Raw genomic sequence first — 72,089 nt, forward strand, 5'->3', positions numbered from 1 at the left:
ACCACAAGAAGCGGAGAAAGTCTCTGTGGCTCTCTTTGACAACAAAACAGTGGAACATATGTTCAATGTCCGCCGTTATGGCCACCTGCTCCTTTCTGAATCTTATGAGCACCCCAACAAGACTGTTGTTGAGGTCGGGGCCTGTTAGCAACACGTCGTTGAGAGAGACTCCTTCATGTGGGGCGCTTGAGTCGAACACGACCCTAATTTTGGCGGGTTTCTTTGGATGGTAAACCCCAAACAAAGGGAGGTACCAGCATTCCTGGTTCTGACTGAGAGCTGGTGCCACTTCAGCATGTCCTCTGGTAAGCATGTTCTCCATAAACTCCAGAAAGTGTGTTTTCATTTCAGGTCGTTTTTCAAGAGTGCGCCGGAGTGACATAAGGCGATCGTAGGCTAGTTGTCTGTTGTTCGGGAGCCGTTGTCGAGGCGATCGAAAAGGCAGAGGACCAACCCAGCTATTGTCGCTGCCCTGATAGAACTCTGAGTCCATTATTTGGAGAAACTGCATATCCTCAACTGATGGTGCAAGTTTGTGATCATCCGCTGTTCGTGTGAAGACCTGCTGACCAATGCTGTCCACATTACATCCTGACACAGGAAGGCTTGGGAGGCTGTGACTGCGCTCAGGAGCTTTGGTAAATGTCTCTTTAACAGTTATTTGACCGTTGCATGGCTGAAAATGGCTTGCACGGCCATTATCCAGTATGAAAGTCTTATAGCTGTTCACGTGTGGGGGTCTGTGCACTCCATCGAGACAGATGTCACCTACCACGACCCAACCCATGTCGAGTCTCTGAGCAAATGGGGCGTCGTCTGGGCCGTTTATCTGCTCCCGGACTTTGTGGACTCGAAGCATGTCTCGTCCCAGCAGTAGTAGTATGTCAGCATTTGGGTCTAATGGCGGGATCAAGTTGGCAATCTGTCGTAGATGGGCGTGGTGTTGGGCAGCTTCTGGAGTTGGTATCTCAGAGCGGTTATCTGGAATTTCGTTACATTCGAGGAGTGTTGGCAGAGGAAGACTTGCCTTTCCATTCACTGACTCTACTATAAAGCCAGAAGCACTTCTCCCTGATACTCCTGTGAGTCCGGCACACGTCTTTAACATGTACGGGCGACTCTCTCCTTGGACCTGAAAAACATCAAAGAACTGGGAACGTGCCAGCGATCGATTGCTCTGATCGTCCAAGATTGCATACATTTTCTTTGTTTGATCTCTGTGTCCAGCAGGGTATACATTCACTAGTGTGATTTTTGAACATTCTCTGGCGCTCACTCCTTCCCCACACACCTCAGTACACCGAGACGTGACTTCTTGGGTGTCTGCTTTGTCTCTCTCCCCGCCTTGCTGTGGGGAAGGGGGCGATTTAGACTCCCATGGTGCTGGACCTGGGTGGAGGGCAGAAATGTGATTTTTGCTGTCACACTCAGTGCACGTGGTTTCTGATTCACAGTTCTTGGCTAAATGGTCAGTAGATGAGCAGCAGCGAAAGCAGACGTTTAATTTTTTGAGGATCTGTTTGCGCTCTTCCAAGGGTTTCTCTCTGAACCCTCTGCACCTTTTCAGAGGATGAGGCTTGCTGTGAATTGGGCACTGTTTATTTGGATTCACAGCATACTTAGACTTTTCTGCATCTGCCTTGTCCTGTACTTGAGTTTTGTGAACAGATATGGGTCCTTTGGAGAACCTTTCGTGCATGTGTCTTCGTTCTGATGTTATGGGTTGGTTAGGGCTGTGGACGCTGAAGCTAGGGTCAGTTCGTGTTCTGGCTTCAGTGCGAATGAAGTTGACAAACACAGTAAAGGGGGGAAAGCTGACGCCATAATCGTGCTTGTACCTTGAACCAATATTCATCCACCTTTCTTGTAGATTGTACGGCAATTTTTCGACTATCGCTTGGATCCCTCTTGATGTGTCTAAGTAGGTCAAGCCAGGTAAGTAACCGTCCAACTTGGCTGTCTCTAGCTCTAACATTAGGTCGGCAAGATCACGGAGTCTATAAGGCTCTTTAAGTGTGATTTTAGGGAAGCTGTCGACCTTTTGAAAGAGAGCTTGCTCTACAGCTTCTGGGGAGCCATATATTTCTTCAAGTCTGTCCCAAGCCATAGCTAAACCAACTTCAGGGCATCTGATATTGACAGCTCTCATTTGTTTGGCTTGTTTAGCTGAATCTTTACCAAGGTAGCGCACCAGCAAATCCAGCTCTTCTCCTGGTGAAAGGTCTAACCCTGCTATTGCGGTTTTGAAAGATGATTTCCATGCCCAGTAACTCATGGGTTGGTCATCAAAGTTGGTAAGGCCTGTAGTAATGAGCTGGCTGCGGGCTAGATATTTGGCGAGGTCGTAAGTGTGTTGGCTCGGGGCATGTTCATTGCCCTGAGTATAACTGGATTTATATGGTGTCTGAACAAGAGGTGTAAACTCTTTGTAGTTGGTGGATGGGGGCTTGTACAGTTCGTTATGAGTAGCAGCACAGTTTGCTTTGTTTCCTTCTTTTATAGCAATTTCTTGAAAGGCGGGTGTAGGGTCTTTGTATTCAGTTTTTACTGGGGCTGTTGATTCTGCTGCATTGATAGCTGTTTGTTCCAAAACATACTGCGCAGTGCGTTTTTCTTTGCTCTCAGATAGGGGTGGCCCATAAGCTACACTGCGTGTTTCGAAGCCTAATTCAAGTAGACCAGCTTCTAAAGAATTAGCTTCTGCTATGGCAGCTTCCTTCTCTTGTTCCGCTCTCAGCGCGTCAAGAGTAGCTTGTAAGCGTGCTTGCTCGACTTTAATTTCTATTTCTTTCTTTGTATATGAGGCTCTTGTTTGGGCAGCTTCAGCCTTTGCTCTTGCTCTGAGCAGTTCAATGCTAGCTGACGAACCTGCTCTTGATGGTGGTTTGTGGGAACGGACTGACTCTGTCTCGGCTTTGGAGGATTTACTTTCAGACATTTTGGATTTGTTGTATTTTGATTGTGTCCGCCCGTATACTTTACTTAGCTTATAGGATGGTTGTAGCTCCACGCGGTGGCTTCTGTAGCTATGATGTTTGCTGTGGTGCTGTCTTTTCACTGTAAATGGCCTCGCTAGAAGTCTGACTAGCTATCCACACAGCTAAACATGAACCCAGGAACTCCAGACAATAGATGAGATCTTGAGAAGTTTACTGGTTCTTTCATTTTGTGAAACTGTAACAATAAAACATATGTGGAAATGTACATTAATAATCTGTACTGTTAACAACAACATGTGCCAATGATCTAACAATGCATTCGAAGAGCTAACATGACGATTAGCACCGTTAATTAGCATATGAACTGGCGATCTCATTTACATATGAATAGCACATAGAAAACTTGCTAACTGTGGTCCATCACACATAAAGACAGCACTTTGAATGCCTCGTTGCTTTACCATTGAGTACTTACAGCCAATGCTTTAACAAACACCCAAAGAAGGACACGAATGTGGAGCAGCCATCTTGAAGCAGCATCGCAAGCAAACATGAACTTCCTGTCTAACTCTTCTTCTACTGTCACAAAATATCGACTTAAAGGGACCGCAGGGCGGCGCACTTACTAACATTTAAAACATGAAATTAACTAAGCAGTAACATAACACCTCCCAAAATGCACAGGGAGGTGTGAAGTCATTTCATCTTCTGCTCAGTATTTTTCTTATTTCTCTGAAAGCTGGAACAAACAGTAAAAATGGGAAACTATGAAGTAGAAAGCATTTGTTCTTGCATAACCACTTACTGACTGCTGCCCATTCTGGTTTAGTAAAGATTTTGCTTTCACTTAGGGGTGCTGAGATTTGTAGAATGAGATCTGTTGTCCAGCAATCATTCACCTCCAGCAACTAGACTTCAAAGTCTGTTTACAGTTTTTGAAATAGGTTTCAGAAAGTCTTTAAAGTCAGAGTTAGTTGGGGCTCAAGTGTACAAGTGCAAAGGTCTTTTTAAAGAAAAGTGCACTTACCAGACCTTTATCCTCATCTCTGTTTGATGCTAGATGCTCAAGGCTATTGGTCATTACTACAATAAAACAGCCATACCTCTGGCAAAACTGCTGGAATTCTGTTACAGTGGGTATTTTTTAATCTGTCCACTGGGATCAAATAGTCTAGTAGTGCTGTGTACTGCTTAAAGTTGTCACTATGATTCAATTGATTTGATTTCAGCAACCACAACCAAAACAAGCTTTCACACTTCTCACAGCTACTGGCTGGCTGTGCAGTTTTAAATACTGTAACTATATTTTAATTTCCCTCCTTTGTTAGCTTACTTTTCTTAAAGGGCAACATAACAAATGCCCTTAAGGACTCTCAGAAATTTGGCTTCCCAAGGTGTGCCTTTTTCTGTCCCGGTCCCTTTTCCCAGAAGAAAAAGAGCTTTCATACTGAAGTGTTTGAAGCATCACATTGGATGTTCACTGGAAGTTACCGTATTCTTTCAGTTGATGCACTTGCAGATTGCATGGGAGTCTTCTAGCCTTCCTTCTCTCACCCGCAACCGGTCGCAGCAGTTGGCCGCTCCTCCCTGAGCCTGGTTCTGCCAGAAGTTTTTTCCGGTTAAACAGGGGTTTTTCCTTCCCACTGTCGCCAAAGTGCTTGCTCATAGGGGGTCATATGATTGTTGGTTTTTTTTTCTCTGTATGTAATATTGTAGGGCCTATCTTACAATATAAAGCACCTTGAGGCGACTGTTGTGATTTGGCGCTATAGAAATGAAATTGAATTGAACTGAACTGAATTGAGAACACTGGGAGTACAAGTCAGAATGTTACATTTCAAAATACAGACAAACCTCACTTGCAAACAAAGCACCGAATGCTCATGACTGAGACATCAATTTTAATAACAAATACAGTACACAAAAGGCTTTAGAATTAACAGCACTTTTTTCATGTTAAACAGTTGTTCATTGTCTGCCTCCCAGGGGAGTGTCATCTGTAAAACCTAATTCATTGGATACCCTTTTGTAATTTAAAAGCAGTAACTATTATGTGATTCTTTTCTCTTTTTTCCCCTTTTGTTTGCACATGGTTTTCTGAACATGCCTGACTGACAGGATGCGATCTTTTTAAAATTGCACAATCCAAAAGTTTTAACTGGAAAGCTCCTGCTTGTGTAATGTGCTCTTTTTTTTGGAAAAATGCAAAACGAAAGCTTTGTGAACTGTGTTTTACTTTGAGAGGAGTGCACTGGAGAATGTTTTTTAACAGTGTTCACTTGTGCTTGCTCGAGTCCCATGCTGTTTTCTTCCCTGACTAACAACATGCAGCAGGGTGGAGGTCAAGACAGAGGCTGTAGATAAGAAGGACAGCAGAGAGGAGGGAGAACGGAGGAGGGAGAGAAGGGCGTACTCCCTGACCGCACAGCACAATGTCTTATCTTGTCCTCTGTCCTCCCTGTCGTTATCTCCTGCACACGGACGTGGAGACTGTACACAGCTGACAACAGAACTGGAAATAAGAATAACAATTTATACAAATAAAAGTGTTGAATCAGTTATACCTAAAAACCTGTGTTTCATTTGTAAACGAAATAAATCATATGAAGGTAAACATAAAATATGCAACAAATAACTGAGTATGCTGCTGCTAAGTTATAAGAAAAATGCATGACATGATTTAGCCAACAGCAAAAATATAGAATGAGTTTTTTCAGAAAGTATTAAAAGTATAAAATATTGTGTAATATCTATAATAGTAAGCAATCCCAATTACTCAGAGCATGACATTCAGCTTCCTCAAATTTAGACACTAGTTTAAGAACTATTACATGTAAACACACTTGAAACACTTAATTGCAAATTCAGTTCAGACTCTTGTCTTGCTCATGGAGCCATTTCCTGCCCCTTTTTGTGCCACTGATTTTAGTCACGTGACATTCTTGCTGTTAGAACAGGAAATAAACACACTGGCACTCCGATGTTACTCAATGTCCCAGATTACCCAAATTCACCCTCAACGTTGTTGTGTTGACCTGTGTTGATCCTTGCTGGTGATATTTGCTATATACTAAGGATAAAGTCATTTTACCTTATATAAGAATGCAGTTAGCTTATTATATGGCACTAGCTTCTTTGAAAGCTTTGAAAAAGCCAACTCGGTACGGTTACTGCTGCAATAGTGAGTTTGTGCTGTTTATTTTGTTTTTGGTTGTTTTTAAAATTGCATCAACCTCCAATGTTTCACATGGAGATTACAGGGAGTATGGGCCTCATTAGAACCCAGGTCACGCTGGTTCAGCATCTGGAGAAATCCATAGCTCAGTAGATTCTGCTGGGTCTATTAGTGGTTGGTAAGTTATAACTTGACATTTAATAAATAGCCGGTTCCAAGAATGACAGGCCAGCACAAATTCAAATCTACTAAAACTGACCTCAAAAGCCAATTTACAATCCACTGAGAGATTCACTTGGAATTAAATTATGCATCTTTCTGTTCTGCTTTGACTGTGACTGTATAACTTATACCTAATTTAAAAATGTACAATGCACACTTTACCAATCATAAAAGAAAATGTGTGTCTTACATTGGATGGATGTTATGAATGTTTGAAGGTGGCATTTTGGTTTTTATTGCACATCTTCTGTTTTTGATTCATGGTTTCAAACAGTAATATCCAGGGATGAGCCCAGAGTGGATCTTGGATAAGCCTCTCGCCCTTGGCTTAGGTCCCCACCCCCATCTCACTAGTGCTCTCTCTCTCACTCTCTATCTATCATTCTCTCTCTCTCTCTCTCTCTCTCTCTGAAACACACACATGCAAGAACTCCAAAAGCACTACAGACACTCTTTGCCAATTTAATAAAGAGAGACTTTGTCATGCGTATCTCCCCCACAGCTTCCTGGCCAGAGTGACAACAGTGTGGGTGAGTGGAAAAACAGGAAGAGGACAGGCGGACTATAGGCAGCACTAGTGGGCAGAGGACTGGTGTGTGTGTGTGTGTGTATCTCTGCTAAAGCTTTGCGCATATGTGTTAACCCACTAAGACATGTGCTCACCAGGACATTGCTCAACATTTCGAGGTAATCATGGTGCACACAGATAGGCTTCTCAATCAGGAAGGACAACTTGTTGTTTCCTGATGGGGACATCTTGCTGTCAGCGCCCGTGCAGGATAGTGATATGGTTCTACCATTAACAGACCTCATGATGGGAAGACCAATGGACAAAGGCCACGGGGTTGGGGGGACTTCAGCCAGGCAGAGAGCTTTTTAGAGAACTCAAAAATGCATGATTTGTGTTTTCTTGGTAGTACAGCGTGACACTTGTCCAGGTCACCCTCGTAAATGAGATTTCAAATCTCAATAGGTCTTTCCTAGTTAAATAAAGTAATCATTTAAACTTGAATGTTACCTCTGGAGGATGCATGTCTCTGAGAATGTACAGATCCCTCAACTATTATCAAATAGACTTTAAGTGCAACACTGTGCCTTTTAGAAATTGGTTGCACTTTTGCCACCACCCCTGAGACTGGAGGTAGCTCATTCTCCCTTGTTTTTAGCAGCTAAACAGTGCACCACTGTAATTCTGCAATATGTTTCCTATTCACTTTCCCTCCTAATTATTTTCTGCTGTCAGTGATGTTGTAACCAACTGCTTGAATACTAACTGGGTGTCCAAACAGATTTCTGCTGTGAGTGAGTCATTTGGTAAATATAGGGAATGACAGCACTGACTTTCAATTTGGGCTCAGCTGTTTAGCAGTCTAGTTGGAACACACAAACACATGGACATGATGACAGGCGCACACGCACGCACACAGCTGTCAGTGGTTTGGGTGTTCAGACAAGATATTTGAATTCTGCAGTGCATACATGTAGGAGATGAAATTGCAGCAGGCTAACATGGCGTGACATGGAGCCTTGCTTTGAAAATAGGTCATTTCATAGGTCGTACAGTGTTTGCACTGCCTCAAGTGTTATTGCAGCAATGTATCAGCGGATGAAACCTGCTTTCGCTCGACAGTTATGGAGGCTCCACAGATGGTAAAGAGAAAAATGAAATTATGCCCCAAACAATCCATATTTTTACTGTCCACAAAGGTTAGTGACTAGTGTTTTTGTTTGAGTTGCAGTCAAAACCGTCACATAGCTTGCTGTCATATTTATACCTTGAGATTTATTTTGGAGAAGTGAATAAAGCCCACCTCCAATCCCCCTGTCTGACGTAAATACATGTCTGTTTACTGTGGAGGTGTGTGAGAAAGATACAGACAGAAAGGCCACAAGTATCTGTGCACGCAAGTGTGCACAGTCTTCCCCTGTGTGCGCCTTGTTTGTTTGTGGAGGGGAAAAGTGTCAATGGGTGCTTTAGCCCCACCGCAAACCTGACTCCTCATGACATCTGTGAGTCAATTAGCTGACTGAAGAGAAAACATCCCTGCCCCCTCTATCCCACACCCTCCCTTCCTTCTGTGTATCCCTTCCTCCACCAAAGAACTCTAACCAACCAGCCTTCCAGTGTAGGTAGCATAGCAGCTCCTGTCTGCCCTGGCTGGTGGGAGGCACTGGGGGAGGGGTGCTACTCAGGGCTTGGGTTATGAGGGTGGTGGGGGGTGATGAGGTTGGATGTCAAGAATGTGGCTCATGGTCTGCTCTTTTGTGTGCTTTGTGCAAGATGAATAGGCCTATGGCAGGCTGGGGTACAAGCTAGCCAGAGTTCCCTGTTGGCTTGTGTTTTAGAAAAGCCTGAAGGCCCTGGCCTGGCCTCTTGAAACAAGACAGACAGATAATAAGAGCTGCTGGGTGAACAACTTAAATCCCCACTATTTAGATGTAACTATTTCAAAGTATTTCCTACATGGCTCATTCTTGTCTCAATATTGCATATAGCTTCATTATATCCCTCTCTTCTCCTCTGTGCATGTCTATCTCTCTGGCCATGCCTCCCAGAGCCCCCTATCAGGATAGTTATTGTTTGCTAAGCTGGTGTGGGGCTCTTCTTTTTTGTGCCTGGTGCATCCCATATTCCCGTCCCCACTCGTCCCCAACGCCCTCCACGTCCTCAGGCTACTGCTATGGAAATATGCTTCAGTCACATTGCTAATTATTTAAGAGTCGTCACCTCATTAACAGTGCTGGGAGATAATGAATGATTAATAGGTCATTCTTCACATCATCACTGTGTTCTCCCAGTGTCTCCCACTCCTTTTTTCCCTTCCATAATAGCTATGTGTTTTACAGATTGTGCTGGCTCTTGTTGTTCATTTATCCTCTATCCCTCTACTGTACATGCGCATGTGTTCCTAGAGGTAACTGGAAACGTCAGCAGTGGCTGTGAGGCAGGAAGCGTGGTGAAGAGGACATAATTAGTGTTTGGTACAACAATGATCCCTAAGGCTAGTAAGTACCGAAGAATGATGTAGGCTGGAAATGCAGACAGAGCCGGTGTTGTGGTGATGGCTGTAAATGACTGACATTGCCATTTCCTGGTACCATGAAACTGACTTCCCTCATATTTGCATAGGTTGTGTGAAGCAATCATTGGAGAGTTTGCTAACATGATTATTAAGCTGGGTATTCTCAACTATAGACATTAAGGTTTTGCAGTGGTACCTTAGATCAATGTTTGTCTCAGTGCATTCCAAAGTAGTCGGCCTAGCTTTAATCAAATTAGATTTTTCTGTGACGCAGTAATTGCTGTTTTATTATGTTGCTCATGTTACATAATTTCAATTATCTGTACAATGGATAGAAGAATAAAAAAGTAATCAAGCGTGTCCTTTCCCCGTGTATATGCTCTACAGTTAGCTGACTTAATTTCCTGTGGTGGGGGCAGGGAAATACTGAAACTTATTTTTTTTTTATTTGTGGAGATATCAACATAAATGTTTTATTTAATTTTTATCGCAAAAAGCGAGACAATAACATGATATCAGAAACACCTATCTCCTGGTGCTAACAACAACATACAGCTAACACACAGCTAGTGGCCTGTACAGGAACCCCAGACCTAGAATGAGCTGAGTTTATGCCAAGCAGCCAAAACCTAATTTTCAAAGGGTAATATGTGCAGTGACGCTTGCAACACAGGAGCCTCCATTTCTACTTGTACTCATTTCTACAGTAGAATCTATCCAGCCATGACATTTTTTTCTCTGGTAAGTGTGCTCTGGGGTGGTTTTCACCAACTTTTCTGCCACCTTTTCAATAAATAATAAAAGAAGGATGTTTTGTGCCCTGTTGCAAAATACTGAAAAAGTAATGTGCGATGAAAGGTGTTGTGAATTACTTTCTATGGGGAATAAATAAATAATGCAATATATTTTTTAAAAATACATTACTTATATCTAATATCTTTTTTGGTTTTTACTTTCTCAGTTAGCAGTTTTGCCTGGCCACATCCTGTGTCTTAAGGCCACTCTAGGCGTTGTCATATGAATTGTAATTCGACTACATGTAAAAGTGAAAGGAGTCATACATTTTCCTAATGTTGAAACTTTCAGTGAGCTGTGAAAAGCTTGTTGGCACAGAGAGGAGTGGCATTAGAGATTGGAGGATAATGGCAAATAGGGATAAACATGCACATCTTTGGATGTTCTCTCCTCTAAAGCAAACAAAGTGGTGGATTTGAATTTCATAAAGCTTCGCCTTTTTGTGTGACTGAAATCACGATCAATCATTCTTGCTGGAGGTGCTGGCATGCATGATTTAATCAGGAAAAAGGCACGACTTAGTGATGTCCAGGAATAGAATCTAGACAAACAATGGAAAAAGAAATGTATGCATGATACAGGATGTTTCATTTCCATTTCTTCACCTAGTTATACTGGCATCATTCCTCTTTTTTTCCATGTTTAATATGTTAACACCCTCATTGGCTAACCAGGCACTCTGTGGTTGGTCATACTGGTCAGAACACTATAAAAATTTCAACATGTTAATCTCTCTGTTGGGATGTTGAGAGCTACCTTAGATACACTGCAAGACAAGATGTGACATAAAAACCACTGTCATGACACCCATTTTTGCCATAATCAGGGTAAACTTCAATTTGAACCCAGTATAGTAGCTGTGTGAGAAATAACAAGGGCTTTCACACATGTTCACACCCCACTTTACTGTCACTCCACTAAAATAAATTCTAAAATAAATGTGGCATGATTTTCTGTTCTAGAAATGAGCAATTTCTGGAATCCCCCTTCCTCCTCCACCTTTCTGACTTTAGAAGAGCTGCTTACAACAATTTCTGGAGCTTTCCAAAAACAACACCAACAAGCATGGTTACTTGAAGCAATGATTTTGAAACACTATGAATGCATTCCTGTGGAGACTGTGTGCACCATTAATGTTGAAAGAGGCTCTGAATAGCCTAAAGCATTTTCGCCTTCCAATTTGGCTGGACAGCAGTTGCGTATAGTTTGGAAACCGACTTTGATTATGTGGCCACGTAGACGAAATTTGTATTTTCTTAAAGCAATCAGTATGACACAAACAGAGCAGAAAGGAAACCCTGGCTGCTCTGAAATATAATCATTTAACTTCACAGGGAGCAGTTACAAAAGTTGTTGGAAAGCCCCCCCCCTTGCCAAATCCTTACTTTCACTCATGCCTCTCACCCCCACTTGTGACTGCAGGCCCATGAATGCAGTTACCAGTCGCCCCCCCACCCCCCCACCGCAAGGTCTCGTATCCACTTCTTCACTATTTGTTTGAGTCCGACCCTCCCCCACTCCTTATCCGTTAGCCTTGACTCAGGCTTATTACCCTCTCTCAGCTGCTTGGCTGAACAGTGACTGTTGATTAGTGGTTGAGATGGAGAAGGAAGCCTTCAGAGTATTTATAGAGACTCACTCATTTACCAGAACAATAACAACCCTCCCCCACAGCAAGTGAAAGAGAGCAAGAGAGACAGGGAGAGAGAGCAAGAGAGAAACTGACAAACTGATTTTTTGGTTTCACATCTCATGGGAAATAAACATAACAGGACACACTTTGTCCCATTGAATGAAGTGGCAGTGCATTAATGTTATAGAGTTGCGGCCAAGGTATCTATGCCTTGAAACTGTAAGCTAACTGTAGACTGAAATGGGATAATAGAGTGTACACTTCATAGATTATTGATGGCTTTACTCTGAATCTAGAGCAAAAGCTTCTGGGGTGTTTTAAAAGTATAATATCCATTTACATTTTATGTCTTTGGCAATTACGTTAGTCCTGATGCTCTTCAGTGTGCACAACTGTAAATGCTGAAGTCCATATATACAATGTCCTTAAACACCTATGGTAATTGTTTCAATTTAATTTTTTAGAACACATAAAGTGAATACCTGTTTTATGTCAGGGTTGGACAGTTACAAGACTGTACTGTATGACAAGAAGGGTTCCTAAGAAATGTAATGGTGCACATGAAACACGTTTATTTAAAGGATATGAGAGCATTTCCTGATTGCTCAGTGACATATGGTAGTGTTATGTAAACTACAGATACAAGCCTCTATACAACGCTTAGACAGCCAGTCAATCCTGGCAGAGACACTGCAGGGAGGATTAGTCAGGTAGGCAGGATTGACTCAGCTGGTTTCAGATCTGAAGCTATTACTTGATGGTGACAGAGATTAAAGATGACTTAGGTGAGTGGTTCAGCATCCACTGGCAGATGACTACTGCAGCTTGACGAGAAGGCTCTTCTAGTTCTTCATAAGCCATTACAAGTTACTTATTTAAGCCAGCAAAACCTAAGAAATGTAGCTTCTTTAGAGTCTGTTTCTCTAGTTACCTGTCTGCATTTAAAATGAGTAATATTATGGTTTACTCAGAGGGTGTGGTGTAAAGCATTGCAAGTATACACTTCTACATTTATTGGGTTTACTATTCGAAATTGAGATACTGCACGCAAACTGTGCAGTCTGCATGCAGTGCTCACGTTCAGCTGACAAAGATGAAGAACATGTACCATATATTCGTATCCATCTGGATTTCCAGACAACCAGAAAATAACCTCCCTAACCTTAATCAAATGAGTCGGAAATTGTTTGGGGTTAAAGCAATGACAAGGCTTGTGGCAATGGCAAAACCTATTTAGGGACTATCTTGCCTAACAAAAGGATATGCTGAATCACTGTCAGAGGAATATCTTGTCCCATCATTTCCTTGTTCACATGTTGTTGGTGTGGTTTCTTTTTCCATAGAAAGCCTTTAGAACCAAAGACAAAGTTGGTACCCAGTGCAGCACTTAGCAGGAAATTCCTCTGTGTAGTGCCACTGCTTCAAAGACGGTTGGAGCAAAGGCACCCGTGGAGGTTCAGGAGGAATGAACACTGGCTTCTGCAGTCAGTCTGTAGGCTCCCTTGAAGACGCACGGATGGCACGGATATGGCAGCTTTTCTCTCATCTTGCTGGCCAGCTTCATAACAGCTACAAAGTTTGCTTGAATTGGCGCAGTCACGTGAGCCAGTGGAAATTACATGCAGAGTGCCTAGGCAGATGATGCCTAGAAATAGAGCAGAGTCTCTTGGAAGACAGCTTTCCCAAGTCAATAAAGTACCAGCTTTGTGCCACTCAAAAATATGTGACTTTTACATGTTCCTTACGACTTAATTGAGACTAGACAGCACATTTCGAGAAACAGCTGTTTTTTGTTCTCTCTCAAGCTGCATCATGGATTGTTTCACAATTTCATGCTTAGAATTCTTCAACAATGAAACATGTTGCCTATTTTTATAACTGATTATGCACAAGCACTGAACGACTGGACGGTTCTCATTTAATTACTATGCTCACAAGCAATGCAATACAATGGATGCCGATATTGTCATCAGTGCATGTAGAAAGACCGTTTGAAATGCACAGGAAGAATATTAAAGTCATATGATTACATCGATATGTTTGTGTGTGTGGGTTTGCTTTCTTTCTTTCTTTCTGTCATACTTTTATCTAAACAAAAAGAAAAAGTTAAAAAGATAAATGTCATCAACGGTGGTAAGGATGAGGAATATAACAAATGGAGTTTGGGTTAAGTGAAGCAGTGAAGTGAAGTTAAGTGAACAGTGACATTTTCATGATTTTTCTTCTGTACACCACTTCCGTTAAAGGGGTTTAACACAAAATATGACAATAACAATTTAGAAATTACAGACTTTTTTGTTGCTTGGTAGCTGTATGGATGATGTCAAGTAAAAAAGATTTATTAGAGAGATGCAGAAACTTGGACAAAGCACCTTTGAAGCATCTAGCTGATTCAAGTAAACTCTTGAGGAGGTGGACATGTCGTTGAAGGAATTCCTTCATAAATGTAATCACGAAGATGCAAACCACCAGTAACAATGAGTGAGATTTCACTAGAAAACTATACCAGCATTGGACAAATTAAGCTGAATAACTGGTACCAGATTGGAAGACAGTAGAGAGAAACAGAAAGAGCTCATATGTACCACATCACCTGGCATGGGTAGCTACCTGCCAATAGAAGTGAGTCACTGTTTACTGATGAAGCGATAGCTGAAAGAAGCAGCATGGTAAATTATGAAGCACATGGGGCTATATTTCTGCTCAGATTCAGTCAATGACCTACAACATATAGAAAAGCATCCCAAAAGCTTCCTAAGGCAAATAAAATGAATGTTACAGTTCGTCAGCACAACTGGACTTCCTTTTCAATTGCTAAAGCCAAAGTAATGGCAGAAAACACCACAAACAAGCAGAAGCTAGATAAGAATATCAATTGATGAAAGTAGCATTTATTAATGTCCATGAGTTCCGAATTTCAGCCATCACGTACTGCATTTGAGAGCATTTGAATCCATGTACTATGCTATTTTTATATCTTGATATATTGCTTTTTGGGTCAGGAAAAACAGAGTAACTATGTAAAAATGCCTGTGATTCCAAAATTGGTTAGTGCAATATTTCTGAAAGTCTACATTTCACTTACATTTTGAATGCCTCGTTTCAGACCCACTACGGTGGTGCACAGAGGTAACATTATGAAAATTGTCTTATTGTCCAAATGGATTCCACCTTACCTCATGAAATGTGGTGTACAAACATTCAGTTTATTTCACTGCTTCAGACACAGCCAGCCTGTAGACAGTCTATGCAATGTGACTCAACAATGGTAAGGGTCTTAGGTCAACTGCTACAACAAAGCTTGTGTAGGTCAGGCAGAGCTGTGGACAGTCTTCTGACATGTTGAGTCAATGAGGAATGTTGAGGCCATTTGTGGGGGAGCTTATCAAAGCTTGAAGAAGCACATTTTGATTGGTTGAGAATAGGTGAATACACAACTTTCTGTTGAAATATGACTAATTCTCTAAGCTGTTTGAGGGTGGAACCTGTGTGTGATCATTTTATCCTGTAACTGCAGCATTTCTAATACATATTTTAGTGTGGGACAGGGGTGTGTCTAACTTACAGCCTATTGCTCATACAAACACAGTCACGTTAACCCTCTCTCTTCCTGTTTTTCACTGAAAGGCAGTCACAGGCAGTTACGCTCGCACGTAAGCATAAAAATTAGAAAGTGGCCTAAGGTAAGGTGTGTCACGGTTCCCTCCCCAAAATCATGAACCAATCAGGAAGATGTACATAAATAAACACACTCAGTATGCAGGAAAAACAGTGTGGAAGGGGCACAATACAAGTAGATCCTCAACATTCTTACAATAACGCAAGCAGCAATCACATAATTACAATGTGTATATCTTCCATTGCAATCCTGGTTGATTGGGATTTCATGCAAATATCTTGAATTTTAAACAGAGGCAGTGATGTGATTGGTGAACTGCAGAGAGTCTGGACACATTATCTGTGCTCTCTAATGCAATTACACCATACTTTCTCTGGGAAAATCACAATAGAAACTTGATTCTTGTGTTGATTCTATACTTTACTCAGATTGGCTGACTGGGCGAGTGAGTTTAACAGAAAGCGCTCACACCTGGGAGTGGTTCATTTACATTAGCTTAAAGTTGCTGGACAATGTCAAACAATGACAAATGCCTTGCCAGTGGTTGGCCATTTATAGATGAATTCCCTGGACAATGGGTTGGCTCTCCCTCCCAAAGTGGCTGCATTCAAATGTAATTGCAGGAAAGAGTTTGTCGTCCTGGAGTGGCCAATCAAGAGATGTGTGCATCTAAAGAGTGAATGCACATGCACCCAAACACAAACAGGCAGAAATTCCCACACGTGCAGCGCATCGAGCAGTAGTTACGTTGCCGCTACAGCCTGAGAATAGCACACAGTCTACATTCCTCCGCCCTCCCTCACTGAAGCCAACACACAGCAAACTATGGCTCACATGGACCAACAGAGATCTCGGTGATCTTGGAGATGAAGTGTACGTGCAGAAAAGCTGAGTGCATAGTTTTTCCACACCAATGTGATGTTTGACGTACTGCCTTAGTGTGTCCATGCTCATGCATTTATGCATAAATACAGACAAAATCTATCTATCTATCTATCTATCTATCTATCTATCTATCTATCTATCTATCTATCTATCTATCTATCTATCTATCTATCTATCTATCTATCTATCTATCTATCTATCTATCTATCTATCTATCTATCCCTTGTCACTCTAGTATTTTATTCGCCTTTTGCAAGCACAGCAGGAAATTTAAACCTGCTTTGATGACAAATAAGATGTCTAAATAATCTTTCAAAAAGAAACTGTGGGGAGGAGGGTATTTAAATTGGCTACTGTGTCACAACTCTCCAACTGCCCCCTTTTTTTCTACGCCCATGCACAATTATATTAAGTAGGGCCAATAGGAACAAAGAAGAGGCAGGACCGAGGCTCCACCTCTCCCCGACTGCCTTCCTCTGAGCTTTTTAGATGTACATAATCCCTGAGTTGACCCAGAAAATAGGCAGTCGTTTCAAGATCTGATGCGGCAGTCTTTGTGCACACCGTCCCCGCTTGAGCATGAAGCGTAACCCTGTGGAATACACGCTGTAATTCAGAGGAGCTACGATTACAAGAGGAAAACTGTTCAAAAAGCCGGAGCTGAAGAAAAGTCGCGCAACTTTGTGGAAACGTAGTGAATGCGGGTAAGTGATTTTTTTTATCGGATTTATTTGTTGGGGAAATTGGTGTTTTAGTCTGTGGTGGTCTTGGGGGCTGCTGCTGCTGCTGCTGCTCCATTGTTTGCATTCCCTTGTTTCAAAGTCGAGATTACGAAAATGAATAACACTAGGCTAGAGTGTGGAGGATATTATCAGAGACTAACATTTAAACAAACGAATCGCCGTAATTGGTGGAAATCGGGAGCCTCTGTTTAATTTTATACCTTGTTAGAATTATGGTGATTCAGCTGTTGGGGAGATGTTGCATGATGTCAGTGTTCTTTGTTGCAACCTTACGTGCGTAAAATGTAACAGATTTTTCTGCCTCAGCTGTCATGCAACATATATAGGATTTTAAACTGTGCATTACGCGATGCACGCATTTTGCCTCTGTTTTGCCGATCCCGTCATGGATGAATTATCTGGCTTTAAAATGTACCCAAACAGTGTACGTTAACCTGTAATTTCAACCTGGGCGTTCATTCCTTGGCACAAAGAGAGAGCAGGTTTTAGGAAGACTAAACACACCAGTATTTCTCTCAGTATTAGCCAGTGGGCAAAACAACCTTGCAGATTTTTTATTTATTTATTCCACCGGAATCGATTTCGGTGGTTTAACTCGAGGTGGAATCGTGACATTGTAAGGAAGCGTGTATCTTTGTTTCTTTTCAATGAAGGTGAAGAGCGTGGTGACTGTAAAAGAAGTCAGTATTTATATAGAGACTCCGGTTTGGACTACACAGCCAAGTAAAACCTAAAACATGGTGACATTATTTCTGTTGTTGTTTTAACCAGTTTGATACTGGTTTAAATGGGTGGCTAGCTTTGCACATTCCATATTGCTTGGTGTTCTCCTAAATTTTCTTAGTGCTTTGAAACACCTTGCCTGCCCCTTACTTTGTTCTAACAGTGTCTCCTCTCTGTCCATAGACAGGAGGCATGGCAGATCATCTGATGATGCCCATGAATCACAACTCAGCGGGTGCCAGTCTCCACGGTTACAGGATGGGTATGAATAGCGGCCTACAGGCAGGACCCCAGCAGCATGCCAACCAGCAGGGCATGAGGGTGCTGCCCAGTGGCCAGATGATGCACTATGGTGCCACTCAGGCCAACATGGAGACCGCCATGAGGCAGCGACAGGGCATGGTGGCTGGACCCATGAATGGACAGCTGAATGGGGCCCAGATGGGTCACCATCAAATGACCTCTGGTCACATGATGTATAATGGCCAGCCCCAGCAGCAACAACAACATCATCCGCAACAGCAGCACCACATGCATCCGCAACAGCACCAACAGCAGGCCCAGCATATGCAGCAGCAACAGCAACAACAGTTCATGAATGGAGGATTAACTTCTCAGCAGCTAATGGCCAGCATGCAACTGCAGAAACTCAACACCCAGTACCATGGACATCCGCTGGGTCCTATGGGTGGGAACCACATGGGGCCCACAGCCCAGTACCGCATGAGCCCAGCTCAGCTGGCTAACATGCAGCACATGGCTAGCCCGGCACTAGCCTTGAATGGCATGGATGCGGATATGATTGACGAAGATGTCCTGACTTCACTGGTCATGGAGCTGGGCTTGGACCGAGTCCAGGAGCTGCCAGAACTCTTCCTGGGCCAGAATGAATTTGATTTCATCTCGGACTTTGTCAGCAAACAGCAGCCAAGCACTGTTAGTTGCTGAGAGGACCTTATTTGCAGTTGCGCAAAAATGGAGACAGAAGAGTGAGAATTGTTCAGAACAGACGAAGAGCGTTCATTTCCTCACTTTTTATTTTGTGAGCACCTCTCCGTATGACTATACCACAATGCTGTTCAGGGTGCACAAAGGAGAACTCTGGGTATTTGCGTTGAATGCACAGGGCATGCGTCTTGTGCACTTGTGGCCAGAGGGTGGATGGCTTTAGGGCCCACTTCTCCTATTTCCTGGACATGAATGTAATAAAGAAATGCTGAAGTTCTTAAAAGCCACTCTGAACAATGCTATGACACTATGTAGCCTCCCAAGCCTGGACTCCAAGACAGTTTACCAGTTTAAAAAGTGTATTTATTTATTCCTATCTGAGAAACCTGATATAAAGAACAACCAGCTTCTCCATTTTGGGATTGAAGTGGTTTAATGATCTTTTTCTGAACGTAGGTTGGGGGCGGAAAATAAAATTAGTTTTCTGCAATTTTTATTTTTTTCCCAACTCTATGTGGCATAGTCTTGAAATAAGCTCTGATGCCAGTGTCATCTAAAAGAGCATGGGTTTTTATTTTTTAAATTACAGAAGTAAAGTGTTGTTTCATTACAATGGGAGTTTCATCCAAACTTAAAAATGGTTCACTTTTCATGAAGTGCTGCCTTTTTTAGATGTGATGTTCTGAAAAATCTACTGCTTGTACTGTATGAAGCTGTATAACTCCAACATGTCCACACTGTTGTGTTCTATTGGAGATGTAGAACCGCCTTAATCACGCAGATTCTTATTTATTGGTTGTTTATATTGTCCCCTTTTTGTGGTCGAGATGGGGGGGTGGGATGGTCTTTGTGAAAGGGGTTTCAAGGATCAATAAAAATGGCCTGGATAGATGTGTGGCCTGCTTTTCCATTCATTGCATAGCTCTTCCCTCAGGCAGTGCTTAGGTTAACCTCTGGGTGAATCCTCGGTTTTCTTTCAAATCTGAGAAGGAATGTTTTAAAAAATACATTATTTGTGCAGTTTGAGGTGGATATCTGGTCCAGATCTCCTGAGTTTACAGTTTAATTTACCTTTTCATAGCTAAAACTAAGTATCACTGATAAGACCATGATTGACATGGTGATAACTGCAGTGACTTTCAATGACCAATGACATTGAGCATTTTTCTCCCCTTGGTGATTAAGTAAAATAAGTGTTTAGATGACATTAAAGGTGTTTGACAACACATCCAGTCATAGGGTGGTGTGCATTCAGCTTACAATGCTGAATCCAATTCTTTCTATTCTTTGTGTAGAGTACTTAAGTTATTTTTGATCGTGTTTTAACTGACTTTATGCGCATAAACTGTAATTCAGAAATGGTGCCGTCCATAGAGGGTGGTCAAAGAAACTGACAATTGACTGTAAACAGTAACCAAACAAATTCAAAACAGCCCCTCTCTAGTCAGGGCCACTGCCTGTTGGAGGAGTAAAACAATTTTCCTAATATAATTGCATTCATTATAAAAATGAGGGTAAAGAGATTCTCTGCGGTGTCTGAGTTTGTTGAATTGTTTTGTGCCTCCGGGCTATGAAAATGCTTGATTGAGGTCATGTTGGGAATGTCACCACCACAGTTAGCTCTTCACATTGTCAACAAAGGCATCTTTAGTGGCATCATCAGTAACAAGGATGGGAAATGAGAGCATGGTTGCAAAAATAGTGTTAGCTGATTGCTCAATTTTGAAGTCTGTGCAGCTCTTCAAACAGCCACCTCTGTTCAGTTGTCCAATTGTGTTAAAGGCCAACAAGCTCAATTTGAAGCATGGTATAATGGATGGGCCAAGCTGAAATATCTTGGCCTAAATGCAGGGCATGTTTTAAATAACAAAGACTTGCTTAAGGGTGCATGTGTGTATGTGTAGATTTTCTTGGCTTGACACTAACATGAGAACAGCTCATAAGTAGGCCAACAGCCTTGGCACAGTGCTTAGTAACGGTTGCAGGTCCTTTTGCCCAGTGCCAATCTGGTGAGATGGTCTTCTGGTGTGTGTGGCACATGGGGCATGTTGGCACACTGTCAGAACTCAGAACTGTCTCTTCTTATATCTCATAATTGTACGTTGCACTGCGAGCTTCTTGTTCAGCCCCAATTAAATGCAGAGGGTTTTTTTTTTTCTTGATTGCAACTCCATAGACGAGTGGCTAACTACGCAAAACAGCCCTGTTTGCTCTCTGAATCCCTTGTTATGACTGCCGCCTGCCTCACGGAGGCCAGTCTAGACGCAGGCTAAGCAGGGTGGGACACATGGAGACGTTTACTGTTAACTTCTGTTTTTCTTGCTCTCTCGTTTTCAGCCCACCCACAGCAACTGCTTCAGCACAACAGTCTTCCTGTGGCAGCTTGCTGTTTTCTCAATATAAGTCACAGACCAAAAGCCACATTCTAAGACGTGCAGACAGGCAAATTGAAAGAGACAAAAGATAAGAAGAGAGAGAGAAATTGTAAGGATCTCTTGAGTTTACAATTAGAAATTAGGTGGAGGGATTTTTTTTTCGTGTTTTTTGCTTTTGCTCTCGGGGATTTCTTAGCTGGATTTTCCCACATAACTTTTATGATTCCAGTTAAAAGGAATAAACTAAAAAAAAAAAAACCACACATCATGCAAAATACTTTACGTTCCTCTCTTCAGATCTCCATGTCTGCATTAAGTACTGTCTAGTTTTCTCTTTCCAGGCTGTGGTCCAGCTGGTGCCAAGCCTAAGCTCATGTTAATCTTTGGCCCTAGTGCCAGTGACGGATAGGTGGTCATTTGCTGTTGTCACGCATGGCCAGGTCTTCACATGCACGCACGTGCGCATCATCCGCACACAACCTGATCAAACAGGCTAACAGGGCTACCTACGTATCAGTGTGGAGCAATGGGAAAATAAAGGTTTTATGTCTCATCTCTGGTCATTGTGATCCTTAAAACGTCATCTGTGTTGTCGGATTATGTTGGAGTACTTGTGCAAATGCGGGTAGTGAGAAACATTCATAAAATGTAAAAGCAATGGCAAAGCATTTTTCCTCTTCAGTTTTAATTTTGAAATAAAAATTTTCCCACCAGTGCGAGAGATGTGAAGAAATGGCTGAAATGCACATTGAGAGAAACAAAACAGGATATTAACCTGAGATTCCCAGATGAATGGACGAGTTATTTATAATCACTAAGAAGACTGGTTCTGTCTCTGTGAATACTGTGTGATGGTGGCACATGCTTGAACTTGCCTGCTTTAACGAGAGTTTGGTGTTGTTTGGCATGCTTTGTGTTAACATTGTGTCTGCGTGCTGGCAGAGGGTAAATAAACAACGGCTCCCTTAGGGCAGGCTTCATACAGTGGCCATGTTGCTCAAGCCAAAGTTCCTGATTTTCTAGCTGAACGGTCACCTTGTGTCGCCACTTGACACGAAGTTTCATTGTGCACTGTCCTTCCCTGTACTTCCCTTGGCACAGCCAAAATATCATAGATACTGCAACGCAAAAGGCCATCTTAGGGTAGCTGCTAGCTGTTGCGCAATAAAGAAGCAACAAAACCGTTTTCCACATGAGGAGGAAAATCACATTGTCACACTGTTTTCTGGACACAACAGTCTAGCCAGTCAGCTTTCTACATGACTCATACTGACAAAGCTTTTAAAAGAACAGATGGGTAATACATTTAAGCAAAAAAGCAACATAAATTGTCCTAGTAAGGCGTTGATTCAGTATGTGACACTGATCGTACATGTCTCTGAAATTTCACTGGTGTAATGCTGTCCCATTTGTGATTTTGATGATGTTGAAGAGCTGCTTCTAACATGTCAGTCCAGCATCTCTCGCAGGCGTTTAATTGAGTTGAGATGCGCTAGCTGCAAAGGCCACAGTGTACAATTTGCAGTGACCTGTCTTTCTAAGTGAAAAAGTAAATTCAAACCATGTTTCAAAAAAAGAGCCATCGCAGTGTAGGAGTTGATAAATTCGCTTTTAATTTGTCATCTATATGTACCTTTTGTACCCTGTGCATACATCCTTCAGAGATAAATATCTAATTCTGGCATGTTGGGGCAGGTGAGACAGATGTTGCCTAGTGACTAGCAACTCCTCCTCCGACCCCCACCTCCCCAAATCTGGGGTTGAATGGCTTGCCAGCCCTTTGAAGTCAAAGGAGGGGGTGTAAATAATTTATTTTCCTGCGCGCAGCTGACACTTCTCAGCCAAGCCCGACTCAAACACATCAAGGTGTCCCAACAATGTCTAAAGGTGGTAAATATTTAGGGGTTGTGTGATTTACACAGTTGACCCAAACTGAGCAGTTGCTATTTCACAATTTTGTTAGAAAGTTAACTCATGTGTCAGTGTGCATAACGCAAAGCAGAACTTGAAATTTTTGTGCACTCCATTGTTCATTTTTTGTTGTTGTTTGTCTGGTAACTGCACAGATTAGACGTTAGTCAGCTATAGGTTTCAAACTCTAAGGTACTAACATTTAGAAGGCGCTGAAATGAAAGATCACAGGGACACTTATGTACCCTCATCTGAAACAAACCCTTTATGAGACTGTTAGATATATTGTACAGTGAGCTCTAATAATAGGGACGTAGCGTCGACGTTTTAAGCTGCTATTTGTTTATCATCAGTGGGTTATATAGTAACTTCTGTATTTGCAGGTTTATTTGACCTGTTTAGTGTCAACTGGGAAATTATTTGGGCCAGTCCAGGGGGGTTACAGATTCATATGATAGAATGGGTGAATGAGAGGGAAGCAGTCTAGTTCTGTACACAGTGTCTTTGTGAACAGGGCTTTAAGCCTGTGTGCTAATCTGTTGACAGTGGCAAGCACATGCTACCAAAGGCCGAGTAACAAGCCATAGGCTGTGGGTGGAATTACTGCAACAGAACAGTTGTTGTCCATCCCCTCATGTGTTATCCTGCTGGGGGAAATCCTCTGATAAAGTGTTAATTTTCACCTAGGCGACTGCTGTATCGATGCTGTTGTGCATTTGTGCTTTCTTTGCGCTCATCAGTAAGGTGATAAACAGATTTTGCCTTTGGATCTTCACCATCACAGGGTTCAGAGTGTATTACCCAGAGGTGTGGACTCGAGTCACATGACTTGGACTCGAGTCAGACTCGAGTCATTAATTTTATGACTTTAGACTTGACTTGAAAAAATGTTCTAAGACTTGTGACTTGACTTGGACTTTTACACCAATGACTTGGGACTTGAATTGGACTTGAACCGGTTTACTTGAAAAGACTTGATATTTTACCCCAAATATAAAATTTAACATGCATATTATATAGAGATTGAAAATGTGACGTCATTCACGGGTAGAACCGCAAAGGATTCTGGGAACTCGTGGCAAGCGGTACTAGCGCACGCAGGCTTTCAATTAAAATCAGTTATACAGCGATAAAAAGAAACACAAAAATGTCAAGAAGCTGTTGTATTATTAACTGCAATAGCCGGTCGCATGACAGCCACGGGAAGCCGACGGGTAAAGAGATCGGTTGTTATCGGATTACGTCATTGAAGAGAAATTGTTCGAGCCATGTTTCCGAAGTAACAAAGACGCGACTGGATTGCAGCCATTCAAAGACCAAATATAACGTCCCAGAACACTCCAGCTCACAGGTTAGTCTGCTCCAAGCATTTACACGAAGGTCAGTGTTTTTTAGTAGTTAATACGTCATTTTTCATAACATAATTGGTGATATAGGTTACAAGCAAGTCTGGCGCTGAACAGAAATTGTCGCGCTATGCTTCTTTGTTTATTGTGCATAAATAGTAAATTATCCTGACACAATATTGTGTTTCGCTTCTGTTATTATGGTACACTGATAAAAACATATACTTTTATTCACAGGATAAAACAGGTTTTTTGTATCACTAATTGCCCAGTACGATTACAGCATACAATGTTATTGTCACTGCTACATTTCTGTGATGCTACCAGAAATTATTTCCACTACTAATTAATTACCGTTGAGCTCAAAGGTCCTATTAATAAACGGTTAAGGAATGTGTATTTATGACGACAATTTGTGAGACTGGTAAACTTATGATACGTACGATGGTCTTTACTTTCTACACGGTGCATTTCAAGGTCCTGTACCCATCCGTCGGTAAACTGTACCTGGGCTTGTTGCAGTGACCTGAAGTTACTAAACTTCATGAGTGTATGCACTCACTCCAAGAACCGTATAATTATAAATATGCATATAAATATGCTAAGATGAGATAGCTGACTTCATCTAACTAGCAAATGTTGTCCAGGCTACGTTGGTGATACAGTTTTTTTTAATGTGTATGATATTTTTGTCATGCGATTTTAAAGCCAGTCCTACAACCGCATCCAAGAATAACATGCAGCTTATCTCAGAACTGTCGGTGAAAATTATTATTGGAGCTAGGTTTAATTGAGCTGCATTCTAAAGAGGTGCAATTTCACAATTTGTGTATATTTTCTAAGTTCACTATTTTGTCATGTGTTGAGAAAAACACAGATTTTAAAATTACATGGTCTAATATTTACATTTAGCATAACTGCAACATTATTTTTTCATTTTTTTTTTTTTTTAAAGACTCGAAAGGACTTGAAATTCAAAGTTTCAGACTTGTGACTTGACTCGGACTTTTACACCAGTGACTTGAGACTCGACTCTGACTTGCCTGACATTACTTGAGACTTGACTTGAGACTTGAGGATAAAGACTTGAGACTTACTTGAGACTTGCAAAACAATGACTTGGTCCCACCTCTGGTATTACCACAGAAGAAAGTCAGCGACCTTGAAGCCACAACCCACCCCCACCCCCGGCCGTACATAGACATGGATGGCAGTAAACAAAAAAAGGATATATTTTGGAAATATTTCCTGTGAGTCTGAGGTGTGAACCCATTTTCTTCTCTATCCATTATAAACTTGTTATATAATCCACAAGAAATGCTATTGTAAGACCGACCAGTCAAACATGGAAGTGTCTAATATTGCAGAATTTGTGCATTGTTGTGTGAAACCGAGGTGTTATATCCAGGAGTTAAAAGAATCAAAGAAATACAAGTACATTCTTCTAGAACTGAGGTCTTAGGGCTTTGAAGGCACAGCAGGACCCTCACCCTCACTGAAAGCACCTCAACTGACTGCCCAAATGCATGCTGGGAATTCTTCTATCAGATGGAGAGAAGGTGGTGGACCGAGCACCTTATTTTTGTTTTGTTTCTCTCCAGCTGTGCCCACACTTTGTTGCAAAGAGCAGCATGCCATGCTTGTTCGACAGAAAAGTTGGCATATCTGTGCCATAACGTGACACTCAAAGCAAAAATCTGAGAAAGCGTTTTTTTTTGTTCTCACAGTTATGACTGATCTGCAAGCCCACAAAACTTCCTTTCATGCATACCGAAACTCTCTCACTGCTCAGTGGCGTATGACTGTTAGCAATGACAGAAGAGTACTGAGGAGCTCAGCACGGCATTATTGGTAAACATCAACTGCAGGGTTTCCCCAAATACCACTTTAAGTCATACCAAAGAGGCAGCCACAGATGTTGGTTATTCACTATGATATTTAAAGTCTTCTGCCTGCTGCCCTAACAGAAAAACAACAATGGCACCTGAAAAAAAAAAAATCCCACAGCAGTGTTAAGAAGTAAAGTGAAAACTGACTTCACAGCCTTCATAAACACAACATGCAGCACACGGAGCTGTTATTTCTATAAATAGCGCTGGCTTCACGCACAACATATTGGCTAGTATAGCACACCGACAAGCACAAGCATCAGCCACAAGCTCTGAGCCTGTCACATGTGCCTGAGCATAACACACAAACAGCACAGACTCTGTGTCATATGCTTGCATGCACATGGAAATGTATTTTATCCTTCTTGATGTCACTTACCAGGGTGGGTTTGGTCACTGTTTTCAGTCTTATGTGATTTGCTTTCTTGTCTTTACTGGCAGGATGTGGTTAGACTTTTCTGTGTTCTGCTGTGTTGCTTTGGTAGAAGTAATTTTGTGCCCACGTGCCCATTAATCCAGTCAGTCTGACAGGAACAGTGACAGCAAAATTACCAGAAACAGAATGAACAATAGGTTGAAAAAAAATGGATAGATGAATGGATTGATGGATGGTCTTTAAGGTCACCTTTCACTAAAACATAATGTGTTTTGGTTAATGTTACTGATGTTTGACTTAAATTGTGCAGAATGATTTGCAGTCACAGGACAAAATAAAATATGTGTGCCACGCTTTTCAGCATATTTAAACAACTAAACAGTCGTGTCTGCAAAAAAGTCATCAAAGAAAAAACTCACAAGCAAAAAATAAGCACACATATTTTTTACACTTTCAAATTGTAAATTGGGAGCTCCAGATTGACTCCCAATGAATATATCCTCCTTTGGGGTCGACAGGTGGAAGCTATCTTATTTAAACCCTTTGACATGGAGGGTCTGATGTTTTCTCAGCTATTGAAGGGTGCACTGTCATGCCAAGATCTAAAGAGCTCTCTGGGGCCTTCAGACAAATGGTTGTGGATGTGTGTAACTCTGGTAAGGGATTTGAAAAGATTTCCACATTTTTGTGAAATAAGTAATTTCTCCGGAACGAACATCTTCTCCAAATAGATCTCAAACAACCGGCAGAGATTTTGATGTTAAAAGACGTTTCCAAGAACCCGGCCACAAGATCTTCATTTGCAACTGTAGAAGTCCATGCATGTACTATCAATAATACATGCACATATTTGAGCAGCATGTAAGGCAAACTAAGAAGGAAAAAAAACCCTTTGCTTTCCAAAAAGAACCGTATAACAAAGCCATGGTTTGCCAGTGAACATACTGGCAAAAACCAGGCCCATTGGAATAATGTGCTCTGGACAGTCTAATCAAAAGATTTAGCTGTTTGGCCACAGTAAAGGACATGTTTGGCAATGACCAAAGACAGCTTCTTTGGAAGAAGCTCCTCATGCCAACTGTGAAACGTGGCGATTGAAAAGTTATGATTTTGGTTTACTCCACAGTCTCTAATACTCGGCAGCTTGCAGTCATTGATTCAACTATGAAATTTGCATCATATCAAAGAGTGAAGCCATCTGTCCCAAAGTTTAAGTTGGAAGTGGACCTTACAACAAGATAACGATCCTTAATACACTGACAAATCTACAAGAGTGGTTCAAAAAAGAAGAAACGGAGGCTTACGGAATGACTTAATTAAAGCCCAGATTTGAATCCAACTGAAATGTTGTTGGGAAATCCAAAACACACAATGCATGTAAGAAAGAATGAAAAAACAAAAACAAACGTCTTGCAAGAGAAGGGAGTTTTGCATGGAAGAGTAAAAAATTGGAATTTGGTGGAATATTATGCAAGGAATCTTGCTACAGCGGACAAGGCAGCAGGATGGTGCAGTGGTTAATGCTGTTGACTCACAGCAAGGAGATTCCTGGCTTGAACCCAGCTGGGGTCTTTCTTTGAAGTTTTCATGTTCTTATGCATTTGGGGGTTTCCTCCAGGTACCAGGACTTCCCACAGCCAAAACACATATGTTTACATGTAATTGGTGGATTCAAATTGGTTGTGGCTGTGAGGCAGATGAAGTGTATGCGTGTACCTTGTAGTGTGCAGTGTGCTATAAATGCTGGTACATTTACAAGGGTGTAAATTTTTCCACAGACTGACATCTGCTAACATTTTTGTTTAGTAAAAGTTTGCAAAGCTATTATTGTGGCGTTAGAGCAGAACATGTTAAATCAAAGGTGATATATCGACCAGGATCAGATGTTTTCTTGTCTAAAAATATCAAAACAGCCATTTGTTTCCACATAAATGAATGCATGTTCAGAGTTTGACACAATTTAAAATTATTCTTCTGAATATTACTAATTGCTCTATGTCGACCCAAACAGGCTAAGTTTAAGGTGTGGACCTACAAGCATTAAAAGGCAACCCATGCAATCGTTATGTAGAAACCTGAAGCCTGCCTTGCACAAGCACTGATAATGACATTTCAGTGAACCAGGAGACACCACGTCCTTGTCAGTAAACCTTTTAAAATCAAAGGAGAAGGTACAGATGTCATAGTGATATTTGGCAACACACAAACTGCCATTCAACCGTTTTATTTCTTCATGACCAGATTGCTGCAATGTTCCTTTTATCAGATAATCAATCAGACCCCCCCCCCCCCCCCCCAAAAAAAAAAAAAACACAAAACAAACAAAACACAGCGTAGACTTTATATTGCTTAAAATGCAGCAGCAAATGATAACTCTGTTAGTTGAAGCCTGGACTAACTGCCCATTTGTTTTAGAATTACTGTCTCTTTACTGCTAGTGAGCAGCCTGACATCCTCAGGCAGGAAACAGTTCCCACTTCACCATAAAGGCAACAAAGCAACTGCAGAGCTCCTAAGTTTTGGGAACAACCTTTCTGAGGAAATTTGCTAAGTATCTTTTAATCTCTTTTAAACAATTATGGCTTCCTTTAAAATGTAACATTTTTATCCGAAACTGTTGAGTTTCTGTGTTATTTCTGAAGTTGCACTGTATTAAGGATTGTTATCATTTTCCTAGGAGTTAACACTTATGGTTTTTAATCTTCTTTTGATCTCCTTTTTTCCTGGAGAAATGACTATATTTGTGCATTTATTATTTGCTTTAGAAATAAAAATGAGTTTGTCTTTAAATACCCATAAGACATTTTTAAATACTGGAGGATTAATGAAATAACATGTACAAAAGGAAATGGTACTAACAAAGAAGAAACATATGAACATATAACAGAGGCAGCCATGTAAAATAGGCCTTACATGGTCTAAAAATATCACTGATATTATCATGCTGTCTAACAGATGGAGACATGCCCACCCATGGTAGTGCATGGCAGTGTCTCTAGGAGAGACGTAAGGACATGACCAAAAAAAGGTTGACAGCTATATGCTGCCCTCTGCTGGTGGGCAAAACTCTCAACAAACTAAATGTGATCATCAAAATACAGTTTATCTATTCTTGTGAACGATTTTCAAGTTTCAGCTTTTTGAATGTTGCGCGTCATGTGTGTAACAGCAGACAGTTAATGCAGGATGTATATAGGAATTTGTGACCAAACAAAACAAAACAAAACAAGAAAAAGGAGACTTGAATTATTATATATTTATTGAACAATGTTAAGCATGATAGGGCTCTCCATGTAGGAACTCTAATAATATAGTATAAAAAATTAAAAAAGTACAAATAACAAAGACAAGACAAGGCATTGTAAACAACATCCAGAATAAGAGAAAAACCCCATCTTGATGGCAGTTTTTCTCAGAATAAAGTTTTATAAAACACGTTTTTCTAATCATAATTATTACTGTTGTAGTTGCAAAATTATGCCTCAAACAGAGACTGATCGGAAGAAATCCCAACTATTGGGATGTAGCATTTCTTTTCTTCCTTTAGGGTTTTCTTTTTTTTAGCGTATTCCAACACAAAACACTGAAAAAGTCCATATACTTGTATTCATGAAGTACAAAATATGAAATGTACAGATAAAATGTAACATAACAAAAGCAGGCCAAAAGGCCTTTTACAGTTAAAATGGCCACATATGATTCTTCAAGTTAGACTGAAATGCAAAAGTGATGACAGACGAGTGGCCGATCCGACCCCTAACCCATGCTGCCTTAGGCCTGGATTGTGCTACACAAAATAAACATCCCTGACTGAATGAGGTCAGAACAAGGGCGTGTATACTGGATGGAGTACGGTGGAAGTTGCTACATGTAAATTGTCAGCATATGTCCATTATGAAGTGCATGATATACTGAACCTAGAACATGGAGGTGGCGATACAGTTAAGTCCTTCAGAAGGCTTGACTGATGTCGTCAAGCCCGTTTAAGCTTGTCAATGTGGAAGGTGAGTTTGAGGGCAGGGCCGAGCTTCAAACCCATGTATTTCATCATCATGTCGCTACGCAGCAACAGAAGGGCTTTCCCATCAATTTCCTGTAGCAGAGGAATCAGAGGAAAAGTAAACCTTTTTGTTTTTTCCTCTTTTAAACAGAGCTGCTCAAAAGTGATGAATAAAACTGACACGTTTGAAGCATTCACTATTCATTATACATTTATTCATGAATGAATGGATACGTACATGTTTTCTAAAAAGGTCAGCATGTGGGGCCAGAACTGGGTCGATATCCCTGATATACTGCATGACTTCATCTACTGTCCACAGGTTGGGATCCTGACCGCTGGGCCTGGGGCTCTCACGGAAACTACCCGGACCTGGGAGCAAATGTGCAAATACAGATTTATAAGACAGTTATTCACTGAGTAGTAAAAAGCCCAAAAAAACAAACATGTTTATCACTGTCCCAGTGCAGCGGTCTTTCGCACAGGCTCAACATCTGTTTTGACAATTGAGCTGAAATGATGGATCCTGAAAATGTAATGTACTCTTTTTTTGACAAAACTCTATTAAACTTTTTGCATTTGTGTGATTATAAATTTCAGTGTGTTTTTGGGCTACCACTACAAGGGTATTATTTTAACTCAAACACACAGGCTGCACAGGCAAACAGCAGTGAATGGAGTGTCACTGTCTACTACACATATTTCACCTACTATAAGATAACACTCAAATGCCACCATCTCTTCTTTCAACTGCTCCCTTTAGAGATCGCCACAGTGGATCCTCTGTATCACCTTATCCTTATTATCCTCCTCTGTCACACCAACCCTCTGCATGTCCTCCTTCACTATATCCACAAATCTTCTCCGTGGTCTTCCTGTTTTCCTCCTGCATGGCAGCTTCATATTCAGCATCCTTTCTCCTTTACATCAACTATCCCTCCTCTGCTCATCTCCAAAATATCTCAGTCTTGAGTCCCTTATCTCCTTACTGCTCAACCTGAGCTTCCCCTCTGATGTACTCCATTCTAACTCCCAATGAAAAACCTTCGCATCTTCAATTCTGCCACCTCCAGCTCTGTCCTCTCTTTTTGTTAGAGACTTCAAACTGCTATTAGCATTTGAATTGGGTCTTTCCAGTGAAATAAAAGTGGCATGAGTGGCATGAGTGGCACAGAGGGTAAGAAAATGCACTACTGATATCTGGCAAAGTAGCAATTTAGCCACTGAAGAGGCAGTTTCTGACCAAACTCTTCTCATGAACTCTTGAATGGACCTATTCCATAGTGTAAGAGCAGCTTAAGTGCTTATTAAGGGCAAAATGCTGCTATATAAATACCACTGCAGTCACTCGTGTGTTTGGTTTCACTGATTGTCATTTTAAGGCAAATGTGAAGAGCCACTAATTACATGGCAGTGATGTAATTGCACCCGATCCTCCATCAATGATATACTCGCTCATCCAGCTCAGAGTCCCTTAGAACTCTCAGGTTAAGGTAACAAGTGAAGTAGTCAAAGGAGCTTGCAAAGAAAGGCGTCTGGACTTCTTTAAGTTACTTGAAGACGTTTCACCTCTCATCCGAGAAGCTTCTTCAGTTCTAAGGTCAAATGGTGGAGAGTCCCAGATATAAACCTAGTGGGAGTGACCCCCCACAGAGGGACAAAAGGACCCCCTGATGATCCTCTAATCCCCTGAGCCAAGGTGTGAAACTGGGTGTGGGTCCCAATCAGCCAGAGTTTCGGGTGTGTTCATTGTGAAACCTGGCCCCACCTTATCATGCGAATTCCTGAGGTCAGATGGCCCAGGATGTGAGTGGGCGTTAAGGCGTCTGGGAAGGGATCTCAAAACTGGATTATAGATGGCAGAGAGTTGGTGTCGTAAACCCCCGCCTCTGTTCAAAGATGGTCGCTCACAGTGGACATAGATGGCTTCTTTCACTCCTCTTTCAAACCATCTGTCCTCTCTGTCCAAAATGTGAACATTGGCATCCTCGAAAGAGTGTCCTTTATCCTTAAGATGCAGATGGACTGCTGAATCTTGTCCTGTGGAGGTGGCTCTTCTGTGTTGTGCCATGCGCTTGTGAAGTGGCTGTTTGGTCTCTCCAATGTAGAGGTCTGGGCATTCCTCGCTGCACTGTACCGCATACACCACATTGTTAAGTCTGTGTTTTGGCGTTTTGTCTTTCGGGTGAACCAGTTTTTGTCTGAGCGTGTTGCTGGGTCTGAAATACACTGGGATGTCGTGCTTGGAGAAAACTCTCCTGAGTTTTTCTGATACACCGGCTACATAGGGGATGACAATGTTGTTGCGTCTGTCTTTCTTATCCTCCCTCGCTGGTGTCTGATCTTCTTTTCTGTGCCTCTTTGCTGCCTCTTTGCTGACTTTAAGAACGCCCATTTAGGATAGCCGCACGTTTTGAGTGCTTCCTTTACATGTGTGTGAGGTCCTTTGACTACGATGACCTGGATGACTGAGAACCTTCACAGACATAACAAGTGAAGTGTTACGTTTTCTTGTCACTGTTTGGCTGTATTGCACAAACTAGTGAAAATGACCAAGATGACCTCGACTTGAGCACAGTTTTGATGAAGACTATTGGCGATCACTGTGTTTGACTGATGCTTCAGGACGAATACTGGTTCTTGTGAATTGTGAACTGACAGACAGACAATGAATGCCTCGGCATAATATGAGCTTATCTGTCATTAGGCAATATATGCTTTAAAAAACAAACAAACAACAAACTACAACATCAGAGGTCAAAGAACTACAACTGACTTCACTTCCTGTAATGCAGACACAAAAAGGGGGTAGTTCTAAACAAGTTTTACAAGATCTGCAGCACATTTCTACTGCGCTGAAGACATTTATGTATGTGTAAGTAAAGATAAAGCAGAGAAAAATTTACATATGCACTATATGGATAACCTTGACCTTGAGAACCCATGCAATGAAGCTCTCGGTGCACTTTTTGTGCTGACATTAATGACAGAGGAGGTTTGGAACTCTGCATATAATTGACTGTTACACACATTGCTCCTAAGTCCTCAGTGATCCCGCTTGATAGCTTTACTTGTCCTGCCACTCTGAGGCTGTTCTTAAACATTTCACATTTTTTTTGCAATAACACCACTTACAACTGACAGAGGCATATCTAGCAGGGAGGCATCCTCTGACAGCACCACGCTTGAATTTAGTGAATAACCTTAGTTAAAACCAAACTTACTGGATTGCATGTCACTATATTAGCATTTGCAGAAGTAATACATTCACACTTACAGATTTGTCGAAGCTTTTCATAGATACAATGTTGTTTCTTTTCCTACCTGTAGAGTTGTTATGATGCAGCAGTTTGGAGGAGGACCTCAGGCCAGAAGTCAGTCCTGTAGAGTTTTGGGAAAGGGGGCTCTTCTTTAAGTGCTCTGATGTGGCAACACTGTTCTCCATGAAGGACTCACCTGGGAACAAAGAACACAATTATACTAGTACCTAAAAAAAAAAAAAAAGCAAAATAACAAAGAGGTCCCAATGTAGTAAAAAAAAAGATAACAAGTAACAAAAAAAGAGGCCCAACTGACAGCGTATTTGTCAGACACACTGCTTCGCAGCGATTTTGCAGTACCCCTCAGAGAATACCACGGTGATTTAACAGGGCTATGGCATTCTGTAAAAGTATAAGGACACTTTGAAGGGGATATTACCCCTTTTACACATATATCTTCCAATATTACATTAACTTAATTAAAATTTAAGGAAATGGAAAGATGATTAAATGATTAACCTCCTGCCCCAGAATTTAATAGCATTCGCTCTTGAGCTCTGTTTAACTACCTCCTTTTAAATGATTACAGAAAGCTTTACTAGACAAGTCAGAGCACCCAGTTATTACAATTAAAATGTTTGACAGAAATATGATGCCGGATTCCACTTTGAATAGCCTCTGATACTAAATGAGCGGAATCCTTTGATGTCAGCTTATTTCCAGTTATTTTTGCACACAAATAAAGAACAAAGAAAAATATGATTAAAGGCATTTTACAAAAGAGAAATTTACCAGAGGCAGAACATACACACAGTGATGCGAGAAAGAAAGTTTTTGTTAACACACACCTGAATGCTACAGACAAGCAAACTGCTAAAACTTCTGCCTTCTTGCTGATGATCAATAACTCAAAGGCATTTGATTAGCAACACTTGGCTGCTACTTAGCCTCTTAATTCCTATGGATGCAGTCAGGCTCTCCTCTGAAAAGGCTCCCTCTTTTAATACACAACTGTATTTGGTACCATCGTTTAGTAAGTTAAAATGTTCAACAAAGTGTGTGCCTACAATAAAAACAAATAGGTTCACAAATAATTTTTTACTGATCAATCCTCCAAAGAAACAGCCTAATTCTTTATTAGAGTGCAAACAACTACAGTGAGAACCTTCACAGACAACTCCAAAAAATGTGGTGCGAACATTTTAAAGCACGACTTTAAAGCCTAATATGGCTTTTTTCCCCTTTTTTCCTGAATAGTTGATACTACCTGTGTATCTATTATTTTCCTTAATTTCTGTTTGTCACCATGATGAATGCTAACATTAAACATGGTCAAACGTGGCCATGGCTTCACTTTGAACACACTGTTTCACACAGTTTTTTGCACTCTTTGATACTTGTGATGTCAAAGAGAGGAGATCTTAATAGCACACGGCTCTGGCTTACTGTACACCAGCCCCATCGACCTGCTATTCAAACCTTTTATTTGTAAAAGGCAGCCGACTTACAGAAGAAATTTGGCTTAAAGGGACACAAGCTACAAGGGCTTGTCTGAGATAGTACAGCTCTGTAGTTGATCCACTAAGGGCCGGTATAGTCCAAATTCAATAATAAAAGTATGGAGCAAATTAGCATGAGCCTCCTAAAGAGCAAGTAGATGAAAGTTAAATTATGCTTTTTGAGAAGCGATAAAAACATAATAATCTAATCTAAAATCATAATGATAAATCATTAATCATATATATACACAAACACACGCTGCTGTGAGGAAGCATGCACACTTGGTACCTATGCAGTGTGGTGGTCATTATTTAATGATCAACTTTATGTCAGTTAAAATGCAGTGCACACTGCAAACACCTCTATGCCTTATAAAGATCTCTCTCTCTATCTTTTTAAGAGATATATAATATATACAATAATATATACAGTTTTGTAAACTACGTACAAATTTACGTCACATTGTTCATTTCAGGTAGCTTTACATTCAGCACTGGCACATTTCACCATTTAAGCATTGAGTTATAATGGGAAGAAAAACTGACACAAGGGGGAGCACCAATATTACTTTACAGCAGCCACACAGAAAAGAGATTTTTTTAACCAGCCTCATGATCTGGTGATCAGCCAATGCCAGCCCAGTACTGAGCTGATCAGTTATTTTAAAATGCCATTTAATGATCTACCAATACATATGTCACCTGACTAATAATATCACAGACTTTCATGGATAGACTAATATATATATTTTCCCTAGCTCTAAATAAAAGCAAAACAAATTCTATATGAATGGTAGTATGAGTAATAAGAACAGATTATGAATGGATGAAACAGATTACCATCAGTGGAGTGCCGTGGGATTTTTGGCAGTTTCGGAGACAGAGGATTGGTGAAGTCCTGAAGGAACCGCTTTGTGCTTCGTACTGGGACCGCTTTCAGACTGTCTCCAAAACTTCTCCTCTCTAAAAGAAGCACACATGGGTTGAAGAACAGCTGGAGGCTATTGTTCCATGTTAACTAAAAATCAAGAAGCTGGATGTGACAAAGATGCAACTCAGTGTACCAGAGCAGTGATATTTTAGATCTCTAACAATTACGCTGAATGTGTGTTACATAATTATCCTTCGTTTTAAGAAAAAAAAGAGAGCATATTTTAGGCCACATTGCCCAACCCTAGTTCTCTTCACTACCCCTGTCTTTGCAATTTCAACACATTACTTGCTTTCCACAATACAGCAAATAAGGATTCATTTTCTAGAAGCATATTGCCAACATCTCTGCATAAATAAGGCAGACACATAATAGTCTGCTGTTTCCTCTCACCTAAACCACTTAGAAAACGGTCTAAACCAGTCGTTTCCTACTAAGCTTAGCATATTTTTCCACCTGACACAAGAGCCCAATGACTATTATAAAACTTTAGCTGCCTTTTCATTAAATGTAGTAAAAGTGAGCAGAGTCTTTGACACTGGTACTTTTCAATGTAAGAGCATGGTTCTAACAGCTATGTTAAAATAAATTAACACTGTACACGTGAACACAGAGTGGGCAAACAGCGACCCTGACCTGTAGTGTACGTGTGACTGTCGTAGTGAAGACCGCCTCTGGCTACAGGCTGGCTGCCAAACAAAGGATCGCAGTGCAGGTTGTGGCAAAGTTTTTCCAGGAAGCGGAGGACATAGGTGACACTGCTGACAGTTGGCAGGGTCAAGGTGTGCTGCTGCTGGTCAAAAAAGGCTGGAAAAGACATGGTGGATATTAATTCAGCTGCTTCATTCAAGTGTAATTCAATAAACAGGCTGTGTTACAGATGTGAGTGAGCTTTCATGAATAAACAAAATCCGACCCACACAATCTGTGTAACATAACTCAAACAACAACAATAGAATCAGCCAAGTGGTTTGTTTTATTTTTTCGTACTTTGTTGGTTCTTGATGTTCTCGTGGATAAGTGAGCATTGCCACAGTAAATTCATAAGCACTAAATCAAAGAGAAGAAAGGGTGAAGAAAGTGAATTTGCTTTCAAATTAGACCAATGCACACCTGAAATGACTTCTCCTCCTTGTCCAGATTTCAGGCAGGAGAAGACTGTGCCCTGGTTGTGAGCAGAGTCCACACAAGCTTGGACACACTGCTGAAGCACCGACGAGGCTCGGCCTGGCCCAAAGTGGTCTGGCAGCTGTTGGATACGCCGCTGGTCTAAATGGGGTCCCATCTTGCCGTACTTGTTTAGGTACACACAAACTAAAAGGCGAAAGGTATATGACCTTAAATGACACTGAATGAAAAAGTTGATGCAAAAAACCCCAAAAAGCAATGTGCATTATGTGTAGGCCTGTGGACGCTGTGTACCTGTGGGAGCCTGTAGTGCAGAATTAGGGATGGTAGCATTGTCCAGGGGCACAGTGCTGGTGTCAGGCTCTGGGGTACTGCTGGTGGGAGACGTGGGGACTGGATTAGGTACCACTCGTGGTTTTCTCTGTATGCAAATACACAAATTCAGAGCCATCAGTACATATATTTAGAAAAGCAAATAAAAGAACTGAGCTAAGTACATTTCTGTAAATGGTAATGGAAAACTAAACAAACATACAAACCGGATGCTGCAAACACTACCAATGACTGAGCACTGTGGTTTTGCAACTGTTTGCGCTTAATAAATGGATACCAGCTCAGTCCATCTTACCCAAAAACAACTATATCGTTTATAAAGACATAAATATGATGAAACCAAGGCTTTAAGAATTTTTTTATAGCATGTATGTTACAAATGAGCAGGCATGTTTAACTAGCTAGGAAACTTATGATAACAGAAACAGGAACGGGCTTTGTCAGATCAGAGGGTTAACTAAGGCTACGTTCACACTGCAGGTGTTAATGCTCAATTCCGATTTTTTGATCAAATCCGATTTTTTTGTCTGCTCGTTCACACTACAAATAAAATGCGACAGCAAACGCTCTCTAGTGTGAACGCTCAAAGCGGCCCGCATGCGCAAAAGAAGACGTCACACACAACGCGCTCTGTTTAGACCCAGAGCAAACAATATGGTTTGACTGATGGCCTTAATATAAAGACTTCGGACTTTAAGTTTCCCAATTTTTGCTTTAAGTTATTTTGTTATTTACATAATAATGTAAATAACCTAATAATTATCCTTATTGCTGTTTTAGAGAGGAGCGGTGCTTCAAAGGATAGCTGCAGATTTCTGTCAGAATCTGCAGATTATACAGTACAAATAAAATGTTCATGTTTCTCCAACGTTGTCTTCCCAGCAGTTTCACTGGATGGCCAGGAAGCGTTCGCGATGTCTTCTCGGGCGCTTCTCCGGCGCTGATAATTGGCGTCTGTCTTGTGTCAGTGACGTAAAAGACGGATTTAATGCGACATGACCGTTCAAACAGCAGTCGCTTTCTAAAACATCGGATATGTATCGGATTCAGTACCACATCGGATTTGTGCCGTTCACACTGTCATACCATGATCGGATATGGGTCGCATAGGGTCAAAAAAAAAAATCGGATTTGATGCGCTTTCGCCTGCAGTGTGAACGTAGCCTAACAGGTTAGTTTCTGGCTAAATAACTTAATAATCCAAATATAGTCAAAAAACACTGGACAAGCCTCCAATGATTTGCGCTCCAAGAATTATACTGCAGAAGTTTCCCTTTTCACATTTTCATCAGCATTTCTCAAGCAGGCAGCTGTTTATGTGACATGAAGTTGTCTAATGACAGCTGGGGTTCTTTTGTACTGGACAGTTACCTTGCTGCCAGGTTTCGGCCCTCTTTTCTTTGGGATCTTGATAGGTTCTGCCTGAGTCTGACCCTGCTGCAAAGTTATCCTCTGCGCCCAGTTGGCGGGCAGTCTGCCCCTGGTTCGCCCTGGGCCTGTCACGGGCCGCCCTGGCCCAGCCATGGAATCCTCTAGCCAGCTAGCTCTCTTTGCCCACCCCAGCTGCAAACAAAGAGCAAAGGACACACAGTCAAATAGGGATGCCTCTTTTTTTAATAATGCCCCTCAAACACAAAACAACTAATCTGGGATGCCATTGTGAGCAGTCTCATAGTTTAATGTAAAGGTTGGTTAAAAATTCACTTACCCGTTACTTCTTTTATTAACAGGCTATAGAAATTCTTTCTACCACTTGGAATTCAATTGAAAGATTCAACAGCAACACGTTGTCTCAGAAACACTGTCCCTGCTACACCGGACAGAAACTATTTGTATACTATATGTAAGTGTCATAACTGCTTCACTATCACACAAAAGTAAAAAACTGTTTTTTCATGCCCACCTTACTGCCTGGTTTTGGTCCTCTCTTCTTGGGAATTTTGACGGGTTCCTGGACTTTTTCTGGCTGGATGCTCTGTGGTCCCAGTGTAGAGCCCTTCTGATTCCAGTGCCCTGTCACTTTGGTTTTCCTGCGGCCTGGCTTGCGTCCTCTCTGGCCTGGAGGCCTGCCCACCGTGGGGCTGGGATGCATGACTGGGCTCTCCACACTTCCGTCTGTCAATGCTCCAAGGCTTTTGGGCAGCACCACTGTGAGCGTAAAGAGAGAAAAGAAAATGGGAGAAGTTGAAAAGCTGCTTGGTATCGGCAGCAAAATTAATTAAGAGTTATTGCTCTGTGCCTCTCAGTTAGGTATTCACATCTTCCATATTCAGCCTACAATTTAGAAGTCTAAATCTAGAACGCCTTTTGTGGTTATGTTATGTGAACAACAAGGGCAACGTGTTCAGTCATAATCCTAAATCAACTTCACCAAACACCTGCTGTGCAATATGCACACAACATTGCCACATTGCAGAATGAGTCATGTGCTTGATGCATTCAAGTAGCCTTTGTGCTGTTGGCTGCAATGTCCTCACATGCTTCAAATTGAAGCCAAATAAGAAGCTGGCTGAGTCACGCACAGACATTAAGTACTCTCTGTGCATGGGGAAGGTACTTGGTTTTCTGATCTCTACTCTAAGACTTTCTGAAAAGCTAAAGGTAAAGCGTGTTATCTTCAATGGATGACAAAATCCAGATTGTTTACAACATCTGAACTTCTCTCAGTGGCACTAAAGCCAAGAAGGTCAAACTTTCTTAGCAACAAAATAGTTCTTTCTCAAACTATGTCCTTCAGTTATAAGCCCAAGGACACCACAGTGCAGTTCTCACACTCAAGCACTTTTTACAGTCTTAGGGAACAGGTAGCGAGCAAAAAAAAAGAAGAAAAAGAGAAGAGTGGTCGCATCAAAAAGTTCCCTTTTTAAGACTGAATTTAAACTTTCAGTCATTTTTTTCCACACACAAACAAAATCAAAACTGCTGAGAAACTGACAGCAATTTGACTTTGCACTCTTTTCCAGTACGGCATCACCACTGAGTGGTAACCAAGCCTCTAATAACATTAAGCCACAGAAGAAGGAATACACACTCTTTTTGTTTGGTGCTCAAGGGCTGAGAAATTATTTTTGAACTGACTAATAAACAATCTACCAAAGATCCGGCTCATTCTTTGATCATGCCATAACTCTAAACCAAGTTCAATAAAATTCAGTGTGGCAGATTGCATAACTGTGTTGAAAGTCAAACAGAGACTTATTTTTAAATTTACATTTATTTTATATAAAGTATTTCCTGGGAAAATAACCAAGTCTGCGGATATGTTTAATAAAAGTGCTAATTCTGTTTATTAAACAAAATTAATTTTCATTTCATTGGTGTAGTGGAGTAGTATTTGATATGCCTCAAAATCTGATCAGATACAAATGATCTCTTTAGGCAGATCCCACTAAAAGTACAGGCAAGTAAAGTATATGCATCAATTTGGTGTTACATCATATATAACATAATGAAATCACACAATCAGGCGTTATCTTTGTAAACTGTTATCCACTGTACGCCGCAAAATGAAGATCAAGAAAAAGCAAAAGAAAGACTAAAAGCTATCAGGTAGCAACTGAAAGAAGAAAAATAAGCAGTTGTTAAAGACAGAGGTTACGAAAGTTGGTTACCTCTTCTTCTACCTTTAAGACTCTGCTGGCCAGAAAAAAACAAGAAGCAACATAGAAAAAGCACAAGAATTAAAACGCAAATGAAGAAGCAAGCTGCTGCAAAAATGTATCTCCAGAATATGAACACACGGCCCTTCACTCCTGAATGTGAAGCACTTCTGAAATCAGGTAATCCCCAGAGAACAGGCGCATGTTAAAAACATTAACAGAGGGTCTCTACTAAACACAAGAAAACAACCAAGCAGTCCGTGTACTTTACATAAGCCATTACAGCTGGCAAAACTTCAAGAATGTGTGCATGCAAAAACAACCGCACAGAAAAACAGAGCCACAGTATAGTCGGAATATCTGGCTTCATATGCACCTGCGATTTAAAACACGCTTTCACACACACTGCACAACCTAAAGTGCGCTGGTATTCATCCTGGATCAGCTGGGGACAGATTTACGAGAGGAGCGGCCACATTCATTAACACAGGTCTTGGCCAGCGGGGCTGTATTTATTAAACACGTTCACACAAACAGACCAATCAATGCAACACACAGTCTGCAGGCTACTGCTACGTTTCACAGAGAAGTCACAGAGAAGCTAAAGAGAAAAAAAGAGGGAAGGAAAACAAACAAAAAAAAACAAGACAGCTGATTGATCCTAAACAGATTGAACAAATCCTAGATAATATGTTTAACGGTGTAAAGAGATTGAGGTTACAATCAATTGCACTGCTTGTAAATACAGCCAAGCAAGCGCTTAACAAGCAAACCCTTGTTTTTTTCTTTATCCCATGAGTGCACTGAGTTCACCGAGTTCATAAAGCCACCACTACCAGCTTCATATTACAGCAACATAACTTCTCAAGCGCTTTTGATCTAACGCTCGCTCTATGGCTGCATTTCAGTAATTTCATTCATTTACTCACCGTCTGTCTCAAACGAAAGTCAAAAGTGTCTGATTGTCAGCACAGCTGTCCTCAAATTCACCCTCTCCTCCTGCCCTGTCCTCCTCTCCCACTCTTCCTCTGACTCCTCCTTTTCTCCCTTTTTCCTCCCTTCTCTTCTTTTCTCCTCCCACATGTACTGACAATGTAAACAATCCACTTTTCACAGCATATGTCTGTCCTTTCTCTTGATTTCTGCCTCTTTAATCTTTCCAAGGTGTCTATTCAGACTTCGACAGCCAGTGTGCCAATGAGAGGCCTGTGGAGGGGCACACAGACTCATTTCACTCGCGTCATGCCCTGATTCTGCTAACTGGGCAAGTGCCAGGCCTACATAAAACACTAGCAGGCTACAAAGACATATCCTCCATTTCCCTCCCTCAATCGGCTCCTTCACATATTGTGGATTCTACACACGAGGACAGCTGACCCTGTGGCTGATAACCCTTGTAAGCAACTTCTACCTTCTGTGGTTCTTCTGTAACACATTTCCAGCTTTGAGTCTGGCTTTTATTCCTGATGACAGCTACAATGTCTGAAATATAACTGCTTTACAAGAGCAATGATTTTTTTACCACAAGTCACAAAGGAAGCAATATATCACAAAGAACTGTTGCATTGTAAACAGTCTTCTAAAAGAGAAGTAAAAACCGCAGCCATGCCTACTTCAACATTTACAAACCAAACTGAATACAAATAGACACTGAGAGCCAACTTTGCACTTAAAAAACCCCATGCAAATAGGAAGGAAATTTTTAACAACACTTTAACCATATGCAGTGTAAATGTGGACATACAGCAGATGGACAAAATAAAAGCAGAAATCTCATAGTGTAGTGAAATCTAATCCATGAGTCAGGAATAAATAATGCCTTTATCAGGAGTTATAATTTTTTTCCAGACTTAGCCACAGATGTGTTGATGAACTAAGTTGATATCCATATAATTTCTGCACATAAAAAAACCTTTTAAAGTAAAATAATGCAATTTGAACACCCAGCCGTGATTATTTTCATTTTATTTTGGAATTACAATTTTGGTGTTACAATGCAAAGATAATCAGAACCTCTAAGGAAGTAAAAGCCGTTTTTGGAGTAGAGCCGGCAAAAGCTTTGTCTGCCGTCATTCTCCAAAGCTTCTGTGCAATCCCTAGAGGCCCCATCTGTACCCGTCAACCTCACATGCACCAGGTAGGGACTAGCAGTTGCTCTTGCATGACAAGCTTTGCAGTCAAAAACACCCTTTAGTCCAGGACCAGGGCTGCCCATTCGATAACTAATTTTAATCTTGATTGTGACATTAGCTTCCCACATGTAAATGGACATTAACCAAGAAAGAAAGCAGCAAATGCTGTACAACACAACTATATTATTCAACCACCTGAAAACAAGACAAACTGCAGTATAATTAATGCATGAAGGACTAGAGAAACAATGCAATGATTATTAAAATCAATCATCCAACATCAGACAGCACATGCGTACTAGGTGTCACTAAGATGCACTAGAATCACTGACACTGTCTCCAAAGATATGTGTCCAAAATATGTAGCGAGTAGAGAAAGGTTTCAGGAAAATAGTCAAATTACTGGACAAAAGATATATTATCAAAGTGAAAATACCTGCATTATGTGCAAAACATTACAGGGGAAATTTAGAGGAACACAAGGCTACTAAGTACTATGAGTTTAATTCACATCCATTTTGTAGATACAATGAAAGGTGTGATAGACTTTATATTTAGTTTCTAGGAAGTGCACTTTGATCAGGTAAAAAAAAAAACCCCAGAACCTATTTCAAAACCTTATTTAATTAAAATTAAATAATTTAATCTGCAACCCTACAGGAAATGATACTAGAAAATAGGGCTGGGCGATATGGCCTAAAATCCATATCGCAATATAATTTGAAGCACATGCGGTAACGATATATATCGCGATATATTCTTTTCTTCTGTATAACGTATTTTCCACACTATAAGGCACACTTAAAATCCTTTAATTTTCTCAAAAATCGAGAGTGTGCCTTATGTATGAATTCTGGTTGTGCTTACTGACCTTGAACTGATTTGGGCGTGCAGAAATCTGTTAAAAATGTTTTAGTACAACTTTGGTAAGCCGCACTGCTTGATGGATTGTCAGAGCATTACGGCTGCCGTAGTGAGGAGCTTCACGGAGTAATCTGGGTCCAAAACTCTGTCCATTTCAGGTCCCAAAGTCAAACGAACACTGAGAGTTAAAAACGGTCTAAATTCTTTCACCTTTAATAAAATCAGCACCGTTGCTGCTTTACCAAGTGTAACAATTAAGTTTAACATCCAAGCATCCATGAAAACAGAATTTATTAAATTTAACGGAGTTACAAGTTAACAGGAAGTTAGCTCGCTAGTTTCCACCTAAACATGACATACCATGTTCTGACTGAGAGATTTCTGAAACTAATTAAAACGTACAGCTCTGCTACCACTTCCAACATAAATGAAGAGAGAAAACTAAACAGCAGTGGCGTTTGCAGGGTTACTGAAGTTAGACTATCTGGTATATAATGTTTTGCTACGTGATTGCTAGCGACACAGCTATGTTAGCATAACATTAGCACAGTGAAGCTGGAGGATGAACGTCAACTAGGGCTGGGCGATATGACCCAAAATTCATATCTCGATATTTTTTAGCTGGATGGCGATATAAGATATATATCTCGATATTTTTTTTTTAAAGCCATAAGTTAAGAACAAAAAGAGAGTTCTTAGTCACACTGTGTCCCAGATGTCACACGGGCACTTTTATTTACATACAGCGTAGATGTACATGAAGAAATTACTCAAAAATAAATTATCAGCATTTATTAAATAATCATGGTCCATAAATAAAAGAAAACAATGTTGTTTTTGTGCATAACAAAAAGCTCACAATTGTGCAGTCAAAATGTAAACTGACAGACGCTGAGCGTAATAACAAAGAGACAGATTTCACAGCTGCACCACGTCTCTGAACAGGTGCCATTTGTGGTCCTTATACACACACAGTACGGTAATATTACGTTGAAGCACAGTACGTATCACTCCGCGAGGCTCCTCCCCAGTAGCCGTAATCCTCCGACAATCCATCAAGCGGTGCAGCTCCGTAGCTTAGCAAAGTCATATTAAAACATTTTTTGACAGATTGATGAGCGCTGTGTACCACATAAAATCGGTTTGCGGTCAGTAAGCACAACCAGAATTAATACATAAGGCGCACTGTCGAGTTTTGAGAAAATGAAAGGATTTTAGGCCGTGCAGCCCCTCCGGGCTGCATGTCGTTAGCGCGGTTAGCTCGTTAGCGCAGTTAGCTCGCTAACACGTTGACGCCGTCCAGCCCCACGCACGGGGCGATCCGCAGTAACTCGATAACTGAGATTTTCCGCTTTCATCTTGTCATTGCCTGCAGGTGAAGCTATGGGGGAGGAGGAGTTGTGTTCAGTGAAGGAGAGGCGAGGCCGAGTAACGTTGCGTAGAGACAAAAGTGGACGAAAGAGAGGCAAACCTGCGGCTCCACAAGTATAATTATAACGTAACATAGACTATATCGATATAAACGATATTGTCACATCTTATATCTCGTATGAAAATATATCGATATTTTTAAAAAACTCGACATATCGCCCAGCCCTAACATCACACCACAGCCGCCCTATCACATGACGCATACTGCTCCAACGTGCTAAGGTCACGAGCTGGGTTTTGTGAGGCGCTTTTGTGATATTTAATGGATCGGATTACATTTTTTATTTCTCTCTGATATCCGATCCAGTAATTTAGGTCAGTATCAGACCGATACCGATACGTAATATCGGATCGGTCTATCCCTAATAGATACCATTAGTTATTTTCAATGATGGAACACTTGCTCAGGATAGAGATAACTCAAGCTCTGATCACCGTTTTAGAAGATCACCAATATTATAGTACATGCCAAACTTTAAAGCCACTATACTGCAGCAGAAATAGAAAGAAGACTTAGACGCAAAATACAGAGAAAGTCAAACTCAAGTTATATACACTCTTAGCTATCACCGTATTTATGAGGTTCATACCTTTCGTGCCAGGTGGCTGAAGATTGTCTCCAGTGAGGGCGCACCAGCCAACAGGGAAGATGTCCCTTGAGTCATAGCGGCAGTAGTAATCAAAGGCTCCTCGCCAGCCATCAAAGGTGACCAGCACCTCAACACCACGCAATGCACCTACTGTCGCTGGGCAGATAAAGTGGGGATTTTTCCGGTCTACAGCCTCCAGCTTCATCCCCACTTGGAAGGAGTTCTGCTCTGGGGCGGGAGGCTCCTGCTGGGGAATATGGAGTGAAAGAAAAGGGTCAAATATGGTAGTTATCAAACAGTCAAACCATGTGATAGATGTTCTTATTGTGTCATACATCAGAAGAGTTGGCCATCTTTGTGAATGCTGAGCTTTTTGAGCTTGTGAGCCTTGTACAGGTACCTTGTGAAAGATGCGAGAGGGAGCCATCTCTGCTCCATTTAGTGTTTTCAGAAGGAACATGGGCCAGGAGGACGCATTGAGTCGAAAACCTGAATAAGGACACAAATATTCTCATTACGACACCAGCTTCAAAATGAAAAGGTTGAATCATCATGAATCAAACAATGAATCATGAAATTATTAATTAAATTAAGCAAGTGTGAAAAGAATCATTCATTATGATCAAGGATAATCACTACGAAAGTAGTAGGCAGTGTTAATTTTGACAGCAAATTTTGATTCAGTTTTAGTCATGGTCTTTTAACTAAAACGTCATTTAGTTTTAGTCCTATTTATGCATCTAAAGTCATTTAGTTTAAGTCAACCACGTATTAAAAGAGTACCATAGACTAAATCTGAAGTTGGTTCAGTTGACTAAAATATAAAGTGTAAAAGTTTGCCATGTTCTTAACCGCTCAAAGTTGCTCCACACGCTGATTTTTAAAGGAGAATTTTAAAAAGTGAACTGTTTTACTCCTCTCTTCCTTCCTCACTTTGACATTTTGTTTCTTTCATGAGAATCATGGAGCACGGGATTCTCCCCAACCACCCACCCACCCACACGTCTGGGTTTGCTATCCTCGGGACATCCCATATGCACAATGCCTTCCCTAGCTGCTTACCATAACCCTAACCAACAAAAATGAATGCCTAACCCTTACCCTAAACTTAACCATAACCCAAATGTAACCCTGACACTAAAACCACATTTTGAGTGTGAAAAATGCCTTTAATCCCGTAGGGACCTGGATTTTGGTCCACATGAGGGCTGTTGGTCCCCACCAGTATAGTAAATTTCAGATTTCAGTCCGCACCAAGACAGTAAGAACCCGCACACCAGACCTCTGCCCACTAATACTGCCTACGGTATTAGTCCCTGTCCTCTTCCTATGTTTCCACTGACACACACTGTTGGCACACTGTGGCGAGATACGCATGACAAAGTCTCTCTTTATTAAATTGGCAAAGAGTGTCGTAGTGCTTTTGGAGTTCTTGAATGTGTGTGGGTTAGGGTTCAGGATTAAGAAAGAGAGAGACAGACAGACAGACAGACACACACACACACAAGCCCGTTCAGCTTTCTTAGTGAGGACCTTCATTGACATAATGGTTTCCCTAGCCCCTTACACTAACCCTAACCATTAAAAATGAATGCCTAACCCTAACCATTACTCTAAACCCAACCATAACCTAATTGTAACCCTGACACTAAAACCACATTTTGAGCCTCAAAAAGGCCTTCAAACTTGTGAGGACTGGTGAATGTGTCCTCACAAGTGACTGTTGGTTCTCACAAGTACAGTAGAACGCAGATTTCGGTCCTCACAAAGGTAGCTAGACAGGAAAATCTAGAATCTAGATCGAATCAGAAGAAAATCACTTCTGATTGGATCACTTCCAAACTAGTCCCGCCTATCTACACATCTTAATTAGAACTGATTGGATCTTGTCTCTTGTCTCTCCAAAGTGTCAATACATGTCATCATAGTTTTGGTCCTCATGCATTAATTTTTATTTAGTTATCTTCTTGTTTTGGGGGGAAAAACAGTCATTGATGAAAACTGTCTCTAAGCTCTTTTTAATTCATCATAATTCGACTCCATTTCTGCTCTGTCACTTTCTCAGAGCAGAGATAACAGTAGAGTTTGTGAAGTTAATTCATGACTGTGTGAAAATGCAAAGATGCTCATGTGTGGTTGTGCTTGTGTCCTCACCAAGTGGTGGCTGCAGCATGCCTCCGTTTTTTTCACAGCTGCCGATAGGCTGGATCTCTGAGGAATCCACCAGACGCCAGAAGTCGTTTTTGTTGTCAGACCCATCCAGGCGCAGCCGCAGCCGCGAACCCGTCAAGCCCACCACTGTGGCGATGCAGGTAGACGTGGTGTTTCGCGGGTCCTGAGCCTCCAGTTTCATGCCTGCCTTGAACTCGTTTACGGGAGGTGTTAGGCTCTGGACAGTGATGATAGTAAAAATATGGAGAAAAAAAAGAAAAAGGAATGAAGACCTATAAAAATGACACTTTGCAATCAGCCATGAATCTACATACCTGTCTGAAACATGAGGCAGGGGCAGCAATAGTGTCTGTCTCTTTCAGGTATTTCTCCCAACTGAAGTGCCCTGCAGAATAACAGGAAACTTTAATACATCTTTTTCCAATCACGCACACTGCCACATTTGTTACATTGTATGTACAAGATTTACATTTTTACCTTGACAAAACAAACAATACACAAAAAAAATATCTCTCTCTCATGTATATATATATATATATATACACTGAACAAAAATATAAACGCAACACTTTTGTTTTTGCTCCCATTCCCCATGGGATGGACGTAGAGACCTAAAATTCATTCCAGATACACAATATAACCATCCCTCCCAAACAGTGGTCACAAATCAGTCCAAATGTGTGGTAGTGGGCACATCTGCTATATTGAGATAATCCATCCCACCTCACAGGTGTGCCACATCAGGATGCTGATCTGACATCATGAGTAGTGCACAGGTGTACCTCAGACTGCCCACAACAAAAGGCCACCCTGGAATGTGCAGTTTTGACTCACAGCAAAATGCCACAGATGCCACAAGCAATGAGGGAGCGCGCAATTGGCATGCTGACAGCAGGAATGTCAACCAGATCTGTCGCCCGTGCATTGAATGTTCATTTCTCAACCATAAGCCGTCTCCACAGGCGTTTCAGAGAACATGGCAGCACATCCAACCGGCCTCACAACCGCAGACCTCGTGTAACCACACCAGCCCAGGACCTCCACATCCAGCAGGTTCACCTCCAAGATCGTCTGAGACCAGCCACCCAGACAGCTGCTGGAACAATTGGTTTGCACAAACAAACAATTTCTGCACAGACTGTCAGAAACCGTCTCAGGGACGCTCAACTGCATGCCCGTCGTCCTCATCGGGGTCTTGACCTGACTCCAGCTCGTCGCCGTAACAGACTTGTGTGGGCAAATGCTCACATTCGATGGCGTCTGGCACGTTGGAGAGGTGTGCGCTTCACGGATGAATCATGGTTCACATTGTTCAGGGCAGATGGCAGCTGAGAATGTCCCAGTTCTTGCATGGCCAGCATACTCACCGGACATGTCACCCATTGAGCATGTTCGGGATGTGCTTGACCGGCGTATACGACAGCGTGTACCAGTTCCCACGAATATCCAACAACCTCGCACAGCCATTGAAGTGGAGTGGACCAACATTCCACAGGCCACAATTGACAATCTGATAGACTCCATGCGACGATGTGTTGCACTGCATGAGGCAAATGGTGGTCACACCAGATACTGACCGGTTCTGGGTCCCCAGACCCCCAATAGTGCAAAAAACTGCACATTCCAGGGTGGCTTTTTGTTGTGGGCAGTCTGAGGTACACCTGTGCACTACTCATGATGTCAGATCAGCATCCTGATGTGGCACACCTGTGAGGTGGGATGGATTATCTCAATATAGCAGATGTGCCCACTACCACACATTTGGACTGATTTGTGACCACTGTTTGGGAGGGATGGTTATATTGTGTATCTGGAATGAATTTTAGGTCTCTACGTCCATCCCATGGGGAATGGGAGCAAAAACAAAAGTGTTGCGTTTATATTTTTGTTCAGTGTATATATATATATATATATATATATATATTAGGGGTGCAACGATACACAAAATTCACGGTTCGGTTCGATACTTTGGTGTCACGGTTCGATATTTTTTCGATACAAAAAAAATGTTCATGCATTTTTAATTTGTCATTTATTAAAATTATAAATATATATTTTAACTCAAAAGTACAGTTTTTAAATTTAACCCTAACCCTTGTGCGCGTTTTTTATTTTGACAGCGAATGCGCACCTGCGGACCACTTATGTGCAGCCCTGGTTATATAGCTCGTCATATTGCAGCCACAGAAATTATTTTGTCCATGAAACCATAAAGCTGCACTTTCTTTTTGCCTTATAGTCTGATTTGTCATAACTTCTCCGTTTTGTGGTAAGCTTTTCTTTGGCTGTCACTTCTTCACCCTGACCTGTCTTATTTGGCTCAGCAGAACTGAAATGCTTTTACACGCGCACTCACATAAGCTCAGCGATTCTCTGCGCGATCAACCTCTCACATGTTTAAGCTTGCTGCGGGAGATTTCACTTGTCATGTTTGCATAGTAAGCTAACGATTAATAAGACGATGTCAGAGGAATTGGTGCACAAATTATCATCACTCACAGATCAGTGCTGTCGCTCTCTATACACAGTTCGCACGATTGCAAAGTGAAAGCAAAAAAACAAGCGCAAATTCAAACACGACTTCAATATGTCACATATTGACAGTGGCTCACCGATGCCAATGACATAATTACCCAGCTACATTTCTGAAAGAATGCAAAAGCATTGACATATATTTTTCCTACAATAGCCCGACGGGCAGGGAAGAGATAGATTTTGGTAGCCCGACTGAAAAAATCGCTAGCTCCGGGACGTCGGGCTAGCGATATTGCAAGCCCTGTATCTGATTGAGGAATCACTCATCTTTGGAAAAGAGAGTTTATTACAGAGAAATGGCTCTTTCCAAAATAAAAGCTATACTATCCGCTTCTTCTGGGCTATATTCTCAGCAGCATAAGGAGAATCATGTGCTAACAGCTGTCTAAATGACTCGGCTAAAGTTAGTAGCATGCTTGTTGTTTTTGTCTTTGCACTAGGATGATGTCGGTGTAAATGTGCAGTCATATTTGTTGTGTTCCCACTAGTGCTTTCAGGTTAATCTTGTCGAAATGACCTTAACACAACACGGCAAATCTCCGTTAACGAGCTACCGCTGATCGCTCCGTGCATGGGGCTAGACGGCCAACACGTTAACGAGCTAACTGCGCTAACACACTAGTTCACACCAATGTAATTGAGCATTGCATGGCACATCCAACATACTGTTTTACTTTAGTCCATGACTCGCTTACCTTCAGGGTCATACGTCACATGAAAACCAAAATAATTCCAAACGCCAGATCTGAATGAGGGTGGGGGAGGTGCCCTGCGCTCTTCCTTCTAACGATGCTGTCTGTGTGGAGCGCTCAGTGGATCTGCGCTCGACAGTGCAGCCTAGGCGGAGTAGTCGAACACAGATTCACTGAGCGCTCCACACAGACAGCATCGTCAGAAGGAAAATTGATAAAATAAATTACAAATGTTGTATTGTTCGATACATATGCGTACCGAACCGAAAGCACTGTATCGAACGGTTCAATATCGATACGAATATCGTTGCACCCCTAATATATATATATATATTTGTATTTATGTAACAAATTGTCTGAATAGTTAATAAAAATACTGAGAAAAAACAGTATCACATTGTTTTTGCTTACATTTGGTGAACAATTACTTCATCTACCATTGCGTTATATACCTTGGTACTGTGAGGGCACGCGGGAAGGCCGTCCACTCCTAGCATGCTTAATCCTTCGGGCATCTTTCCACTCTATCGCTAGAAGAGCCAAGAAAGGCAAGAAAATCCTTTAACTATGGGTAATCTTCTCATCAGTCAACACGTTGCAATACCTGGCAAAAATCACTGCTCCAGGCAATGTCAGGAATTAGAGGACTATTACAACATAACATACATTTTCAGGGCATAAAAGATGACACGCTACATATTTCTAGCTTCACCTACAATCTAGAAATAATACAACATGTTAAAAATATATTAATCATAAAACAAACTCACCTTTTTGTGGTACAGGTTTCCTCATGCTCCAACAATACTGACCAACTAACAAAACAAAAGTGGCCTCCACTGTAAAGGCAATAAAACACACAAAAACTGAGTTAAAGCTTAGTCACGCATGTTTGTGGCAATTTTTTCCTTTATCGATTTAAAAATAGAGTCACATTCGAAACATTAACACACACACACACACACACACACACACACACACACACACACACACACACACACACACACACACACACACACACACACACACACACACACACAAAATGTCACCTTGAAGTCTGGAGACAGTTGGGCATAAAGCAGCTAACATGATGCTTTTGATACAACACTGCAGCATCAAACTTCAATAAATCCATTTACACACGTTGGATTTGAAATTTTCAGCCAGTTTAAATGGAACTGTGTTATTCTAGTGTCTTTACCTCACAAAAGAAACACCTTGAGGCAAGTGAACTAGTTTACAAGCACTGTGAAAAAATATATTGTTTTTAACCTGTTAACTTGTGTTTCATTTTCTCAAGTGCAACATTTTGTTTCTGAAATGACCAGAAATAAACAGGAAATTCCAGGATTTCTCTTCAGTAAGGAAAAACAGACTTGTAACCTTTACTGCGCACCACTCTATTAAGCATAGACATTCCCCAAAAAACTAAATTATACTAACAGATGGCGGAATATTTCTAAAATCATAGATAATTAAGGCCATCAAAATGCACAACTCTTAATTTACATCACTGACAAAGAACCAATCACACTAATATATTCTATAATATATTCTTGAGGCCAAAGGCTCAGCTACTACATATAAAATGTACTATTGTTATTCAAAGGCAACAGAGAACTGGAGACTTTACTAAAGCTTACTTGTCTTCTCAGGGGTTCATCACAAAGATCAAAAGTGCACTGCATGTGGACTTGTGGAGTTTTTCACATGTTACACATACATTGTGAGATCATAATGAATAACTTTCTTGAGATATTGACTGCTTATGTAAGAGATTTATCCCAAAAAATGACACCGGTCTCTCAGTTAAAGCAGCAGAAATAGCACCCAGGGATGACTTTCTATTCAACTTTGATCAAATAATTTAATAATTAATTTAAAAAAAACAACTAGTATTGATTACAGAAAATTGGTTTATTGCCCATAACATAAAGCATACTGTCTTGAATGCTCATGAATGTCTCGCCGTCTGTCAGCAGGCCAAGGTTACGGCAAGAGCAACATGTTTTAAGGCTCAGTGACCCCTGTTACCTAACCCCGGCTCACAAACACTACAAACCAGACACAACACACAGGTCAGCAGGTCAACGGATATAAACAAGTGCTTCAAGTGGCTGCTTCTGCAGTTTCCCCACACCCCACTGCGACATTTATTACCACAAAGTAATCAAACAAGGCCGATATTTAAGTAGTTTTAGCCAGAAATGTGAGGACGTTAGTAACAGTCGCAACGCAGATGTTAACCATCTGCCAAACATTTGAATTTGCTGAGGAAAAATATTCCCGCTTTATTATGAGGGCTGTTATAAATTAACCGAGCTTGCGTGGAAAATGTAAAAGAGCAAAGGCAGAGCATCCACAGTGTCGCTTAAACCAGATATGGGCTGTTCATATTATAAACGCGCCTACCTTATAACTTCATAACCGTTTTGCTGCGTTTCTCCTTATCGGATGAGCTCCTTTTCAATAGAAGTGCGCCTTTTTCCGCCGCCAAAGGGGGGACGGCTCCCAAATTAAAGCGACCGGCTCCCTGTTTTTCGGGCTGAAAAAAAGTGACAGGAGGACTGGCATCAGTGATCGGCAGCAGCACATCCCTCCTGTTGCAAACTCCAGGGAGTAACAGTTGTTTCACACATAAATGGAGCTCCTAACTTTATATTCAGAAACAAAACATCACCGGCTACATTGGAGAAATTTACTGAGCTTCATTCAAAACACAAAGCCAGCACATGGGACCCTCTTCCCCGCCCTCTCCTACGCTTTATTTCCATGAATACTCATTTACATGACAGCAGCGTTAACTGTATTAATCAGGAGTTTAACAGCAACCCCTGCTGCACAAGCCTCTCCAAACACCACTGAATGAAAGTCAAACATGCATGAAGCCAGTGCAGACATCTCATCCAGCAGGCTATGCTACGCACGGCTTCACAGACATGCCCACGGATTTAGCGTGCTAGCTTAGCATGCTAGGTGGCACGCTAGTTCGCCGACCTGATTATAAATATTAGCATTAGCAAAACGGGAGCGTACCAGCACTGTGAGGTTAGTTAGCGGTCATTTCGGCTCAGCGCTGAAGTCGAGCCTTAACGGAGATGCCGCTCGGTGTATCCGAGGATGTTTACCTTGCTTTGTAACGTGTGTATTTGTTTCTAGCGCTTTTGTGGGTCCGCCATTTTTTCCCTACACGATGAGAAGGGGTGTTTTGCCAACATTTCTTGTCTGGCAGACAGTCCGGCAGACGGGCAAGTCGAGCTAATGATGGGGAAACGGCACAACAGTGACCCCTAGCGGCAAAAGCTGGTATTTTTTTTTTTAAAAAATGCAGTGGAAAGGTTTTATAATAATAATAATAATAATAATAATAATAATAATAATAATAATAATTATTATTATTATTATTATTATTTTACATACTTATATGTTACAGATCATCAAACCGATTTCACTCAAATAGAACCTGTCGCATAAAGTGAACTAGGCTTAAAGGTTGCACAAAGTAACACATCATGCTAAAATCTTAATAAAACAGTTGCAAAACAAAGTCACTGCTCATCTATCAGTCTGGAAAGGGTTTTAAATATATTTCCAAGGCTTTGGGATTCCAGCAAACCATGTTTAGAGCCAATTTCGCAGGCCTGCCAAAATTACTCCATGAGTGTATTTGTATTCAGTAAGTAATTACACTACAATGACACTTATCATGCGGATTTTTTTTTAAATTGTGAATTTTCCTGTTTGTGTATGAATTTTAGTACTAAATAAAATGACAAATGTTCATCAACCATAGGCACCTGGAAACACTCACATCTCTATAACACCCTTTATTTATTGTTTTTGAATGTAATTAATTGTTCAAATTTTAGAAATACATTAACGCCAAACATAACTCTTTCTAAAATATAGTTTTGGATGTGCATAGTCCTACCTAGTATGGCTACTGTAGGACAAACATGTTTTAGTCAACAAAGAGAGATCAAAAAAGTTAAATTTAGACTGTAGCCCACAATGACTCCTACTGGCTGGTGTGTTTCTGCTAGTATTTGGACTGGATCCGGTTGCACCCAGAAGCTTTTCCCATCCTGTGGGAGGCAGTCAGTCCACTGTTTACCTCAGCTGTCAATGTCAACTAAGGACCGCCTTTATTTACTCTGGAAGAAGCTGTAAAAGTTTCTGAAAGGAGCCCGATATGGTTATACTGAGGTGAGTTGTCTAGGATATGCTAAACTGTTGGTTAGCTGTTGTTTTTGTCACTGTTAGGTATTGCTAACCTCTGATAGCTGCTGTTAACTGACTTTAGTGAAACTGTATTTGAAATGGATGAGAAATGGATTTCCGGTTAATACTTGTACAGCTGCTGTTATTGTGTATATGTATTTATATTTAGATTTCTTCATACATTCTTATATAGTTCTATATTGTGTATTGTGTATTTTGTTGTACAGTTATTTTATTTTCAACTTTAATTTATATATTTATCTTTATCTTATTCTTCCCAGTTAAATTTACCCTTCATTCTAATTTGTGTTGTACAGTTATTTCATTTTTAACCTTAATTTATATTTTATTCCTTCCTAGTTAAATTTACCCTTTTTAATTTTTCATATTTATTTCCTATCTTATTCATAGCCTTTTCCTTTTTTGTTTTCTTTAGGTCACGAGCAGTTGTCCAAGCATTTCACTACATATCGTACTGTGTATGACTGTGTACGTGACAAATAAAATTTGAATTTGAATTTGAATTTGAAATGTGAGAATGTAATCAAACTGTTTATTATTAATGTGTTTTTTTTAGGACTCTCAAGCCTAACATTAGCTAGCATAATGTTAGCTTAGAAGTAGCTGTTGCTGCTGTTTAGCTTGCTCTTTTCACCTGTCTGGACGTCCAGAAAGGTGATTGCATGTCTAATCACCTGACACCTGACAATAAGTAATTGCAACAATATCTGGAATAAATAAGCATATTTCTGTACATTTGCTTAGAGCCCTGAGTTAAATTCATTAGAGGAGGCGTAAGTTCAGACAGAAGAGACATTTTATTAAGATGCTGGTGGTTGTCTCTTTCCTTCACATTTTTGTTCCTTTGGTGAAGGTATGTTGGTGAAGGGGTATAAACATAATACCTAATATTCTTAATACATACATAATGCATTTTATACATAATACATAAAAAATAGATATGAACCTTCATATTTTGAGTCTGAAGGCGCAGGGACAAATTTAAATGTCCCTTTATGGCACGCTTGTGACTGCTCCTCTTCTCTGTTTTGATGTACTATGGGGCAAAGGCCATTAGTACATCGTGGGGGAACATGGCTGCTTCCACAAACTACAAATCTGCTTCTATGTATTTTTAACAGGATTAATTATACGTTTATGAGAATACATCAGTTTGTTGAAAATGTAAATGTATATTTAGAAGTACAGTTGTTCTTTTAAATAACCTCAAACTAATACTGTCTGTACTTTTAATGATTTATTGGTCAGAAATTTGCACAAAGTTAGAAACTATGATTAATACAAGTGTGGTATGCATTGTCAAAATATAGAAAGTTATATATAATGATTCAACATATATCACATTTGACTTCTGAAAAAAACAAAAAAACAAAATACAATACTATTCAATACTATTCCCTTAAATGTAAACACTGCCTAGAGCGAGAGAGCTGCCTTGGTGGAGGTTTGCGCTCTTGAAGTACTTCTTGTTAATTATTGTGATAATTAATTGATCACAAGAATATTAAAAGAAGACAAATAGGAGTAGAAAATCTTTTTGCTTCAGTACAGAGAAATGATCTAGTTTTGGGTGTTTGACTAAAGATGTGCGGTATTTGTCTTGAGCATAAAATGAATAAAATTTAATTATCAAAGCACGCAAAGCTTGCTTAATAACCACTATTTGTTCCAGTTGAGATTATTATGACACTATGAAGATAACTGTGGCAGCATATAAAACTAAATAGAGGATTTTTTTTGTCTAAGCAGTAAAATCCACATTCTTCCACAACGAAATCGGAGCAAAACATAACAGAAGTGCAGTACTGTACCAAACATTCTAACACAATATGTATAAAGAAATTCTAGGCAAATTGTGTAGATGTCAGAATTAGAAATAGAAGCTATTTGGTAATGCCATACCAATTAGGTCTGGGTAGCAACTGTAACCATGCGATTAAGAGAAACACCCAGCAGTTCAATTGTGTGTAATGGTCACCTGGCAGTACTGCTAATGCCCATTTCAGCCTACGCTGGGCAGGCCATGCCCCAGTGGCCCCCTGCACCCCAGGCAATTATGTTTGGTTTCACACGGTGAAAAGGGTTAATTGGCAGCGCCCACGTGCCTGATTGGACCTGTTTCACGCTTGTCAGCCTTCATCGCATCAAAGACAGCCCCAGTCTACTAGGCACCATTATTAGAACACGCAGAAACACACATGCATGTACTGGCGCATGGACATGCACTGTACGCAATCTGCACACACAGAGACAGAAACGCACTCAGACAGAAATTCTGGACTGCTGTTCTCCATGTCCATGCATGTTGTCTGCATTTAGACAATATGCAAATCACTTGCAGGATGATCCTCACCACTATCACTAGGGGTCAGTGTTGTTTTATACAAGGCAGGGGCAAATAATTCTATCAGAGGGAAGCTCTCATCGCATCATAATGTAACTTGGCTTTCCTCTGGCCACTGGATTTTACAGCTTATCTTTGCCACTCACTATCATTTAAAATCTCATTAAAATTTATTCTGATTGTGCATTTTTATTTTCCTTTAAAAAAATTAGTAGTAGTTAAAATATTTTGGTTTGGTTTTCTTTTCCAATAGCTATTTATTACATATACTTCAAATCTCACATTCTAACTTCTCTGGCTGTCTTGTAGTATTGTCAGGCCATGTCTACTGTAAACTGAGTTCTTTTCTCTGCCATGTGGTTTTACGGTTTTTATTTTTTTTAATAAGGCTTCACCCACTGAGCCACTGGGAAGTCTATGAAAACCCATCAGCCATTATACAAGCTAGTTTGACTGGCAAATAACAACAGTGACAATGTGTCCCACTCAACAGTCGGCTTTCTATAAATACCCCCCCAATCAAAGTACAGTTTTCAAAAAAGTCAGTAAAAATCTACTGAAATACAAAGTGATATTTACAACCAATTGCCTGCTGATTCCGTAAAACCTCTTCAAACACACAAGACAGAATTTATAAGGGAAAAAATGACATTATAAGAAAGACAGTATGTGACTGTAACCACATAATGAACACAGACATTTGATAAAGGTAATACAAACCAGATAAACAACATAATCTGAGGCCATTTTTTCTATAATAATGTGTGAGTTGAAAACACTGAAATATTTGATTGTACATACTCAAAGCACATGCAAACGTTTATTAAAAAAATTGCACCACTTTATTTGCAGATACAAATGCCTTTGATAGCTGTAATCAGAAGAAATTTCAGAGGTAATCTTCCCTTATTTTGTTCCACAATAAATACAACAAATCTGTACATGAACAATTTCAAAACAACCCATTGTGTCTATTAGAATCTAAATTCTCATATTAGTCTTTGCTCTTTTCTTTTTGAAGCCGTGTCAGTTTTTGGTCTGTTCAGAATGTCTTACTTTTGCTCTTTTCATTTTATCGCACTAATTGAATTTGGCTCTCAAATTTGGCAACGAGTCTTTAGATTTCCAAACATGTTGCCTGTAGGTGTACACTAGCCAATGGCATGGCTCCACCACCGTGGTCTGTTTCTGCACATACAGACAGTACAGCAAGGATCTTTTCCCACTGTGCCTCCTTGTCACTTTCGGCACTCTGGCACGCTCCAACAAAGTCGCCCCTCTCACACACAGACACACACAAACATACGCGCGCGCACACCGAGACACGTACGCATAGCGAGAGTCACATTGCGTGTGTTCCTTCCCATCCGTGCCTCAGAGGACTCTGCACTTTTTCCACAGACGAGGACATGCATGCGCACACACTCACAGAGTCCTGATACACATTTCCCAACTGCTGGCATCCTGGGAGGGAAATGCAAGAGAGAGAGAGAGCGAGCAAGAGCATATGTTGGATAGACGTTTGTTGAGGGGGGATATTTCTCTTTGGATGTTGTCTTACAAGCTCTGACGGCATGGCGCAGAAAGAAGGCATTTTTTCGTCCAATTTATTAATCCTTTTAGGCAATGTTCTCTGTTCAGAAATGCAAATTGAATCAATCTGAGGCTGACTTTAAGACTTTTCAAGTGGGATTTAATTAGAAGCCAGGGCCTGCAGTTTTTAATGAGAGAGGGGGTGGAGAGATGGAGAAAGAGAGAGAGAGACAGAAAGAGAAAGAGAGAGGCATGGGGAGGGAGAGTGGGTTGCGGTTTTGATCTGGGGGTCCTGCTGGAGAAAGGATGCACAAACACTCATAACATACAGGCACAAACACTAATAAACACACATGCAGAAATACGCACACACGCACCCTGTAGAGCTAAGTATGAGGCGGATGCCTGCTGTTTGGTTTTTCTCACTTCCCTCGCTGAGAGTTCAACCAGAGATGTTGTTACTTTAGTATACATCTAAAACACTCACACAAACCTAGCCTATATGAGCTCTAACGGAGATAAGCCTCATTTTCAGGGCTCACCGTAAAACACCTAAGCTAATACCAGACAGTTTCCAGGTGTTAGAGCATGGATGCAGCACAAATGTGAAGTTGGTTAGTGTAGAGGAAAAGCACGCCTACCTCCTGGAATGAGCAAAGCTGGAAAAACAAGTAGGAAAAGAAGATGTAACATCTTACCAAATAAAACGGAGACTGATCCTTATTTTGGGATCTACTACGATAACATATTTTGTTCCTTCTTGCCCATTTAGCTGTAGGTGGATGTACGTGTTTGCATTAATATGTACGCATTTGCATGAGCACAAAGCTGTGCCCACAAGTCCAAGTTAATTTTACTTGTGATAATTTGCAGATCTTGCAGTCACTCCCTCGTAAATGATTATAGCAGACAGAACTTCCCTCTAGAGTAAAACTTCCCTTGATTTATCAGAGATTTCACTGCCATTTGGCTTTCACATGCTGTCCCGTGCTGATACATTTTGGGGAAATATAGTGCTGTTAAAAAGGGTGAAGTCAGCCTGTGGTGTCGGGATGTGGTTTGAAAGCTCACGCTCTCCGTCGTCGTTCCCTCTCCCCTCACCGTTTCCTGTCACCCATTTAAATGGGTTTTTTTCAGGGACAGTGACTAGTCTTCCACTAGGTCTGATTTTTCTCTTTCCGTATTTTCACTTTTGTGTTAGCGTTCGTCGAGAGGGGGAGGGTATGTTTTGTTAGCCGAACTTGACCATTTTCACTTTCAGAGTTTTCTCTGTGCTGCTGTCTGTCATAAAAGCAGTGTTTTGTCTGTGGACTGGAGAGGCAGCAAACAATAAATGTCAAGAAGATTATGTCTAGCTGGTGAATCTTAATATAGGTAGAAATAAACATGAAATGATATGCACAAAAACAACAATTTCAGATGCCAGTGGAGTTGATGTACAGTATTGAAAAGGCTTTGGAAGGAGGGAAAAAATGTGAAGAGATGACTTTTAGGCTGCCACAGTGAGACATGAATTTACCCATTAAGGCCACAGCTCTTGTGTGTGTCTCGCAAAATGCGTGACAACTAGTTGATACTGTCAATGTTTAAATAATACTAATTAATCTCCATTATTGAAACATGTAATTAATCTCTTTCTCACCCTCTCTGGCTGTCTCTCTGTCTCCTACTTGCTCACATTTAATGGAACATGAAAGGGAAACCCAAAGAGCGAGTGCTGTGTTGTGGTCCTTGCGGGAAGCTCATTGAGGGACTCACATCAGAAGAGATAACAGGCAAAGAGACAGACGGGTGGACATGTTTTGACAAACAGACAGTTGGTCCAAAACTCCTCCCTGTCTTTCTGCTCTGCGCCCGCTCTCACTCTCTCTTGTGCGCTCTCTCACTGTGTGTGTCTTTGAACTTGGGCCTTCATTAACAATCTGCTGATTAACAGGCTTGGGAACACGGGGGGTAGATGGATCAGAAGTAGAGAGAGAGAGCAGTGAAATGAGAGAGCGGGAAAGAAAAAGGGAAGATCCAAGTTAGAATATGGCCACAGTAAGACTATGTTCAAACCGAAATAGAAATGTGTAAAAAATTGGCAGCTCCTCATTTCATTGAGATAAATGTGCTATCACAGTGGGTGCAGAGGGCAAAAGCTGTAATCCACGGCTCCGTGCATTTCAAAGCAGTCCCTAATACTGCAAGGATGGTTATTACAACTGGAAATACAATGCAAAGGCCATAATTTTACAATAATCAATAAATACTAGAGGAGTTGATCATGATTCCACCTCACAAATAAAAACACTAACTAATACAGGCTATTGTGCGTTGTTTAAGTGGTTGTGGGTCTGTTTTGTGAGAAATACAAATGTAGCATGGACATTCTCCAAAGCGCTTAAAATCTAAAATCTCCAGACTCAAGTTATTGCTTTTTGGAAACAAATCCAGTCTGCATGCTAATGCCGTATAGGTACAACTTCACAGAAAAGGCTAAACAAAATTTTTAGCTTTAGTTTCTAGAAACTGATAATTTTTGACATTCCATGATACTGCTTTGAATATTTTTTTCATTTCAACACAACATATACACACATCCTCTTAAAAGTAATGTGGGTTTTGTAAAAATCAAAATGAGAAAATCTTGGTTTGTAACAGTAAACTTTAGGAAAAAAACTTCCTCTTCCCCTCTAGTAGTGATTCCACTTTATTTTCAGCAGAGCCACACACAAATAATAATAACGATGAGGAAATATTCTAATTTATGATGCATATAAAAATAAGAAAACAACTGAATACTGAGTTCAGTTATATTATGTAACGCAAAAAGTAGGAATAGACACAGGACTGTGTCTGACACACATTTTATCAGGTGGCGAGGGATGTGTGGTCATGTGAGATCTTTCTGAAGATGACCTGAAAACAATGGTGTGGAGCTGCAAACGCATTGATTTCATAATTAGTCTGCTCAGTGTGGCTAGAGTGTGCAAAATAAGGAGAAAGCATTTCTGGGAAACTGAAAAAAAAGAAAGAGAGAGGGAGAGAGGCACGGGCCAAGAATGGGTGAGTCTGGAAAATATAGAGAGGGAAAGACAGACTGACACAGAGGGAGAGACGGTGGCAGAAAGTCGGACTGATGGGCTGAGACAGGGAGCGAGAGCCCGTCTGATGGACAGAGAGAAAGAGACAGTCTGACAGAGGAATAGAAGGAGGGATGGGCCTGTTCTGAATTAATGACTGCTCTCATCACAAGATGAATGTTCTCCCGCTCTCCCTTCGGAACAGAGCTTGCAAATAAAAAAGAAAGTCAGTCCAACGAATAATGAATACGCAGATAAATAAATAAGCCAATAAATAAATGAATAAACGTGAAAGACAGACTGTGATCGATGCACACAAGGTAGTGTGCAATTTGTGGATGTGCATGAATTTTTCTAAATAAATTTTTACATTTGGGGATCCACGCTGCGTGGTACTTTGTGTGTGACAGTTTGGGGAGTTAAGCGTGCCTTTTTTTTTAATACTAGCAAGCACGTCTACCCCTATGCTGGCGTTCGTGTCTCTGTGCATGTTGTGTGTGAGTTTGTGGCGGCGAGTTTTTGTTTGTGTGCATGTGCTGGTATTTACTTGCATGTGGGTTTGTCGATGTGGCTTTGTGATGGTGTGTGCATGTATCTACTTTTATTAGTGTGAGTTTGTGTGTGAGTGTAAATGTGTGTGTGTGTTAGTTGTTTGGGGGGGGGGTTCTCTCTGGTGAGTCTCCTTAACATCAAACAGCTGGAAGTAATAAAATATTTAGGAAGCGCTGGGAGTCTGTGAATATTAATACTGCCTTTTCCTTCTGTCTCTCAAATCTCCCTCTCTTTTCCCCTTCTTTCTGTGTCTCTTTTTTTCCCTTCCAGTTTCTCCCCCCGCCCCTCTCCCTATACTCACATGATCCCTGTATCTCTACCTGTATGTGGTTATCCTCTCACCTTTAGCTTCTTTGGTCCATACTCATGCATGATCTCCTCCCCCCCTCCCTGTTTCCAGTTCATTTGACCGTGTTTATGAAGGAGTCACAGTCACTTAACTGGGGGTCCACTCTGCCTGCTGGAACTCAGTGTGATGGAGGGGGATGAGAGAAGTTGACCTATACTATCCTGTCATGTTATGCACCGCGTGGGGACGAGCAGTGTCACAAGTCCTTTGAGCCAGCAGGCAACAGAGTTTACCACACTGCCTCCTGCCATGTCAAACATACAAGTGGACCAACAGACCGACAGGCTTCTGAACAAGTAGGACCTTTCGGCCTGACCAGGTCCTACTTGGATAATCGGATAATTTTTTTTTCCAGGATGAAAAAAAGAGAGAGAGAGAGAATTAAAAGGCTTTCCTACAGTAACACTATGACATGGTGGAAATCAAGCAAACCAGCTGTGCATATAGTAAATTAACAATATTTCTATAAACACTTTTCCAGTGTTACCGTTCAGTGTCAACTGAGCAACCAACGCTGAAGGTCAAAACTGAACCATTGAAAAATGAAACCAAGTAGATAATTGTTCGCCACAGTTTCACTTTAAATATATCCCTTTTTAGCTCAGACAGCTCTTACTGCTGAATATCTAATCCTGTACCAAGCAGTTATCAATGAGTTAATTAAATCTGCATTAATTCATGCATTATACAAAGCTAGAGTACAATAATATTAATAATAAAAACAATTTTTCTGATTAATATTTCAGTTCTCTTAATTCTGCTGTTAAATGTTGAATTGCTGTGTATTTTTCAAATGCAGTGGGAAAGTTTAAAGGTACTTGATTTATTGTCAGCATCCAGCTTAACTATATGTCTGACTCATCGACCTCAAAATGTTTCTTATGCTTTACAGTAAACACTGAACTTACAAAATTGTATGAACTAACAATGTTGTGGTTTGTTTTTCTTTTGTTCCAGCAGTTTTAACTAAAACATATATCCAAATTTTCACCCAGTATGACATCATGTTTTGTGGATTTGGTTGATTACTTATTGACTCCCAGTGCTATTTTGAATCTGTAATTTAAAAACTCTAGTTTTGTAAAAGGTAGAAAGAGATTGTGATCAGCCAGCCACTGAGTTATGACCACCACATGTAACTGCTGCCACTGCAAATTTTGTAATGCAATGCTAACGCATGTTGCAGTACAGCAATATACAAGGCATGATGCACTATTTTTTATCTTTGTTTTAACCATTTAGTCTTGTATTGTTTAATTTATATTGATTTTTTCATCAATCTTCCATCAATAAATAGACAGAAATCATGCACATCATCTGTATGCATTTTCCATATAGATTTCCCTATCAATATTTTGCTCTGACTGATTAGCCCCAAAGGGAGCCTTGAAGGTAGACGCTGTACAAAAGGAACGTTTACGGTCCATAAGGCCACTGATTTACTGAGCAGCCACTACATTCATACAAAGTATAACTGGGGAAGCAAACACTAAGACCAGACAGGACGCCTGAATTCACGAGAAGGTTCTGAGTCACACCAAGATTATTTTGTTCTCAGCTGCCATTTCAAGGCTTTTTCCTCTTCACCGAAAGATATTCCCACACTCAAAGAAATGAAAGCGACATAAACAATTAAGAACATTTTTTTATTTCGTTGCATTTAAAATAAAAATAGGTGTGAGAAAATGCTGTAAGTCTGGCTGACAGTCAAGCAGACAAAAGACAGGTAGAGGCAGCAGAAGAACCCTGAAAAGCAGAGTGAGATGCAGTCCAACTGAAAAGGAGACAGGCTTCAGGCAAGAGACAAAAAAGATATAGTCATAGTGAAGGACAGGAAGATAGGAGGGCTGGCTGTTGTCAGCATCAGTGACAACAACAGCAATGTAATTATAGGCTCTCTGATTAAAATCAATCTTATGTCTGCTATTCACAACTCATTTTGCTTGCTGAAAAGATCCGAGCCACTCTGACACCTCAGCTGGTGAGAGAAAAGGGAGGAAGTCAAGGTGTACAAATGGGCTGGAGCAGAAAAGTGTAGCAGTCCTGTAGCAGTTGTTTTTCTGTATTGTTTTGCAGGGCACTTATTTAATATAATTTCTTCAGAGTTTCCACAGTTGTTTCTTGCACCCCTTTATGGCTTCAGTTAGGTGCTGCTTAAGAATAAGAATAAGAATACCTTTATTGATCCCAGAGAGCTTAGTTCTCTATATTGATTGTATTTAGATCTAATGACTCCAGTTCTGAAAGATTCACATTTTGGATATTTCATTTAGACATTGCTTCATTACTGTTTATGGCTTGGAGCTTGTGCATCCAGGCTTATGTCTCCTGCACTCTCTCCAGTATATCCAGTTGTTAAAGCATGGAGAAACAATACATATAAAGACTGATTATGATACATGTAGCATGTTAGACACCTGTGCACAAACAAAAGTATTAATAAAACTGTAAAAAGGGTTCAAATTGGTCGAAATGTTAAATATTTTAAGCACACTGCTCTGTTGTTGCTGTTGTGTAGGGTTTCCAACTGAGATACCAATGGAGTATAATGGGCCCATTTTTTTCTTGTTCCTTCCTGAATTAATCCATGAACTCGTGCTCAGAAACCTAGAGGGTTGCAAGTTGTTCATATGATAGACTTGTGGTTTTTGAATATTTCACAAGTGAAAACTCCCTTTTCCCAGCTATGGAGACAAAGCCAGACAAAGTAGGGGATTGAGACAAAACAGAAAGGCACAGTGGAGAAAAGAGAAAAGACAGTGATAGAGAGAGTGAGAGAGACTGAGAGACAGAGGGGAAAGGCGTCAGTGTGGAGAGGATTTATGAGTGGGGCCTGTCTCTTGGCTACGAGTCTGGTCCCTCTGTGGTCCACTTCTCTGTAATATTCACCGCTCCTCAGGCTCCCATGTGTCTGCCTGTGGGAGCAATGTACACACATGCACAGCCTTGCATGCATACGTATGCTGTACAAACATGCATACTGCACAAAACACAGTTTGCATGCATATGTGCCATATATGTGCTCCAGAAGAATCCAGTCACTACAATTACACATCTGGTATGTCAATGGGCAGTTATTATCTGCGTCTTCCTTTGTTTTTATCTTATTTCTAACCTTGGACTGTCTGTCTGACCTGACATTTGGACATGTCACCTGACATTCAGATTTCAGTGGAAAGATACCACAAACCACAAAGCCTGTGGTGCACAGTCTCTTAAAATAAGGTAAAATAGGTTATTTTGAGGTAGTGGTCAGTAAGCGTGCCAAACAAAATGTAAGAGAGCCATTTTAAGGGATAGAAAGCCCTTACCCCTTAATGCCCAAAAAAGAAACGAGACGACAACTCTAGGCAGCATGCAAAACAGACCTGTAGGGCCAAAAGGAGAATTAGGATTGTGCTATTTTTTGATGAAGTAGGAAAAGCTTTAAATCTGCAAATATTATGCCAGTAGAACACAAACGGTTAACATGCATACACAGAACTTTACTAAATATGCAGTTACCAAAAGCTAAAGAATTGAGGGAAACACTGAGGAGAGAGCTGCAAAAAACTTAAGTGTCATATGAATTCAACCAGGTGGTACCAAAACAACTCACAACTGGATCACTGGTTGTGTTTCTTTTTCCCAGTCACAAACATCAATATATTTCTAAAGAGTGAATTATTACTTCACCAAAGACATGTCTATAGGTTCACCTTTAATGGTATTAAATTTGACTGTAGGTTACATGGCATTCAAATGGCAAAAAAGTGCGGCGTGGGCCCGTGTGTCAAGTAAGCTGACTGGTTGATCTATTTATTGATTAGAGCTAGAAAGCCAAGTTGGGAGAATGCTTGAGCGTTAAAGCTGGGATACAGTGCGATTCCGCTCCTGCTCAAACTGTACGATTGACTCGCAGAGGTTAGAAGTTCGTAGGTCACGATGCAGGGTCTCACACTATACGGCCCGATGCTCTGATGCGACCTGAGTGCTCACACTGTGCGTCCATGAAAATGAAGGTTATAACAGAAAATCTGTCGCTCACTCTCACTCTCACTCTCTTTCACTCACACAGACACACCACCACCATCAACTTTGCTAAATTGCTAATGAAAAACACTGATCAGGCAGCTGTGATTGAGCAGCAATGTCCATCCAACTATTTTCCCGGTTGTTGTGGTCGTGATAATTTTGTGAGGCCACATCGAAGGCTCGGATGAGCTTTCCAAAGTTCTACAAGTGCCTACATCGCTTGTGTCCAGATCACACGCTGCACTGCCGTGCTACTCCGTCTTTTTCGCCGACATTTATGTGTTTGCTCGTGCGCAGTGTGACAAGCTGCGGTGACACCCTCTGTTTGAGGATTTCAAACAGGTTTGAAATCCTCCCGACCAAGCGATTGATGATCGGGAGCTGGTCGTGAGGCGTTAATCGCTTCTCGTTACCCCATGTATACTACACGATGCACGACGCACGATGAAGGCCAAACTCGGGCCAATCACCAAAACGGTCGCACGACTGAAAAATCTGCTCAAAATGGGCCAAAAATCACACAGTGTAAGCCCAGCTTAAGTGGATGAAGATACAAAGCAGAGCTAAACATTTAAGTAGCATCTGTATGTTTGAGGTTCATTTGCACTATTAAATTCTAACACTGGATAAATGCCCATACTGAAAACATCTTTGAATGAAATTCAAATTTAATTCAGGTCCACAGACAATGAGAATATTTTATTTGTATAAATGCAAGATATCACACCATCCCCAAAAAGATTGGTTTGAATCTGTAATTCCATGCATGTACATGCACGCCCAATCAAAAGAAAACAAATGCACCCTGTTAAAAAGAAATTTACACACAGGCACATACTTCACCTTGAACATCTTTCCTTTTTCTCGTAATTATGGATGGCAAATCAAGTGATGTTTTCATTGTCAGTAATTGAGCCAGTGTGCTAGACTTGCCTATGTTGCACTGAGAGGGAGAGGGTTGAATGGGAATTCCTCTGTTGTGACCCTGGTCAATAAGCCCACAGCAGGGCTGCCTGCCCAGCAAACACAGAGGCCAGCAGGATCAAAGACACTAAGGGATGAGTTAGCTTAGCAGGAGGGAAAGACATGAGGGACAAATGGGCAGAGGACGATGTAAGGAAGGGAATCAGGAAGAATGAAAGTAAGTTGAACCATATAGAGAGAAACAGGTGCATCCAAGTGTTTTTTATACATATGTTTGAGGGTAGATAGAAAGAAGTTGAGCTTACAGAGGACAAAGAATGAGGAAAAAAGCAGATCTAACAAATGGAAAGAAGCACTGATAAGCAGGTCACAAAGTGAAGAAAATATCTAATAAAAAGAGGAGGATGAATAATACTTTGACCACAGCCCATTACATATGTGTTTGTGCACATGTAGTATGTTTACCACAGAGCTGCCAGTGCTGAAACCATTTATGCCCTGCAGAGTTTTTTAGGACCCAAAAGAATGTATTTTATGGACTTTTGTACTGGAATTCTGGGACAGCTGACAAATCTCATGATTTTCATTATTTTGATAAATAAAGTTTTACATTTCACAGAGGGAAACGTTAACACCAAGGGTAAAAAAAAAGGAAATAAGTAATAATAATCATAATCATAATAAAGAAATTTAAATGTTATACTTCATGACTCTAAGTAATGTTTAGGCTGACAAGTATGAGATTTATGTATACCTCAGATAATAAATCTATGGGAAGTGAGATGCAGTTCTGAAAAGTCAGATCCATAGGACTGATAAGCTCAAGTTTCATTTGACCAATTCTAATGCGTTTTTATCACAGGTTCACATTGCAAATCCGTAATAATAAATTCATAGCAGAGGATTTTGTACACGAGTTACATTTTTGTATACTTTGTTTAGACTCAGAGATTAAAAAAAAGAAGAAAAAAAACACTTGTATTGTTGCTGCATAACAGCATTTTTTTCACACTGAAAATTGATCAAAAATTGATAAAGGAAGTGATCAATTCTGTAAATAGAATCTATAAAGGTAATGGGTCTTGGTATCTTAACACAGCACCATTACATTTCTGTCATGTCCTGGTTGATGGATTGATATCTTGCTATCCTGCAGGCCAGTGTGAAATTATTACATCAGATACATTTTAACCCTGCACAGTAAATCAGTAAATACTTGAAAATTAATTTGCAGGAGAATGGTTACATTCTTTGACTAAATATTGGCATGAGTAACGTAGCAGTGCACATATTTATATAACAGATACACCTGAACAGAGATGCTATAAATGTGTGTGCCATTCACAATCAGTTTAGTCTATGAATGGAGTTTTGTACAGGTGAGTCAACAAGCATGTGTCACATGCAGTTCACAGTTCCCTTAAGGTAAGTATTTTGCAATGAAATCTCCGTTTAAGGTTGTAGAGTTACATTTAGGTTTATGTAAGTATTAGCTGCCTCAAGAACATGAACACGAGCCAATAATGTCCTCTGAAGTAATGAAAACTCTACTGTGTGAGTGTACATATGCGTGTGATGCAGGGTTCACTTATGTAACAACCACAAGACATAGTCAGTGGGAGGTTGAATTCGAATTACAAATTGAGGAAGAGAGCAAGAATAAAGCAGAGAAAATGAGACAGAAAGGAACCACAGACGGAGCATTTTATACAGCATAAGTAAGACAGGGCTTTAAAACTGCTCAAGTTTTTAAACGAAAAAAAACAAACATATACATGTTTATTTTAAGTAAAAAAGAAAACATCTTATACATAACTGAATTACCAGAGGTATCACTCCACACACAGAGAAAGCCAGTGAGACAGACAGAAAAACCCTTGCAGAGTCAGTGCTCAGAAGTGGCCTTCTGTGATCCCTGCCACTTCCAAACAGCATCAGGAAAGAGTGTTGCTCTGGCCGCCAGCCGGGCTGTCGCCATAGGGACCCAATTCAAAGAACCCCCAGCCAAACCATTTGAAAGATGTGGAAGGGGGTGGGGGGCTTGAAGATGCTAAGACCCAGCAGTGTGGAATCAGTGCTTAAAGAGTGCATATACTGCTAGCATCCAGCCCACTAATCAAAGCTCCTAGTTCCTCTTTACATGGTCTGTGCTTTCGTCACTGTCTCTATTTCTATTATCTCCCTTTCTTTCCGTCTGTTACTGACTTTGAAGTTGTTTAAAGTGAGATGAGAATCCCAAATTTCCTCAGTGGGTTGACGTCTGTCTTTGGCTCTCTCTCTGCCTGTGTCTTGTTTCCCCCCTTAGCTCAGAGAGAAGAATTCAAAGTGTACTCTTAATGGCTTACATGTGTTTCGATTAAGAAGCTGGCATGCACTTCCCATTTTAATGGGCTTTCTGTGCTCTTATTTCACTGCTGGCTTCGACTATGTGGTGGGGATTTGGAGGTAACAGCTTTTAATTGCCAGGCTATGGCAGGAATGTGGTTAGTCAGATGGCAGGAATGTGCCATGACACACATATATTTTTTTGGACTCTCTGATTCATATGTGGGCACAGATGTTCCAACAATATGGACGGCGCGTACACATGCTTACAGAAAATGCATGTGGTACGAGGTCAAGTTAGGTAAGAGAGGAGGCATGCAAACTGTGCCGTAGCGAGACTTGTGTGACGAGGTTTGATGTGATTAAACACACCATCTTTAAAAAAATTTGTCCTTCGTCTATTCAAGAGAAGGATTTTGAATTAGCAGGATGAGCACTGTGGAGTGTTCAGCGTACAAATCACACACTATATTTACGAGACTCTTAAGTTTACTTTGGAGGAAATATAAAAATCTTCCTGTTTAAATAAAGCCACTAAAACATACTCGGGTTTGACGTCTGAAATGAATAATGTGAAGTAAGCTTAACACACGCTGTCTCAGTTTGTATGAAATAAATGATAAGACCTAAATTACACCCTTAAAATGAGAGGATATTTTAAACTCCCAGTCAATTTACCATTTACACGCACTCTCTGTAGCAACATGAAACAAACAAAAATATGGATGTAATTTTTGGGTGATTCATGTATGTTTAAAAATTAATTGCCATCCGTGCGAACACATATAATCCCACGAAAAGAGTATAAAAACTGACAGTCAAAAGGATTTTTAATTTTACAGTATATACACAAGGCCCTCCTGCTTACTGTCACTCTGTTTTTCACTCGCTTCTCTCCCTCAGTAAAATACTTTGCAGGCCCAAACCACCCTGCGGTTAACAAAAAAAGAAAAAACGCACTGGGTGTAAAATG

General features: G+C 40.8%; 3 protein-coding genes across 6 annotated transcripts in view; 1 reads left to right on the top strand and 2 right to left on the bottom strand.

The window, feature by feature from the left end:
- Window positions 1-3,675, bottom strand: part of LOC308406036 (uncharacterized protein) — a gene marked incomplete at its 3' end in the record, with an annotated part of 4,782 nt that extends 1,107 nt beyond the window's left edge. Inside the window, exons 1-2 of the mRNA XM_080896842.1 lie at window positions 3,415-3,675; window positions 1-3,174 (exon numbers count right to left, since the gene is read on the bottom strand). The exon at window positions 1-3,174 is cut by the window's left edge and continues 936 nt beyond it. Coding sequence (XP_080752968.1) covers window positions 1-2,938 — 2,938 coding nt within the window. The 5' untranslated portion in view covers window positions 2,939-3,174; window positions 3,415-3,675. The remainder of the gene's footprint in view (window positions 3,175-3,414) is intronic.
- Window positions 3,676-16,790: 13,115 nt separating this feature from the next.
- cited4b (Cbp/p300-interacting transactivator, with Glu/Asp-rich carboxy-terminal domain, 4b) lies at window positions 16,791-21,868 on the top strand. Its single transcript, XM_080895512.1, has 2 exons — window positions 16,791-16,995; window positions 17,941-21,868. The coding sequence occupies exons 1-2, from the start codon at window positions 16,990-16,992 to the stop codon at window positions 18,703-18,705; spliced, it is 771 nt and encodes a 256-aa protein (XP_080751638.1). The 5' UTR covers window positions 16,791-16,989; the 3' UTR covers window positions 18,706-21,868.
- Window positions 21,869-29,853: 7,985 nt separating this feature from the next.
- On the bottom strand, window positions 29,854-55,016 carry LOC308405596 (polycomb protein SCMH1). Of its 4 annotated transcripts, none has more exons than XM_080896278.1 (17): window positions 54,897-55,016; window positions 54,181-54,313; window positions 52,539-52,607; window positions 52,221-52,298; window positions 48,856-48,926; window positions 48,524-48,758; window positions 46,770-46,858; window positions 46,370-46,613; window positions 39,657-39,901; window positions 39,125-39,316; window positions 37,715-37,841; window positions 37,406-37,606; window positions 36,929-37,099; window positions 36,202-36,324; window positions 33,927-34,058; window positions 30,841-30,974; window positions 29,854-30,695 (listed from the first exon to the last, which is right to left on the bottom strand). In XM_080896278.1, exons 3-17 carry the CDS (start codon window positions 52,561-52,563, stop codon window positions 30,576-30,578), a joined length of 2,187 nt encoding a protein of 728 aa, XP_080752404.1. In that variant the 5' UTR covers window positions 52,564-52,607; window positions 54,181-54,313; window positions 54,897-55,016; the 3' UTR covers window positions 29,854-30,575. The 4 variants fall into 4 exon arrangements, with proteins under 4 accessions (XP_080752404.1, XP_080752403.1, XP_080752401.1 ...); XM_080896277.1 differs by having other exon boundaries at window positions 46,370-46,616; XM_080896275.1 differs by having other exon boundaries at window positions 46,370-46,858.
- Window positions 55,017-72,089: the final 17,073 nt, after the last annotated feature.

Source organism: Rhamphochromis sp. 'chilingali' (assembly GCF_963969265.1).
Source record: "Rhamphochromis sp. 'chilingali' genome assembly, chromosome: 11".
Lineage (NCBI taxonomy): Eukaryota > Metazoa > Chordata > Actinopteri > Cichliformes > Cichlidae > Rhamphochromis > Rhamphochromis sp. 'chilingali'.

Coding starts and splice junctions, on each gene's coding strand:
- LOC308405596 (XM_080896275.1), bottom strand. CDS start 52,563: ATGAGGAAACCTGTACCACAAAAAG. Junction 52,299..52,538: donor GAAACCTGTACCACAAAAAG/GTGAGTTTGTTT, acceptor TGGCTCTTCTAG/CGATAGAGTGGAAAGATGCC. Junction 30,975..33,926: donor GCATCATAACAACTCTACAG/GTAGGAAAAGAA, acceptor ATTTGCTCCCAG/GTCCGGGTAGTTTCCGTGAG.